Raw genomic sequence first — 61,495 nt, forward strand, 5'->3', positions numbered from 1 at the left:
GAGACAAAAATAAGGTGGGATTTGGGTTCAGTTTCTTAATTACAACCTCGAGCTAGCTCAGTTTAATTTTCAAACTTGTTCAGATCGCTTCCAGCCTTACCCATGGCCAAGATTAAGTAATGGTGATTTAGGGTTTACCACTTTGTAATAGCCCTGTTTTTAACATTTTCCCACGCTTAACACCTCCGCTTATGAGAGCAGACTGGGGTATTAGCAGAGATGATAAAAAGTGACAATGTGATGTTATACGAGTCTCAATGCCGGCTGATAGAAAACCGTATCACTACTATACTAACTGAGAACTGAGGACAAGGAACCAGGACATAAAGCTATTTGGCCGAGAGCATATCAGGTGATCTGTCAAATCACTTTAAGAAAGTAATTTGACATCTTCACCCTCCATTGCTTCATCCCACGAGGACCTCATGATCTTGCGTACATTGAGGACGGTGAGGATGCCAAATCACTTTTCTAAAAGTGATCTGGAAGATCACTTGATCTGCCCTCTATTTGGCCTCACCTCAGGTCCTGATATAGTCCTACCTTGTGCCAGAAATTCCAAGTCAGGTACCGCCTTTTCAGAATTTTCTGACATAAACCTAACCTTTCAAATAAAGAGGTGCCCTCACTCAGTTAACCTATATATTAGAAATTTTAAAATGCCAAAACTATATATCATTCTTTTTCTTATTTCTTTCATGAATATATTTGTTGTGAATCTAATTAAGGGTATCAAGAGGTCTGGCCTTCGCTGGATCTATGTGGATCCAAACCGTATTTGACTTTGTGCTGCTGGTGATGGATCAGGATCCATATCAATCCAGACCTATCATAGAAAAAACTATAGTCAGGTCATATGAGGTTTGCACAAATCAGATCTGATCCATAACATGTAAAATAATATTTTATATTTTTTTCACATTGAAAATTTTGGATCTTAATCGGGACTTATGTTGGATTGTGTCTAGTATGAAATTTTATAAACCATACCAGCTTTGTATGTTAATCGGACCCTTAGGATCAAGCTGATTTCTTAATTGTGCCTCCTTTATTACTAACCCGGATCTTATTGGGCCATACCCAACCATTGAAATCCCTATATCTGATACAAACATGTGTGTGTGTATATATAGCGTTAATATTGGCTACCAATGAAGGTACCAAACTAATGAGCTAGAAATCATAGGTGCAAGTTATATTGACTCAATTTAATCACATAAGTTTGTTTATTAAGAATCAAGCCTTGGATCATGTTTTTTTTTTAAATGTGATATTTTGAGTTATAAAATTTTGGCACGTTTGCGCGTCATTGATTTTTGGACCCCTTGAAAAACCTAATTATTTGACATAATCACATGATTCAAAACAAGTTTTTTACTAAACAATCATGTAGATCACATATGGAACATTTGATCTACAAAAAATTAGAAATTTTGGAAGAAAAAAAGATTTTCTACTCATTAGTTCCCTACCTTATATATATATATATATATATATATATATATAGAGAGAGAGAGAGAGAGAGAGGATAACTGCCTGCACTTATCCATGTCTACCACAACTTACGGGGTTGTTCTTTTTCATGTTTTTCTCAAATCTTATTGTACAAATTGGACTCTTGCATCATTCGATTTACAAGTAAGTTTTTATAAGGTTTGAAAATAGATGGTATAATTTTTTTTAATTATAAATATTCAAGGCTTAAAATCATATTTTTTTTTTAATAAATGTGATACAAGTGTTGTTTCTTATTATATCAACTATGCCAAACGTATCTGTACGATCAGATTTGGGAATAACAACTCTGAACGTTCAAGCCTGCGGTAGGCTGTTGTAGGCAGCTACTCCCTCTCTCTCTCTCTCTTTATATATATATATATATATATATATATATATATATATATATATATATATATATATATATATATATATATATATAATCACTAGATTGAGAACTGAAAATATAAGAACTAATGTGTGAACTGCCATTTTCATTAATTTTTTTTCTTTTTTCTTGAATCTAATTGTACGGATGTGATCTACATGATTGGTTTTATAAGATCCCGGTTTTGAATAATATGATTTTGATGCATAAATGAGATTCTTTAAGGTTTTAGAATCATGGCTCATAATCTTTATAAATATTCATGCATTCAAAAAACATATTTTTTCATAAAAAATACACGATCCAATGGTTGATTCCCAGTAAATTCACCATGCCAAGCATACCCACGTGGTTGGATTTGCCAAAAAGTGTTGAAAATGCCCATATATGTGGTTCTCATATTTCTCATATTTTAGGGAGTAACTGATGAATTTGAGAACTGAAATATGAGAACTAGAAATGTGGGTGTTTCCAACACTTTTTTTTTAAATTCAACCATGTGGATGTGCTTGGCATGGTGAACTTGCTAGGAATCAACCATTGAATCATGTATTTTTTTTATGAAAAATGTGATTTTTGAATGCTTGAATATTTATGAAGATTATGAGCCATTGAATTTAAAACTTAAAAAAAATCATGTTTATGCATTAAAATAGGATGATTCAAGAGTGGGTTCTTATAAATCCAAGCATGTAGATCACATTTATACAGATAGATTCAAGAGAAAAAAAAACAAAAAAATCCATAAAAATAACGGCTCATACATTAGTTTTCATATTTTAGGTTCTCATATTCTAGTGATTATATATATATATATATATATATATATATATATATATATATATATATATATATATATATATATAGTTGGGCATTACTGTAGATGCTCAATTGTCAAACGAAGCCTCGAACGAGCACCAACATGTTAATCTGGTGGAAAAACACGATTTAGCGGTGCTGAAGACCCTGGTGAAAAAGCCTTTTAGCGGCGGTCATGACTGCTGATAAAGGGTATTTTTTAGTGAAGGAGATGCTTCTTTATCCGACGTAACAGTGGATGATTTGAACGTGTTACTCTCTCTCTCTCTCTCTCATATGTCATATTTGACTTTTAAAATTTGGTCCTTGTTCTAGATAAGGTTGGAACACAAATTTCATAATAGATCTATTAATTTCAAGTGAAGAATGAGTCTTCTTAGTCCTAATGTTGACACCAACTTTAATCTTTATTTTATTCTAACGTGGATCAATATGGATCCAAATGAACCCAAAAATATGGTTAAGTATCTAACCTACATATGGTTTAGAACCAGTTGTGTGTTTGGTTTCTATATATTGGTTTGAGTTTGGGCTTTTATCCTACTCAAGTCTCAAAATGAAGTTTTGAATTGGGTTAGAAAAATCAGAACCTATAATATGGTACCCATTAAAGAAAAGCTATACCTATTGATTTTCATGTAAAAAATGAGGCCAGGTTACTATAAATATATTTATCCTGGATCTGACCCACATTTGACCAAATTTTATGCAAAACTGAAATATGGGTAAATACATTTTGAATCTAGTTATGATCAGTTTCAATCACTTGTAAGTTCTTTAGGTGGAGGTAAGTTCGTAACATTTAAGAATGTTGATATATGTATTTTAATAAAGGTAATTACATCTTTGCAATATATAAGGGCAAAATAAGAATTTCAGAATGATATAAAACATTTCTCAATATTGTGTGCCACATAGGTTAACCCGAAGTCTTGGGTTTGTCAATTGCAAGGAAAAGTCAAGTTCATGTCAAAACTTTCAGACTTGACTAGATTTTTGGGCATGGTATCGGGTTCAGATTCAGATCGATTATAAGAGAAACCGTATTCGGACCTGATAAGAACTATATGAACCAGATCCAGACCATACCCGGTAAAATAGTATCTTTTTATCATTTTTACAGTGAAAATTTGTGGGTTGTAATGGGAACTCGGATCGGGCCGAGTCTGGTATAAAATTTCACAAACTATACCCGGGTTCATTTATTAATAGGACCTTTGAGTCCGAATCCGGGTCTTCTTATTTGTTACCATACCCGGACCTATAGGGTTGGACTCCGGGTGACCCTTACTACGGTAGGACTGCAGACACTCTTTGAGAGTCGGCCGTTTCAAGTGAAACCAATAAAAATTTGGGTCCATGTCACGTGGCCTAACTGATCTTGCGCAGCAATGACCGCAAAGGCTTTATCAGGAAATCAACTTTGATTGCTGCGTCAGCTCATTCTTTTTTCTCCTTTCACAAATTAAAATAGAGGACAGATACCACCCGTCCCGCAGGCGGAGGTGCTACGTTGAAAGTGTAATGGCCAACATTATTTCTTCAAAGAAAAGAAGCAACTACAAGCGTCACCGTCGTATCGTATACGACGTTACATTCCATCACCACCACATATCTTATTTGATGGAGTTGTACGTGGGCCTCACTCTTACATATCTCACGAATAACTCAAAAAAAAAAAAAAATTTGCCCAAGAATAAATTATAATAAATACGATCGATATTAAGGCTTAGGCATCAACCAGTGAAGTCCAAGTTCTAATATCAAAGGTTGCTACGTCTTTTTATACCATTGATTGCAAATCGAGATATCGAAGTCATGCAGCAATGAATGGCCGATCTCGAGCATGCGTAGATCCGTGTAAAACGGGGGATAAGTCAAGCGTCAACTGCGACCTACTTATAAAAATATAGTTTTGATGTTCCTTGATAAGCACGTTACGTAGTCATGGATAGTCATCGTCATTTTCCACAGGTGCACTACCTTGATCTACGATCAAGCCCAGGGTCGCCAATATATGAAACTATACCGAGACCAAGAATTAATCACCCACCCCCACAATGTCACGGGGACACGCCATTTTGGTGACACGAACTGGACACTATATATGACATTTTTAATAGATTTTTACTACTCTCGAACCCAAGCTAGCCTTAACCTGTAGAGATTATTCTCGTTTGCTAGCAGTTTTTGGTAAATTTTCTCATAATGCATTTTTATGCTAAACACGTAATTATCAAACAATTTTAATTGATTAATGTATTAAAAATTTGTCTCCTTGATTGTTCAGGATTGGACAAAAATGAACAAAAAAAAAGGTTATGTTCATTATTCTATAACAATTATACCAAGTTCAACATTTGTTTGAACTGTACTCTGATCTTGTGTTCTAAATACCTGTTGTTTGGTAACGATGTGCGGACAACTTGGACAGACATGGATATAAATGGGTAGGATTACTTCGTTTTGAATCGGATGACCTTGATATAGATCCAATTATGAAGGTATTTCTAAAAATCATTAAACTTTTTATCCAAATATAATTTTTGTTTAGAATGTGGATCATGAATTGGACCGAAATATCAAAACATACAAAAATGTTGTTTGGTATCAAATATGAATCTAAATACAAACTTATATCTAAAATTTGTTCTTAATTTTTTCTAAGGTAAATTCAGCTCAAAACTTTTCCTTCATTAGATGTTCTACTACCCTTATGACCTTTTCTTTCAATCCTACTGAACATTTCATTCTCGGTATTCTACATTGCTCTAACAAGTAGTCAAAATAAGAAGTCCACCTGTACTCCATTGCATGTTTTCAAACTATCTAGGTTGCACATCACATTTCTGCATCTACCGGTCTGGATTCACAATTTAATTAAACCAAAACTAAACTAAATTCAATGCCAATAGAACATGTCATAAAATATCAACTATGAACAACAAAATTTCAAAGCAATTCAATGCCAACATATTTGAAGGTAAGCTTTTGTTGACTCAGGTTGCTAAGAGGATCAAACAGTGATCCTATCAAGTGAGTTTGAAAGGAAATGCTAAGTTTGAGATATTGTCATTCTCACATATGTGCATTAGTCCATACTTAAACAAGAATACAAGGATGACACCACCAGAGAAGAGGCGGTTCAGTTAGTGCTGAAAGTGCTCAGCAAGACCATGGACACCACAAGCCTCACTTCTCACAAGCTTGAACTGGTTGAGACCTTTGTAGCTCCTAATAGAGAGGTGAAATGCCTTGTTTGTTCACCGGAATCAGTTAACAAATTATTGGTAAAATTTGGAGTTACCCAGTAAGCTCTTGAGACCTTTTGAATTGTTTTAAGTGCCTCCACAATTTAGCCTTCTATTAGAGGATAACTATTTATGGTTTGCTCATGGTTATCACAGACTTTATAGTTTGCTCATATTTTTTTGCACTTGTTAGCATTTGTTGACGAGCTTCTTAGCAAAAGAATTAAAATCATTGTAAAAAGAATTAGAATAATTGGGTTTGTCTTCTACTTCTTGTCTTTCAAATGGGTGTTTCTTCACTTAAGCTTATTATTTAACATAGTTGGCTTCCTACCACTTCTTCAAGGAAGGCTTTGTAATTCTAGGCTTTTGACGCTTTGAAAACTTAAAAAAAACTATAAAAAATATCTAAAATTACAAATAAATAAAAAATGCTTTATTGATGAAGCAACAACCAACAAGAAATAAAAAATCTCAAATAAATACTGAAAAATATGAGATTAACATGTAAAAATAACATTAATGCAACAATTCTATTTTCTACTATGTGACCTGCAATACACAGATTTGAAATTCAATCTAATTCTGTTTTCTACTATGTGACATGCAAAATACAAGCAGTGGTCTTTGAGTAAAGAGGCATCAATACAATGGCTTGAAGATGAGTAACATTAAAGCCACAATTAAAATTATAAGAAAATAAGGTGTCAAGCATACTTAGCAAGATAAAATAACAACAAAAATAATTTAGAAACAACATATAGTAAAAATCAAGCACTAATATTGTTCTTTACCAATTTTAAGAATAAACATTATGACCAACAACAACGCCAAACTAGCAACTCAGACATTCACAAATAATCATTATGTGATACCGAGTTCACACACATAGACACACATACATATATATATATATATAAATGTATATACAATGCATGTTGTACAACATAAATTCTATCTATTTCATGTTGTATACCAGCCCAAAATTTAACGCTAAAGGAGAGTAGAACTCAATCGAACTGCAGACTGTTATTTCACACTAAAAATATAACAGAAAAGAAAAATATATACAAATTTCTTTCATATCTAAATCACAGAAAAAAAAATTTGTAAATGAAGAGGGGAAGGAGCATTACCTAAATGAAGAAGCTTGTGTGGCTGAGAGAGAGAGAGAGAGTGCATGTGAGAGACGAGAGAGACTGCGTGAAAACAGATATAGGGTCGGGGGCCCTTTTTTAAACCCTAATTTTTTGTCAAATGAGGGCTTTGACCCCTCATTTGACCAAAATTTCAAGGCGTGCTGCCTCATCTTGAAAAGGCCTATGAGGCGCACGCCTCGGGGCTTTTACGCCTTATCTTTGCGCCTCAAGGCATAAAGCCCCTCGCCTTGAGGCGAGGCACGCTTTTTGCCCCTTGAGGCGCATTTTTAATAACACTAGACACAACCAATTCTCATGGTGATGCAAAAATCAAAAAAACATATGTAAAAATAGCCTCTCATGCATATGGCTCATCCATTCGCAATAAAAAAACAATTAGTTTATAGCTAGAGGTGCTCGCTGGAGAGACACATCACCAGAGGGTACTCCCGAGAGAGGATATATCTGTCGGGGTGAGAGTCGCAAGAGATACAGTGGGGAGTCAGGGTTGGAGAGAGAGAGAGAGAGAGGAGATTTTGGTTGAGGGTGAGAGAGGCAAAGGAGGCAGTGGGGAGTCAAGGCCGAGGGTGAGAGAGGGGTTTGTGGTGAGAGCGAAAATAGTCAGGTGTTGTATTTTTTTTTTCATTTTTTGTTCCTCGTCCCTGTTATTTTCGTAATAGATGGTAGAACAAAGATATACCCATATCGAAGCAGGTTATATGCCCCCCCCCCTCTCCAAAGACGCACTATTTGCTACAGTGCGTGTTTGGGGTCTCAATGAGTGCCACGTATGTAAGCATGTGTGGCTCATATCCCCATGTCTGCCAGCATCAGTTAGAGTCAGAGTCTGGTGTGGTTGCAAAGACTTAAGTACCCTTTCCGCCATTGGTGTCATAAAACGATGATTTAAAAAAAAAAGCGATTGCAAAGACTTAAGTACCCCAAAAATGGTCATTTACAACCCAGTACCTGCACTGCGGGATTATTCAAGAAAGGAATCCCTCATGAAGAAGGCCATGAACATCAACTCGCTCTCTCTCCCTTCTCTTTCTGCCTCTATGCACATCCAACAGACGAGACGATCCTACACTGCTCCATCAAGCATCGACATACCTGCACACTGACTATAGCATGGTTCAACTTGATAAGTTGTGGAGCCTAATTCAGATCAGTTTTTGCCCTTACAGGAGGGGGGTCTGAGGGCTCCCGCCGATGCGAGTCCCGTTGCGCGTTCAGTGGGTGGGTGTCCAAAGAGGGGCGCCCTTGGCGAGTGTCTTTGAGGGGCAGCGTCCCCTCAATTTTTTTTCTTGGGCCTTGTATAAATTCTTTCTTTTCTTTCCCTCTTGTAACTCTAAAAAAAGAGCAATAAAGTTTTTCCTCTGGGCGGCCATAGTTTTTTACTCTCTCTCGGATTTGAGGGGAGTCTTTTTCACGTAAATCTGTGTGTCATTGTGTTTTGCTTGATCGTTCTTGTTTATTGTTTCCTTCGATTATTTCTTGCTCACAGTTTTCGTAACACCCTTTCCCGTCATTGGTGTCATGAAACGATGATTCTAGAAAAGGATAAAATTTCTCCTTCTTCTTTTCGCTACGTAATTTACGAAAATCATGCTGTGATTTGCCTTTTTTTTTGCAATGCAATTTAGAGATTTATGAACATTGCGTAGTGATTTGAGGGTTTTTTTTGCTATACGATTTTCGTAAATCGCTACTCGATTTAGCAATTTTCTGTGGGGTTTTTTTTTTGCTACATAATTTTCGTAAATTGCTACTCGATTTAGTGCTTTTCCATTTTTTTTACTACGTGATTTTCATAAATCGCTACTCGATTTAGAAATTTGCCATTTTTTGTTTGCTAAGCGATTTTCGTAAATCGCTACTATGTGTAAATCATAAATCACGATGTTGAACTCTACCCCCTTGAGCATGATCTTCATTGTGATCAGGTTGTAGTCACCAACCATCCTGATGGCAGTCTTGAGGTTCGTGACAAGGAAGCTGGAGAGGAACGTGTCATTCTCGACGTTGGCAGGGAGGTGGGTCCTGTCGAAGAGAACGGCGCCAGTGGTCAAGATGAGGACCTCACGATGCCAGAATTCGACTAATGCCCGCCAGGACTTGAGGGTGTGAATGCCCGTGTTAAGGAGCGTCAGGGTGTCCTGGAAGGCATAGCCCCGATCGAAAGTATTACCGACGTAGGGGTAGATAGATTGTACTTTGAAAGACTCTGATGTAGGTGTACTGGAAGAAGATTTTGTTGTAGGTGTCCCTCGAAGGTGACGAAAGCGCCGCCACAATCGGTTGCTCGCTAGATGAGGGCAGCATTCCAGCCACTGCTAGCAGAAAGAGGACTACGATCGCCATCGGATCGTCGGGTCTTTGCCTCCCTTAATTTCTTCTCTATAGAGAGAGAGAGAGAAGGGGGGGGTTACAGTGTTTTACGGAGAAGGAAGAAGAAGAAGATGACAACGGAAAGTTCAAACGAAAAAGAAAGAGAGAGCGCTTCAGGTTTGTTTCGTTGTTTAAACTTTGAAGAGTTAAAGCCCCACTCTGATAGGCTGTATAAAAGGAGGGTGATCAGCTGCAGCGGCACATTGCATTTGTGCAATGTGATTGCACCTCATCCTGCCTCAAGAGCTGCGGCTAACAGCGTGTAACTCAAGACAGGTTCACAGTTAAGCAACCTAGCACCACGCTTTTCGGCACAACTTGGGCTATTGTTGCAGCTAAGTTAATCGGACCAACCTAAACCAATCAGCCAAAGTCGGTGCTGGTGTCATCAAAACAGACGAATTATGATACAAACCCAATCAGGTTTTATTCAAGTGAAACTCAAAACTTATAATCGGGAAAGAACCTGCCAATCTGCAATTAATCGCTCAAGCATACTGTCATTGACATGGTACAGGGCATCTCCACAATCAGCTCCGGTTCAAAAGATCAAAGGAACTTGGAAACAATTTTTTTTTAATGATGTGGAAACCCTCATCAAGGACTAGGTTGCTTAATGGGCCTCCGGTGAGGTAAAACTCCATATGAGAACACGACCACCCTGCTTAATCTATGATAAAACTAAGGATATGCACCTGCACGCCAACAGGGTTTCATCCCGCATCTTCAGATTAATTAACACTGTCACAACATAACATGTTGGCCACTTAGATGACTATGTTTAGGTTATCCGAGCGACCCAAATGACGACGGTCAAGTCAACTGGTTAGAGATGACGTTTCTAAGCCATGACTCATGAGCTAGCCAAGCCAAGTACTGTTGCGATCGGTAAAATATATGAGAGGGTGTTACGTGTGCACCCCCAAAACACCCATTGTAGCTACAGTGCGTGTTTTGGGGTCCACACTGAGCGTCGCATGGCGCTCAGTGGGGTGTAGGGGGAGCCACACACTGCCATACATCAGCATGCAGGATGTACGGCTCCCCCCTACACCCCACTGAGCACCACGTGATGCTCAGTGGGAACCCAGGAACACGCACTGTAGCTACAATGCGTATTCTTGGGGGAAACATATAACCAGACCGCGTAAAATATTAAACTACAATAGGACAACAAGGAATCCCTAGATCAAAACACCACATATATCTATATATATATATATATATATATATATATAGTCACTATAATAAATATGGGCATTTCCAACACTTTTTTCTTTTTTGTAAATCCAACTACGTGGATGTGCTTGGGCTGAGAATCAAGTATTTTTTATGAAAAAATGCGACTTTTGAATGCTTGAATATTTATGAAGATTATGAGACATTAATTTTAAAACCTTAAAAAAACTAGAATGATTCAAGAGCGGGTTCTTATAAAACCAAGCATGTAGATCACATCTTAAGGTTGGAATCAAGAGAAAAGAACAAAAAAATCCATGAAAATCATTGTTCACACATTAGTTTTTATATTTTCAGTTCTCATTTTCTAGTGAATATATATATATATGTATATATATATATGTGTGTGTGTGTGTGTGTGTGTGTGCCACCATATTAACTGAAAATATGTGACTAAAAGTATGAAATGATATTTTCATGAATTTTTTACTTTTTTTATTAAGATGATGGTTTTATAGAAAGAGACTTGTATCAACGGATTATGGTGTATAAGAAGGATTTTTTAAGGTTTGAAAATAAAAGGAGTTGTATTTCCATAAATATTTTAGAATTCAAAAGTCATATTGTCATGAAAAATGCACACTTCAACAGTCAATTCCTAGCAAATGGACCACGCCAAATGCATCTGTAGGGTTGGATTTGCAAAAAAATATATAAAATGACTAGTTCACACTCCAGCTCACGTATGTCCAGTTAACATATTCTAGTGATCCCCATATATATATATATATATATATATATATATATATATATATATATATATATATATATATATATATATATATATATATATATATATATATATATATATAAGAGAGAGAGAGTGTGTGTGGTGTGTAGGTGCTTAATGCATGGGTGTTGAACTTATGCTTAATTGCATTGATCGTCCATAGTGCGCTTGATGAATGGTCAGCAAAAAAAATGCTAAAAAGATATCTTTTGATGCAAAAATGAGAAAAAAAAGACCCTTTGAAGCGCCGCTAAACGTCAAAAGGATGTGCATGGTATTACAAATTTGTAATGCCATGTGTGTCACTTTTACCTTTATCAGTGCTTCAAAAGCATTGTCAAAGGGGGTTTTTTTGCTTGTTTTTGCATCAAAACATAATTTTTTCTTCATTTTTTGCACGTTGATGAGCACCTATTCATCAAGCAGCTATACATTTTTCTATATATATATATATATATATATATATATATATATATATATATAGAGAGAGAGAGAGAGAGAGAGAGAGAGAGAGAGAACTGAACATATTAAGCCTCATTTCTTTTTTTGCCCTATTAGTTTTAAGTGTTTTATGATAGATTTGAATCATTAAATATGTTTAGCATGATTGATTAATTGGGAGTCGACTCTTGGATCATGTTTTTTGACGAAAAAAAATATTTTTATGAGCAGATGCAAATTGATACCTTTTGATAGTGTATGATGCAAAAGAGAGGTTACGAATGGTAACCGCAGGTCCTGAGTTAGTGGGTGTGTGAAACGGTTTGGATTCCACGTTGTGTGTGTGTGGTTCCTAAACGTAAGGAATAAGTTTTGTAAGTTACAAAAGTCTACATTAGTAATAGGGATCATGGGGTAGTGCCTATTGATTAGGAAGAAACAGTTATAAGTTTTTTTTATCTATAAATAGTGAGTCTTGTGGCCTCTACGGTTAGTGTAGTTTTCACCTTGTGGTTTTTATCTAAGTTTTATCTTATACTAAAAAGTGTTTTAGTATTTACCTCTTCCATTACTAAGTTACTATTATGTAGTGTGTTGCTGCTTGTTTCTTGATTTAAACCAACATTGTGGTATCAGAGCCTCAGGTTCAATTGAGCTGAGTGTGTTTGAGCATTATGAAGATTGTTGTCGAAGTCTTATCTTCAACTTGGTTTGTAATTACGTGGTGTAATTCACAATGTCTAATGGTATGAATCTGAACTCTATAAATCTTTCATATGCCTTAGTACCCATTTTTAATGGAGAGAATTATAAATTTTGAAGTATTAAGATGAAGACATTTTTCATCTCTCAAGATCTTTAGGATCTAGTTGAAAATAGTTTTGTAGAGACACAAAGCTCAAAGGCAACAAAAAAAGCAGCAAATGAAGTAAAAGAGTTGTGTAAAAGGGATGCCAAGGCCCTTCTTGTTTTGCAGCAAGCCGTGACTGAAAGTATTTTTCCTCAAATTGCGGCAGCCACCAAGTCAAATGAAGCATGAACTATTTTGAAGGAAGCCTATCATGGAGATAGTAAGGTAACAACTGTAAAACTTTAAACACTTCATAGAGATTTTGAGACCCTGTTAATGAAAGAAAATGAGTTCGTGCAAGATTTCTTTTCTAGAATGTCTACTACTGTAAATCAAATAAGAACATTTGGAGAAATAATTGATGATAAAAATGTAGTAGAAAAAATCCTACGAAGTATGCCACCAAAGTTTGACCATGTCGTCATAGCTATAGAGGAATCTAAGGACATAAGTAATTATTCTATTAACGAATTAATGGGGTCTCTTTTGGCACATGAGGCTAGGTTGAACAAGTCAACCGAAAAAAACATTGAACATGCATTTCAGGCCAAGGTAGAGATTTCCAACAAGCAAGCAAGTAGCAAAGGTACCTTAGAGAGTAAATATGCAAAAAGAGGAAGAGGTAGAGGAGGATATCGTGGTCGTGGTTGTGAGAGATTTGAAATGAGTCAGCATAATGAAAGCAATCAAAGGTCGAGTTATAAAGATAAACAATGCTATTACTATAAGAAGTACGGGCATGTGGAAGCAAGGTGTTGAGAGAAAACAAAGAAGCAAGTCAATGTCGTTGAAGAACAAGAATAAGATAATCTTTTCCTTGCTCAATTTGAAACCAAGGTTAATAATATGTGGTCTCTAGATAGTGGTTATAGTAACCATATGACAGGTGAAAAAAGACTTTTTCACAATATTGATGAATCCATGAGAATGAATGTTAGGCTTGGAAACAACAAACAGGTGCAAATTGAAGGCAAGAGAATGATTAGGGGTGGCAATCAGGCTGAGTTGGCAGGTCAGCATACCTCAACACGAACCTGACCCATTTATTAAACGGGTCGGCTGTGGCAAACATGAACCAGACCCATTTATTAAATGAGTAACCTGACACGATCCAATTAACCCATTTAATAAACTGGTTGGCGGGTCGGGTTCGTGAACCCCGACCAGGGAATCTGCGTGAAACTACAGGTTTTGATGTAACTAGGGAGGGGACAGAAGAAATGACACACCAAATGAGAGAAGGAGGGGGGGGGGAGACGTATGAACATGGATAATAGACCACCACTTAAAGTCATAGGACAAGAGGGACCAAAAGGTCCAAAACAATAACATATTATGTGAAAGGTAAAAAGTAGGACTATAGGAGGACATAATCATCCAAAGGAGATGAGCAGGGAGTACGGGAGTCTACAGTGGGGTGGGGACCACCAGATCTGATCAGGCAGTCAGAGGACATAGGAGAGGGTGTCCCTTTGTGGGATTTTATGTCAGACTTGGTCAGACTCACGCAGACAAGATCAATCTTTACTGTGAAACGAAAAAAAAGAAAAAAATTGCCGATCTTTTCAAAAAGTCTGAGATTACATTATGATCTTTCCAAAAAAGTCTTGTCACCGAGCATAACCTTATGTTGTTTTCGTAGACCACCACTTAAAGGAGAGTTTATTAAATGGGTCATCCGGGTTGGCGGGTTGGCATACCCCTAACACGAACCCGACCCGTTAAATAAATGGGTTAGTCGAGTCGACCCGTTTATGACACGAATCCATTTAAGCCAAACCCAAACCCGCCTAAGAGGTGGGTTGGCGGGTCGAGTCGGGTCAGGTTTTGCCACCCCTAGGAATGATTGAAGTTGATGTTAAATCAGGTAATAAAAGGATGATTCATGATATTTATTATATACGTGGTTTATCATACAAGTTATTGAGTGTTGGACAATTAATTAAGAATTGTTATGCACTTAACTTTTATGATGGATTATGTGAAAATAGAAAAAGAAAAATAGACAGTGAACCTCACATAAGAGTCAAGATGACACCTAATAGAACGTTCCCTCTTGAATTCACACACATGAATGATGTTGCCTTGATTGGCAAAGAAGATGGGTCGTCGTATCTTTGGCACTTACGGTATGGCCATTTACACTATAATGGGCTAAAAATACTAAGAACCAAAAATATGATTTTGGGGTTGCCTAGTATAACATGCAATGATGGAGTTTGTAAAGGGTGTGTATATAGGAAGCAACATTGATTATTATTTCTCATCGGAAAGGCGTGGAGAGCCAAGAAACCTCTTGAGTTAGTTCATGCAGAGCTTTATGGTCCCATGAACACTCCATCCTTAAACAATTGTAGATATTTTTTATTGCTTACTGATGACTTTACTCGCATGAGTTGGGTGTTTTTTCTCCCCAAAAAATCAGAAGCATTTAAAAGGTTTCAAGAGTTCAAAGCTTTTGCAGAAAAGGATAGTGAGCATGTCATAAAGTGTCTACGTACATATAGAAGGGAGGGGGGAGGGGAATTTCTGTCTAATGTTTTTGAAGATTTTTGCAGAAGGAATGGAATTCACAAGCAGCTAACAGTAAAAAAAATACCAGAGCAAAACAATATAGCTAAGCGGAAAAACCGTATAGTCGTGAGAATGGCAAGGAGCATGTTGAGTGAAAAATGACTCTCGAATGAATTTTGGGCTAAAGCAGTGAACACAGCAATATACTTACTCAATATATATTCAATAAAAGTTGTGTGTAACATGACTCCATATGAGGCATGGGGGCAGCGAAAGCCAAACGTAAGTAATTTGAGAATTTTTTGTTGTGTTGCTTATTCCTTGATCGATTATAGTGATCATAGCAAGATTGATAAGAAAAGTGAGAAATGTATTTTTGTTGGTTATAGTGACACAACAAAGGGGTATCGATTATATAATCCAACATCTAAGAGTTTAATTATTCATCGTGATGTTATTTTTGTTGAATTAAGCTCTTAGAATTGGAATCAAGATGCAGATAGGTCAAAGATGGAAGTCATTTTCCTTGTATCTGATAAGACGTTGGAAGCCTCAACAGGCATGTCTCAAGACAACGGTGATACTGAGGACACAAACTCATCGCCTAAAAAGGTAAGATCCATAAAAGAAATTTATGAATCTTGTACTTTTGCTCTGTTTGTTGAAGAACCTATGTGCTACGAGGATGCTAATGAAAAACAAGAATGAGTAAAATCCATGGAAGAAGAAATGATAGTCATTCAAAAAAATGATACCTGGGAACTTATAGATTTACCCACAGGTCAAAATGTTGTTGGTGTGAAATGGGTTTACAAGGTTAAATATAATGCTAATAGGAGCGTGCAAAAATACAAAGCAAGATTAGTCGTTAAGGGGTATGCTAAAAAATTTGGAGTAGATTTTTCAGAAACTTTTTCTCTTGTTGCACGTTTTGAAACTGTTATAATTATTTTGGCATTAGCAGCTCATATGAAATGGTTAGTTTTTCAATTTGATGTAAAATCTGTATTTTTTGAATGGGTTATTGGAAGAAGAAGTTTAGGTTTACCAACCACAGAGATTTGTTGTTAAAGGGAAGGAAGAGAAGGTGTACAGGTTGAAAAAGGCTTTTTATGGTCTTAAACATGCACCACAAGCTTGGTACGGGAGATTGGACTCATACCTAATGCAGAGAAGATTTCACAAAAGTGAGAGTGAGAACACTTTGTATGTAAAAAGATCAAGTACTAAATTTCTTATAGTCTGTGTTTATGTAGATGACATAATTTATACAAGCTCGTCGAGTACACTTTTTAAAGAATTTAAAGAGGACATGATGCATGAATTTAAAATGTCAGATCTAGGGTTGTTACACTATTTTCTTGTACTTCAAGTTCAACAAAGTGTTGATGGTATTTTTATTTTTCAAGAAAAGTATGCTTTAGACTTGAGAAATTTAAAATGGTGTCGTGCAAGTCGTGTTCCACTCCCATGAATACTAATGAGAAATTATCGATACACGATGGTACTATGAAGGCTGATAAATGAATGTATAAAAGCTTAGTTGGAAGACTAATGTATCTTACTCAGACGCGTTCAGATATCGTGTTTCTAGTTAGCCTAATCTCAAGGTTTATGCAGTGTCCAATGATACATCATCTTGGAGCAGCAAAACAGATCCTTCGTTATATTTGAGCAACCACGAATTATGGGATTTTATACCAATCAACTCATGATTTTAAATTAACTGGCTTTTCTGACACTGATTGGGTTGGTTTTGTAGATGACAAGAAAAGCACAAGTGGATTCATCTTTAATCTTGGATCTGGAGCCGTGTCATGGATGTCAAAAAAGCAAGCAACGGTGTCACTTTCATCCTCAGAAGCAGAGTATGTTGCTGCAAATGCAACTGTATGTCAAGCTATTTGGATAAGAAGAATTTTGATGGACTTGCATCAAGAACATGCAAATACAACGAAACTCTATTGTGACAATCAAGCAACCATTGCCATGACAAAGAATCCCGTGTTCCATGGGCGAACCAAGCATATTGAGCTACATCATCATTTTGTCAGACAACTTGTCGTTGATGAAGGTGTAGCAATGAAGCATTGCTCTATAAATGACCAAATTGCAGATGGATTTACAAAAGCACTTAGCTATTCAAAGTTTGTGAGATTCAGAACCACTTTAGGTGTATCGAGTTTTGCATCAAGGGGGAGTGACAATGTATGATGCAAAAAAGAGGTTACGAATGGTAACCGTAGGTCATGAGTTAGTGGTTGTGTGAAACGGTTTGGATTCCACATTGTGTGTGTGGTTCCTAAACGTAAGGAATAAGTTTTGTAAGTTACAAAAGTCTACATTAGTAATAGGGATCATGGAGTAGTGCCTATTAATTAGGAAGAAACAGTTATATATTTTTTTTATCTATAAATAGTGAGTCTTATGGCCTCTACGGTTAGTTTAGTGTAGTTTTCACCTTTTGTTTTTTATCTAAGTTTTATCTTATACTAAGAAGTGTTTTAGTATTTACATCTTCTATTACTAAGTTACTATTTTGTAGTGTGCTGGTGCTTATTTCTCGATTTAAACCAACACCTTCATAGACATTGGTTTTGAATTACCGGCGATTCAAAAGCTAGTTTTCATTAAACAAAACGTATAGATCACATCTACGGTGTTAGAGGTGAGAAAAAATGCTTAAAACTCTGAACTTTGAAGGGGCCTATATATATATATATATATATATATATATATATATATATATATATATATATATATATATATATATATATATATATATATATATATATATGTGTGTGTGTGTGTGTGTGTGTGTGTGTCAGGCAGGCAGGCAGCATATGGCGCTGATTCAGGATAAAAAAACGTAGTGTCACGTCCCAATCTCATTTAACAGCGTACGCAGTTTTCCATCTTCAACCAAAAAAGAAGAAACTAGTGGAGTCAGTGCCACAGCCCGCGTTCATAAGAATCTCATCTGATAATTAAATTAAAACGAGCGCCTCGATGCGTTTAGAATTACTTCAATAAGATAACAAAAGGATAAAAAATCTTAAAATAGCCTCAGCGCCATGTGGCCTCCAGCGTCGTAACACCCCAACTTCATTATATATATATAGACGGAGTTAGGGTCATTAATTTGCACCGACTACGCTAGTATAATAAAGAATTAAGTGTTTTCCTAATTAACAGATCAATCGATCTGAAGCTAGGTTTGTTGTGCCCTACCATGGCCAGTCCATCTGCATCGCTGCTCCTCTTTCTGCTTGCAACTTCATTAGCTCGAATCCATGCAGACCTTTACGGCAACCCATCGGCGCCACCCCCTCCCTTCTCCGTTGCAGGGAAGTCTTTTCCTCCGCAGACGTTCTTCTGCAACAACCCACTTAGCAAGTGCTACAGGAAAATAATCAAGTGCCCCAAACAATGCCCCGAGATGAAGCCTGCTGATCCCAAAGCCAAGGCCTGCTATGTTGATTGCAACTCACGCAAGTGCGAAGCCGTTTGCAAAAGTAAGAGGATACTCTCTCTCTCTCTCTCTCTCTCTCTCTCTCTCTCTCTCTCTCTCTCTCTCTCTCGTGTGCATGCTAAAGTGAATGGCCAAACAAACTGCTAACTTACGCTATTCCTCGCTTGCATGTACTTCGTATTACTTAGACCGCAAGCCAAACTGTAACGGGATAGGAGCTGCGTGCTACGACCCGAGATTTGTTGGTGGAGATGGTATCCTCTTCTTCTTCCACGGGAGAAAGGACGAGATGTTCAGCCTTGTATCGGACACCAACCTGCAGATCAATGCGAGGTTCATTGGGAGGAGACCCCAAGGCAGGAGCAGAGACAACACGTGGATTCAGGCACTGGGCATCATGTTCAACTCTCACTCCCTCTCCTTGGGAGCAGTCAAGACGTCCCAATGGGAAGACGACGCCGACCACTTGTTCTTCTCTTACAACAACCAGCCTCTGGTCATCCCGGAAGGCCACCTCTCCTCGTGGGTATCTCCATTTCCCGAATATGCAGCAGGCCTCTCCATCGAGCGGACCACCAGGACAAACGGGGTCATCGTAAGCCTCCCCAACGTCTTCGAGATCAACGTGAACGTAGTTCCCATAACCAAGGAGGACAGCAGGATCCACAGGTATCAGATCCCCGCCGACGACTGCTTCGCGCATCTAGAGGTGCAGTTCAAGTTCTTCAACCTGTCGGAGAGGGCGGAAGGCGTGCTGGGTCAGACGTACCGGCCGGACTTCCAGAACCCGGTGAAGAGGGGGGTGCCCATGCCCGTCATGGGCGGCGAAGACAAGTTCAAGACATCTTCCCTCTTGTCTTGGGATTGCAAGCGCTGCATCTTCTCGCCGGCTTCTTTGCCGCACATGATGCCCATCTTGCAACCTTCCACACCATTAATGGATTGCACCAGCAAGATCGGCGGGGGGATCGTCTGCCGCAGATAGAGATGAAGGATATACATAGACCCGAAGAGGAGAAAGATGATTAACTAATCAGTACTGGATTATAAATAAATAACAAGACAAGGATGGAAAAGTACGATATGCTGTCTGTCTTGTCCGTCTATCTATTATGGTATTACGTGTAGTAGATTTTTCTCGTTTGCCTGTAGGAGTTTATCAGAAGAAAAATGCTAGGATAAGCATCACTTGATTGAGCTCATTTATGATTTATTTGTCCAGTCAACATATGGTGCTTTGCGCTTGAGCTAGGGGAACATCTCCTAGTCCTAGGTCAAGTCACCAGACCACCCTATTTGTGCGCTCTTTTTCGGCTTCCTGATCCCCGTTCCATCTCACTCTCCATATCCCTTTTGTTCTGAACCGTCCGATTTGAAGAAATCCTCAGACGTGGGTCCATTCACAAAGATCTTTAGTATCCACGTATAACTCTCCTCGTTGAGAGAGGGTGTTGTGTGTTCTCCCAAGAACACAAATTTGCGTGTTCCGGTGTGTACCGAGGAATATCTTGGGACCCGCAATAATTCATATGTCAATGTTGCCCACGATGTCTTTATAATAAAATAACATATAAAAAAGGTAGATATGTTTTTGACGGAAATATCCTCCCCTAAGATAGATATGCGTTGGATGAAAATGTCCTCCTGCTCCCCGTATATAGATTTGCATATTCCGCCTTTTTTTAGCTTGTGTTACAACACATGGTCGTCTTCTCGTTCTTGTCTTGTGTTAGATAAAAAACTTTTCCGGCTTCATTTCTACATCGTGGAGATAACTATAAATCGAACAACTGGTTCAATCATTGGTGGGTGTCATAGGAGGATTTGTCGGCCATCTCTTTTTACAGTCTTCTCTTCTTCTTCATTTTCATTAGGCAGTATGAAAAAAAACAATGACGCACAAACATTCCAACAAGTGCCATTAAAGCGTGGTGAGTATCTTTCCATATCATCATGCTATTGTTGAATAATGTATGACGTCGTGAGTATCATTAAGGCATTGTTTTGTTATTGCAAGTAGATTTTATCGTTTCGACGGTTGGAAACTTGAAGATATTTGTAAGGTGGCGGGATCTATTGACAAGAATGTTTGGTTACAGATGCGAGCAAGGGCATCTACCCCATCTGGTATTGTCCATTCACTCAGTATATGCAATGTAATACAAATCACGGTTATAGTAACATGTATATCGATTTGTGAGATATTGTTATGTTTGTTAATATCGATTTATAATATATTATGTTGAATTGTTGTATATCGATTTGTAAGATATTATGTGTGTTCTAGTGTCGATTTGTGAGATATTATTTTGTTTGTTAATACCGATTTGTAATATATTATGTTGAATTGTCGTATATCAATTTGTAAGATATTATGTGTTTTCTAGTATCGATTTATGAGATATTATTTTGTTTGTTAATATCGATTTGTAATATATTATATTGAATTGTCGTATATCGATTTGTAAGATATTATGTGTTTTCTAGTATCGATTTGTGAGATATTATTTTGTTTGTTAATATTGATTTAAAATATATTATGCTAAATTTCCGTATATTGATTTGTAAGATATTATGTATTTTTTAGTATCGATTTGCGTGATATTATTTTGTTTGTTAATATCGATTTGTAATATATTATGCTGAATTGTCGTATATCGATTTGTAAGATATTATGTGTTTTTTAGTATCGATGAGATATTATTTTTATTGTTAATATCAATTTATAATATATTATGCTGAATTATCATATATTGATTTGTAGGATATTATGTTGAATTGTCGTATACCGATTTGTAATATATTATGCTGAATTGTCGTATATCAATTTGTAAGATATTATGTGTTTTCTAGTATCGATTTGTAATATATTATGCTGAATTGTCGTATATCAATTTGTAAGATATTATGTGTTTTCTAGTATCGATTTGTGAAATATGGTTTTGTTTGTTATTATCGATTTGTAAGCTATTATGTTGTTGCTTTGATACTGTGATTCATTCAATCGTTTCTTTGACTTGCTTAACTAATCGGTAGTCATTGTTATATGCATCTTGAATAAATCGTAGTAAACGTATGTGTTGGCTAACGTAAATTGATATTTTGCTCATAATAGTGTTGAGTATATCAACTAGTTGCAGTGAAGATGATGTATCTCAATCATTGGAAAGTTATGGAGCAATGGACATCTGTACTATCGACGCACCTAAAGAAGTGAATATGTGCACTAATGATGCACATGATAAGAAGGGTGCATGCATTGGATTCACTGAATATTCCAGCAGACGAAATGTAATTCGATAATGAGGTAAACGATTATGACAGTGCACACAAAGGTGCAGGCACCTCAAGTCTACATGATATTACACTTGACTATGTTCCCGTAGAGGGAATGCAGTTTAATAATGAGGAAGCTGCATACAAATTTTACAATGATTATTTCTTAAAACTTGGCTTCAGTGTTAGAAGGTATTCTTGGGCAAAAAATAAACAGGGCGTCGTAGTGAGAAACGCATATGTTTGTTCTAAGCAAGGTTGAAAGAAGTCAAGTGAAAATCCAACAAGGAGCAAGCCAGATTCAAGATATGGTTGTCTAGCGAGAATGGTGTTAAGAAGACTTCCGAATGAAAAATATATAGTTCGTACTTTAATCAATGATCATAACCATAAATTAGCAGCCTCATTTATGACTCCTATGTTAAGGTCGCATCGTAAATTAACTAAAGTGTATACTGCAATTGCTGAAATAGCTGATAGCATCGGCATTGGACCAAGACATACAATTTGTGTGCATACATAGATGATGGTCGCGAGAATGTATCATTCACACCTATGGATCTAATAAACCACTTGAGAAGGAAGATATCAGACAATATAAAGAATGAAGGAATATGTTCTTTGGTTGATTACCTGCAGAAGAATTCAAGCAATGACTCTATCTTTAGTGCAATGCAACTGGATGAAGATGGGTATGTTATGAATATGTTTTGGGCAGATTCAAAGTCAAGAGTAGATTATGAATACTTCAATGATGTGGTTATTTTTTATACGACAGTGAAGATTAATACGAAACAATGGTCATTTATGCAGTTTGTCGGAGTGAACCATCACTCACGGCGTTGCATATTAGGCAGCGCTTTTTTGTATGACCAAACTAAGGAAACCTTTGAGTGGTTGTTCAGAGTATTTACACAGGCAATGAATGGGAAGCACCTTACAACTATACTTACATATAATGATCATGCAATTCTGGCTACAGTGTCTTATGTATGGTCATATGTACATCATTGCCTATGTTTGTAGCATATCTTTCAAATGCAACAAAGACCATAGGACCCATTTTTAATCAGAAGACACGTTTTGATAAAAAGTTTAGAAAGTGTACTTGAAAGCATAGATGAGGTCACCTTTATGTTTGATTGAGAGCAAATGATTCAGATGTACGACTTTGAAGACTGTGTACAACATTTATATGCAGACAAAGAGAAGTGGGCATTGGCATATAAGTGACAATAATTTTGTGCAGGTATAATAAGCACACAAAGTGCTGAATCTATGTATGTCACACTAAAAAAAACCTTGTATTCATGTTTAACAATGTTTTGCTTCATAAAACAGTATAAATTATTTGTAGACCGTCTTAGACAGAATGAACTTAAACAAGATCTGAAATACTTCAACACCCGCCCTGTAACTTTGGGCATAAAAATATTGACGCGGCCTACAGATCTGTATACACTAACTGTATTTGAATGGACTAAGAAGGAGGTTATACAGGTCATGAATTGCAGCATAGAAGGACATATGTAATATGAGAATATGCACAAATACCATATTGTATGAGAGGGCGAAGAACATCCAAAAAGGAAAGAAACATATGTTACGTACAATATTGATAATGAAACAGTTGAATGTACGTGCAAAATATTTGAATTCAAATGTATTTTATGTTGTCATGCATTAAAGGCACTTAATCAAGAGAAGATACAAGAAATATTTGCGTCATATATAATGCGAAGATGGATGAGACAAGCAAAGATTGAACTGCTGGATATAAATAATGTCAGTCCAACTAGTGTTGATGAGAACTGCTACATAGCTTCCTATTATCAACAACTATGTAGGTCACTTATGCATATTACAGATTTAGCATCAAAAAGCGAAGAAGCCTATGTATGTATGAGAAAAGTGTCAAGATAATTACTTTAAAAAGTACAGTTAATTCACCATGAGTCCATTGCAGGTCATGAAGACCAATCTAAGAAAACGGGATTGAACAACATGGGTAAAAATTACTCTTTCTTTGACCCTTATCAGAAGTTGCGCTGAAACGTAAACATTATCTTCGACAAGTCAGGAGTAAACATTGTAGACTATGATGAAAATATTCACCTAGCGAAGGGTATAAAAAAAAACTGCCTCTGATCGCAGTCGTCGGAGGGCAAATGGTGCACTGGAATTGGTTGGCAAGAAAATGTCTAAGAAACAACCAACTCCTAAGAAATCAAGTCATTTGCATGAACAAGTATGTAATACAGTATATTGCTTCTCATATAAATTGTATTGTATGCAACTTATTAATATCTAACTTGTGTAATTTCCAACATGCAACAATACCCTACATACGTGAACTACAACGTTGGAACCTACAATCCTCCTGACCTGTTTGAGTAAAATGATGGCATGAGTTTGACAAGTCTTTTGGTATGTAATAATTTTGAGAGGATATTTGTATTTCTTGTTGAACTTAATGTAGTGTCTGATATTGTTCTGTTTCATGACAGGATCAGTTCAATTCAAAAGTGAACAACGCAACACAATAATCGCGTGTGGATTCTTCAGCTACAAAATAGTTGTAGCATTTAACTTTCATTAGTGTAAATCGTTGAAATGTTTAGCATTCTATAATTTTTGTTGTAAATCAATAATTCTATATTGTAATTCTATAATTCTTTATTGTAAATCGATAATTGTTTGTTGTAATATTATAATTCTTTGTTGTAATTCTACAATAAAAATCATACTACAAATATCATAAAAATCGATACTAGAAAACACATAATATCTTACAAATCGATATACAACAATTAAGCATAATATATTACAAATCAATACGATAATTCAACATAATAACTTACAAATCGATATTAACAAACAAAATCATATCTCACAAATCGACACTATAAAATATATATTATCTTACAAATCGATATACGACAATTCAGCATAATATATTACAAATCGCTATACGACAATTCAGCATAATATCTTACAGATCGATATACAACAATTCAACATAATATATTACAAATCGATATTAACCAAAATAATCTCACAAATCATTACTAGAAAACACATAATATCTTACAAATCGATATATGACAATCCCACCATCGATACTAGAAGACACAAAGTCGTAACATGTCTGCCGGTCCGATTGCCAATGCCTATTTCAGCACTCCCACCATCTCTTCTCACACAAGATCACACTCCCTCAGGTCGACAATACATGCAAACACGCCATGGACTGTTTCCATTCCTAACAGCTTTTTTTTTTGTCTTTTATTACTAACAAAAATATATATTTTTATATAACCACTAAAAACATCAGAAAAAGTCTCATCGCGTCTTTTTCACAAAAATCATGTCCTGGCAAAATCCTATTGACAGTATTTGTCCATGCAAGGCAGGTGGGCGTGTGAGAATGTCCATGTGTCACCAGGGGGGTCGGCTTGTCACCTTGTGTTGGGACATTGCAAGCTCCAATCCCAATGGTACGGTTGTATAACTGGTGAGGGTCTGACTAACCCTAACTTTCTTTGTCCAAAAAATGCAAGCTGTGACAATAATAACAGGAGCACAATCGAATAAGCACATCATAACGAGAGAGAGAGAGAGAGAGAGAAATATTATCACATTTTGGCAGCTTAACTTTGCACTAAATATTGTTGGAAAAAAAACCTTTAATCGCTGTTTGACAACGGTCTTACAGAAGAGCATGTCATACACAAACTGCTCGTGCAAAACAGATGACTAAATTGCACAAGCAAGAGGTGGTATCCCATGTGGTAAGCGAGGTCCTGTGTCAAGCTGAAGGCCCATGATAGAATCCTTCTGCCACACGGGCGGCTGTTGTTCCAGTAGGGGTCTGCCTAACCCCAGCTTCCCTTTCAGAAAAAAAAAATTCAAAGCATCACCATACCACAGCACTAGCGGCACGGACATGCACAGAACCCAAACATCACCGTCCCGTGGGGGCTCACGTTGGCCTGTTGTATGAACCTCGGCATTACTAGAAAACATGCCGTCATTTTGGGGAAAAGGTTTTCAAATGCTACATACGTGGCAGCAGTCAGCTGGGGCAAGAGTCGATTGCCCGGCAAAAAAAGGCCCTTCCATTGCACAAAACCAAGCAACACTATCATCATGCTATGCTGCAGAGAAACGAATGCTTCAAACTGCAGTTGACTGACAGAGGTTGCCAACAAACATGTCTCTTATATGGGATCTGTGACGGAAAAATTGATTTTCAATCTCCTTTGTGAATGCAAACACTAGACCACAAGCCAAAGCCAAGAGTTTCCTCCAACATTACATCTTTCTCCAATAGTTGATAATACCATCAGCAAAGGACTTCAGATTTCCCCATAGAGTTTTTGGCTTGCGTGGGGACTCTGTTTCAACGTCAAACTTCGTAGGCAGCTCCCTGATCAATCACAAAAGCAAAACAGCACCTTCAGATTTCCAATTGTATGTCTGGCAGAACAAAACCAAGTATAACAAGACCACAAAAAGTTACTTCACAAAAACCGGGATGTCATAGTAAAAATCGTTTAATAGAGTTTACACAATACAATAGAGTTGACCGAGTAGAAAGGGCTCTATTTTTATATTGAAGTTTGATGTATAAAATCCATATTCGTGAATATTAAAGAAGCAATATTTAGGGAGACTTTTGTAATGAAACACTAATAAAAAAGGATAATGTCACCAAGTGATAATGTCAACAAGCATACAAGCAATAGGCCACTAATGGGCAAAAATACAACAAGTCACAAAGTGACAATTGATTAACACACAATATGAGAGAGAGAGAGAGCTAAAAAATATATAAACTCTTTTTGAGAAAAGCTTAAAGAAGCTTACAATGTAGGAGCTCCACATAGAGTCGTTGGAGCCCCTACAACGGTCATATTTATGACCATTGGAGAGGTCTAACGTCTCTACGGGAGACCCTTCTTTCAATATAAAAAAAAAAGAGAAAGCATATTCTTATTGGATATATATATATATATGTGTGAAAAGAATATTTTACCCCTAATGGGTATTACAAAAAATATATATATATATATATATATTTTTAACACCCCCCTCCCCTCAAACACACGGTAAACTCACAAGAGTTTGCTAAGAAGAAAGTAAAAACGAGGTGACGACAAGGCTTTGGTGAAGAAGTCTGCTAGCTAATACTGTGAAGTAACATAAGGTAGTTGAATGGTCCGCCATAAAAATTCATCTCGAACATCGTGGTAATCCATCTCTACATGCTTTGTTCGTTCATGGAAGGTATGATTGCTATCAATGTAAATAATACTCTTATTGTCGTAGCACAACTTTAAAGGAGTAGAGAAAATGATGCCCATATCTTTGAGCAAACTTCTCAGCCAGACAAGTTCAGTGGTAGTGGTGTCCATAGCCCTATACTTTTGTTTCTTACATCTTCAAGAGATTAATGATTCTTCAAGAAAAACGCAATAACTCCCAATCAGAGTCAGTATAAGCAATTAAATTAGGAAATGAAGAGCAAGATAAGGATAACACTTTTGTTATAGTTTCCTTTAAGTATCTGATAATTCTTATGCCAGCAACCATGTGAATAGAAGTAGGAGCGTGAACAGTGTGCGCGATATCTGGCTTGGTAATAGACAAATATGTTAGTGATCCAATCAACTGAAAATAAGGAGTGAGATCTTATAAAGGAGTTTCATCATTGGCTCTCATCTTGGTATTGATTACTTCGAGACTTTTCATCTTCTTTTCGTCAGTTAATCCAGACTTTGCAATAATGTCTGATGCAAGCTTCATCTAAGACAGAACATACCCCCGAAGAGAATATGCAACTTCAATCTCTAAAAAATACCTTAGAAATCCAAGGTCAGACATATCAAAATTATTTTTAAGAATATTTTTAATAAGTTCAATGCCCTTTTTATCATTCTCAGTGATGATCATGTCATTAATATATAACAATAAAATAGTTATGTGATCTCCTGCAGGCTTAACAAATAGAGCAGTATCAGTATAACAAGAGGTAAAACTATTAACAAAGAACAACTTTACTAAAAAGATCATACCAAAATTTTGGAGCTTGTTTGAGGGCATAAAGGGCTTTGTTAAGTTTAAGAATTTTTCTTTTATCAATCTCAAGACCTGACGAAGGATCCATAAATACTTTACACATATTCGCATTCGAAAATGCATTTTTAACATCTAGATGATAGATAGGCCATTGTTTAATGGATGCTAAAGCTATCAAGGTTCTTACACTGGTCATCTTAGCAACTAGAGCAAAGGTTTCCTTACAATTTATTTTATATTCTTTTGCATATCCTTTAGCAACTAACCTATCTTTGTATCTTTCTAATGTCTCATTACTCTTGGTTTTGACCTTATACACCCAACTACATCTAATAGCTCTTTTTCCTAATGGTTGACTTATGATGGTCCAAGTGTTAGCCTTGTTGAATGCTTCTAGTTCAAGTCTCATAGCATCAACGCAATGTGGATGTTACTTAGCCTCTTTAAATTTGGAAGGCTCATGATAGAAATGTATCATCATTAGACAAGTTCTATAATTTGAAGAAAAGGAATCATACGACACAATTTTTGAGGAGGTCTACTATTCCTAGATCGCCTAGGTTGGGTTTCTTCGACTTCTTCTAAAGAGATGTTTTGGGAGTATATATCGAAAGCACTTTGATGTTCATTGCCCTCATGCCGAGTATACACTTGCATATTATTAGGATTCTCATTGTGGGAATCAACATTTTGATGTGACAGATCAGCATTTTGACAAGAATTGTCATCACAAATATGATCACAAATTAAATTAATTTAGACTTATTTCTAGGTAATAAGTCAAATAGGAAAGAATAGTTAATTACTTTAGATTTTTGAATTTCAAAACCATTTTGCTCATCAAGAAAGGTCACATTTCTTGAAACATAAAGTTTGTCATTTTAAGTTGTTAAAATGCATACATATATATATAATACCCAATAGGGGTATTTCAGTCTTTTCACATAGTTGTTTTAATAAACAACTATGTAAATAGATTAGGTTTTTTATTTTTATTTTTTATTTTTTATTTTTTATTTTTTTGTTTTTTTTTTCATTTCACGCCAAAAGGGGCCCCTCCACAGAGACGGGCCCCTCAACGATCACAAATGTGACCGTTGGGGGCTCCCAACGACTCTATGGGAGCCCCCTTTTGGTCCTCTTTTTGGCCCTCCCTTTTGAGGAGGTTCTTTTTGTATAAATAGGGGTAAACCCCTTTGTTCTTTAAGCCTTAGTGCTCTCTCTCTCTCAATAAAGAGATTTTATATTTTTAGCTTGTGCTTTCCTTAAACTTATGTATGTGTTGTCCCATAGTTATTATTCCTTTTGTGTATTAGTCCATTGTTGGACATTGTGAACACTTTTTAGCATTCTATATCTTTCCGCATACTTCATTACATAAGTATCATAGCATCTATAACCTTTTTATTTTCACCATATCCAATAAAAGCACATTCAAGAGCTTTTGGTTAAAGTTTATCTTGTCCTTAAAAAGGACAAAACACTTACAACCAAACACTCAATCTTTTAAAATTCAGAGAAATTTTGAATAATTTTTCAAGGGAGAAACATTTTTTAAGGAAGAAAAAGGCATTCGGTTTATGAGATAAGTTGTGGTAAGAGTGGCTTCGGCCCAAAAGTTCTTTTGAACACTTTAAGAAACAAGAAGAGTCTTTGTTGTTTCTATGAGATGCCTATATTTTCTTTCGACGAGACCATTTTGTTTGGGAGATTTTGGACAAGATCTTTGATGTATAATGTCATTTAGTTTAAGATAGTTTTGAAATTCTTTTGACATGTATTCTCCTCCAGAATCAGATCTAAAAATAGCTATATTGTGTTGAAATTGATTTTGAATAAGAATATGAAATTCTTTAAAGATGAAAAAGACATCGGATTTGTTTTTAATAAAGTAAACCCATGTATCTAGTAAAATTATCAATAAAAACAACATAATATGAATATCTTCCTTTAGACATAACGGGGGTCGATCCCTATACATCCGAATGCACTAGTTCAAATGGTCTTTTGAAAATAAAATTGCTTTGTGGATACGGAAGAGAATGCATTTTTCCAAAGATACAATCATTACACCTAAATGTTTTTTCATTACAAAATTTTTCCAAAAAAGAAAAAAGATACAACTTGGAAATACTAGGGTGACTAAGCCTTTTGTGCAAAGTCTCAAGATTTTTATATTGAATGTGATTACAAAAAGATTTGGATGGCAAATACAAAAAATCCATGTAATATATAGGTCTCAACTTCTATGGCCTTGCCCAATCCGCTTCTCGGACAGGAGATCCTGCACATAGCAATTGGTTGGTGAAAAAGAGACACTACATCCAAAATCAGTAATTTGAGAGACGAAAAAAAGATTTAAATTAAGTTTTGGAATGGTTCTAATTTTTGACACATTAAATTCTTTGTTTTGACCAAAAACCTTTTCAAGACTTCTCATTCCTTCACCATCTAATGATGCTCCATCGGCCGCAGAAACAAAAGATTTAAAAGAATTAAGAGTTGGTTTTGATAAAAGAGATGCATTCAGAGTCATGTGAAAAGAAGCACCCAAATCAAGAATCCAAGAAGACATACCAGGAGTTGATGAGATCGCGGCACCGGAGGTGGAAGGTATAGAAGAATTGATCCTCATGAATTGTTAGAGTTTCGGTAAGTTGCGCAATGGAGCCCTTTATTTCTCCATCTCTCTTTGAATCTTCACTTAAGTTGCTCGGACACTCTCCAACGGAAGCTACCTTTCTTTTGAGCTTAGGACAATCGAGTCGAAGATGACCCGGTTCATTACAACGAGGACAAATAATTTTTCTTCCACCACCATTGTTATTTTTTAAAAAAATAAGAAGGTTTATATGTCATGTTATTTCACGGTCTAGATACCGCATGGACCTCATCAATATCTTTCTTAAGAGCCAAGCGAGTTTCTTCTTGGCATAAATTAGCTAAGATTTCACTCAGAGAGGTAGAAGCCCTATGGAGAAGGAACCTTATTAATTCAAATTCGGGATGAAGCCTATGGATAAATTGAAAAAACCCCTCTCCATTTGCTCTTGCCTCATGGCAATAGCACTTCCTTCCCATTGTGGTTTAAGAAGAGCAAGTTCATCCCATAGTGGAGATAAAAGTACTATAATAGTTTTTAATGCTTATATCTCATTGCTTGGTTCCTCTTATTTTTTCTTACAAAAAGAAATGTCTAACAAGGTCTTTTTTTATTATACATACCTTTCATGAAGAACCCAATTGCTTTTGCTTTCTTAAATTTGACAAGATTGGCGAAAATTTTGAGCTTCGCATTATTCATGAACCATGCCAATATTTTTGCATGCTCACTTTCTCAATCTTCAACTTTAGATTAGTATTTTTTAATAGCTTTAGCCTTCTCTTCTTCACTCAAGACCTTTCCTTCGTTTCCCTCCTTTTTAGTAAGCTTCAATTGTGGTTCAGGAATGGTTCCAAATACATACCCCCAAAGTTTTTTACCTTTGAGGTTGTTTTTCATAGCGGTCGTCCACATTCTATAGTTGGTTTCATTAAATTTGAATGAAAGATCGATCTTTGTATCTTTATCGGCCATCGTGAAGGGAATTGAAGAAGAACAAGTGAATGATATTTAAAACTACTCAAATGTAAGTCAGAGTACCTCAATAATGCTTTCTCAACTGAGGCACTGATACCATATAATGAAACACAAATAAAAAGGATAATGTCACTAAGTGACTAAGAAATGCACAAGCATACAAGCAATAGGCCACTAATGGGCAAAAATACAACAAGCCACAAGGTAGCAATTGATTAACACACATAATATGAGAGAGAGAGCTAAAAATATATGTAAACTCTTATTGAGAAAAGCTTAAACAAGTGTACAATGTAGTGGGGCAAAGGCCCTTATTTATACACAAAAGGAACCAAAGAGGGGCTCCACGTAGAGTCGTTGGAGGGGTCCAACGTCTCTATGGTGAACCCCTCTTTCAAAAAAATAAAAATAAAAATAAAAATAGGAAAATAAAAAGAAAGTATGTGTATATACATGTGAAAAGTCTATTTTACTCCTAGTGGGTATTACAAAATATATATATAAGCAATATATTTTAACAACTTTTTCTTTTCCATGGTTTCACATCCAAGACAAAACACAAACGGACATCATACTCAAGGCCACTAAGAAAACAAGTTTTGAAGTCATTCCCGCACTTTGCGGAGACAATTCACAAGTCAGAGAAGTTTATGCAACTCCAAGACCACCAATAAGGCGGAATAAAATAAACGAGTTAGTGACACAGTATTCAGAACAGAGTACAACTCCAAGACCACCACTAAGGCTGAATAACACACAAACAAGTTAGTGACAGTACTCCTAACAGGGTACAACTCCAAGACCACCACCAAGGCTAATGCTAAGGATCAAACCATAAAAGATTGCAGCAAGCTGCTTTAAATAAATTTCAGAAACAATAGATATGTTTGTGCAGAAAGTTTTTTTTTTTTTTATGACTGAAGCAGCTCATTTTATCAGAAAAGTTGCAGAGTTTGGCATAATAGGATAAAATATTCGCAGCTTACCTCTGTAAATTCTCTTTTTCAAGGCCTTCTTGACCATCTTGCAGATGTTCTCTTTCTGTATTATTTAAACCATGCAGCTCTTTAGGAGCACCATTAATCTCCTTACCAGCATATGGTCTCCCAGGAACTGAGAGCATGCCTTCAACCAAACTTTCACATTCAGGAGGACTAAGATTTCCATCATATACAGCGTGATCAGCCTGCACCAGTACCGAAGACAATCAGGACAAGAAAGATGAAATAAGTAACCAACTAAATATAGAAATTTTTCATGCAAATCCTGTATACTAACAGAGGAAGCTTCTGATGGATGGGCTTCAGAAGAAATGGTACTCCGTTCATTTCCGGCAGAAATAACAGCAGCCACCCTGTCGTCTAACCTGGAATCTTCAGTGACACCCTTTGCCTTATCTACTTTACATATCTGGTCCAAAGGCCCTTTTCCTCCTATTTCTGTTGTTAGAGAAGAATCCGAGGATCTCATTTCTTCAACATGGGAAATACCCCCGGCTACATGGTTCTGTTCATCAGAATTACCGGCTTCAGCAGCTGGGCTCGAGACCTTTTGAACTTCAACCACAGCCTGGCGCTCATCTTTTGCTTCAGGATATTGGATATCCACACTCCCAAGATGAAACTCATCTATCTTATTCAAATCAAGGTTTTTATATTTAAATTCTAATTCCTGAATAATATCTCTAATAACATAATAAGAGCCACCGACTTCTTTCCTAGTAATGTTAACACTAGGAAACCTTCCTGAATTGGATTCTCTGTACCTGCAGACACATAAATAAGGAACCTTTCATGTCAAAGCCAAAAGGTAGAATGCTACATCAGATCAAGAGTATCAGGTGCCCAGTCCTGAAAACAACAGAATATCTAATATACAACAACAACAAAAAACCTATAATATTATATGAGATATCTAATATCTAACATGAAATTCCATTCATGGTTCATGCATGCATAAAACAAAAGAAACCTATAATAATATATGAGATAAGATTTTTATTTTGCATGTAAAAGATATTTTCAGAATAAAGGGTGATACTTTGCACTACTTAGATAAATGAAAAGGGAAATTGTTTCTAGAGCATTGTGAAATAATGAACAGAGAATGAGCAGATAAAGAGAGAAAACCAAATCTACAGGCAATACCATAGTAATACTCCAGGAGTAGCACATTATTCATCAAGAATCAATCAACTTCACTTTGCAAATTTCTTCATATACTACAATATTGTTTTCTTAAGGAAAGTGAAACTTCCATTAATAATCAGAAAAGAATGAAAAAAGAAGAAAAACACTTGGGACTTGCATGTTTTTCAACTATGTCACATAGGTGCGGGTGCGAGTGCGGGTGCGGGTGCGGATGCGGATGCGGATGCGGATGCGGATGCGGATGTGGATGCGGATGCGGATGCGGATGCGGATGCGGCGATTCGGTACTTTAAAAAAACTTGGGTGCGGGGGTGCGGGGAGGGTATATATATAATTTTGAACAGTTTTGTGTGTGTGTGTGCATTTATGTATTTATACACATAATATAGATATAGCTGGACTTGGTTAGGGTTAACCGAATCTACTTTTGGACAAAAATGGACCTCGGTGTGGTTAAGTTCACCTGACACAAAGGAAGTCGTGTCCAAGTGTCGACCCAGGTGCGATGCGGGTGCGACACGGGTAGAAGAGTCCGTGTGACAGTTTTTCAAGAATTTAAATATGAATATGTACTTGGATATGCAAAAGTGATTGATTTGCAAACGGAAGCTGCTACTACACTATACAACCTTACAACAGATTTATCAAGATTGTTGATACACCACTTTCCAACATTGTCGTGAAATACTTATATGACACAATATGATATGAGACTGTACAATATAATATACTCTTGTATTGGAAAAATATATGTATTGAAATGTATCATACAATAAATTACTGGAAGGCCCAAGAGAAGAAAAACCATTGCATGATACAAAGAAAATCGAAAATATGTAAATTATAAAATCATGCTGAAGTATGGATAGAAAACTGCGAGACATATTCAAAAAAATAAAACTCAAAAGACTATTTGGTGCTAAAGACCATCACTGTCAGTTGTTTAATTGATACTTGACAAAACAACACAAAGTATCAAATACTTCCTTATTTTTGAAGTGTCTATATGCCAAGCATTGAGTATCCAACACTTGACATGCAGTGTCCAGCATATCGAACATTGCCAAACTCATTTGAAGTTCACAAATAGACGCTTTATGAAGTATCGGTGTCAGACATGGTTGGGCACGAAGGATCTCTAGAAGTGACTACGTAACACAAGGAAGCTCTCTTTTGAACTTTTCTCTTCTGCAATCTGCTATTGGTGGGAAGCATGTTTCCAATCAAGCACACAGTAGCAAGATACAAATGAAAAGAGTTGCAAATCCAGTTTGGAAAGTTAAAATCTGGTTCCATGTTGATCAGTATTACAATATCATGTTTAAATAACACAGGAACCAAATGAAGCAAAATTTGAAGTACCCTTATGAATTCGTTGGCACAGCCTTAAAGATACGACGACAAATGCTATCTAAGAAAATGTATCAGGACTTCGGATTTGGATATGCATCATTAAGTTAATTTGCTTAGAAACTTGGCCATTCTAGCGGCCACTTCAAGATCATAAAATAAAGAGTTGCAGCTAAGCATTATTTTTATGAAGTCTTCATAATCACACACACACACAAGGAGTACTGTTGGTTTGGTTTTAAATATACATGCATGTTTCCAAGTAGTTTTATTCCTCGTGGCAACTTTTTTCTCCCCATGCACGTAATTACCAAAGCCAAACTCCAATAACTACATAAAATTGCAAAAATGTGTTGGAAGAGGCCATACTTGTGCACAAACTTCACAACCAGCAACCGTCTATCTTGTTTTGGCAATTTTTTCCCCTGCTTCTTAGGCTTAGATGAGTCAGAAAGAGTAGAAAAGGCTACTCCATGCCAAAGAATATTTGACCCACGTACTCCACTTGACACCTCTAAAACAACTGACAAATGGCAAGGTCAGAATGTTGTTCGCTATATGAAAAGGCACCATGACACAAAGTATCACAAATATTAACTGCCATGAAAAGCAATCTAGTGAAATATGAAATACTGAAAAAGTTAATGGCATCTGCATCAATCAAAATTATGATTATACAGTAGAATAAAATTAAAAAAAAAGAACCTAAATTAATTTACCAACAGAAGCCATCAAGAAGTAGATTTTACAATGGTTTCTAGAATGAACTACCAACAGAAGAGAGGCAAGTAGTGTTTGACAACTTCAAATATCCACTTACAAAAGGGCACACACATGCAAATATATGAACAGCACATGCATTATTATCTAAGACGGAGATGCACCACATGCAGGCAGGGTTGATGTTGTGTATATGGCTATCAGTCAAATAAATCGTATTCCTCCAGGTGTTCCCAAAGGTATATCTCCTTTTCAGAAATTGTATGGAATAGTTCCAAACTATAAAATGATGCAAGTGTTTGAATGTACCTGTTTTGTGCTTCTTACCTAATAGATATATAGATAAACTGTCTCCAGAAAGTGTTAAGTGTTTCTTCTTGAGTTTTTCGAATGGACAAAAATACTATAAGTGCTGGAATCTGATTGGAAGAAAAGTTTGGATATCTAGAGATGTTGTCTTCCATGAAAACATACCTTATTTTAGTCAGATTAAAGATAAGGTGGGAGATGAGACTGATCTGTCCTTCTTGGTGCCATTTCTTGAAAAAGAGAGAGTTGATGGGCATATGAAGGTTCATGGGGAGCAAGTTCCTTTAAGAAGCCATAGGTTTGGACAAATCTATTTCGAACGACATAAAAATATTGTTTTGATACTTTTTTGGATCAGGTGGAGGTTGAGGAGGTAAGAAGCATAGAGGTCAATTCTGATCTAATTAATTTCTCAGCTGATCTTGAGCATCAAAGTCTGTAGTCATCTTATGAGTTATCTACATCTCCTTCACCCTTTCCTCAGGTACGTCAAAGCTCCAATGTATTTATTCCTCCTTGCTTTGTGTTGTATGAGTCTTTCTCCCCAAGACATCATGCATTCTTAGCCTTGATTAACTCTGATGTTGAGCTTGAGTCCTATATAGAGGAAACTAGTAAATAAGAGTGGTAACAAGCAATGGCTAAGGAGATGAATGTTGTGGAGAAAATGCATGCATGGAATCTTGTAAAGCCTCCACCAAGCAAGAATGTATTGGAGAGCAATTGAATTTTTAAAATCAAGACTTAAGCAAATGGGTCAATCGAGAAATATAAGCAAAGATTAGTGGAAAATGGCTACAACCAACAATTTGGAATTGATTTTGCAGAAACCTTTGCACCTGTAGCCTATATGACTACTATACAAACATTGCATGCAATAGATGCAATAAAACAATTAGATGTGAAGAATGCCTTCTTGAATAGTGATCTGGACGAGGAGGTGGATATTCGAATTTTGAGGTCTGACTTTGCAGGTTGAAGAGGGCTTTGTATGAGCTCAAACATGCTCCTTGAGCCTGGTTCGAAAAAGTTTCTTAATGTTGTCAGATCTCTTGGTTTCGATCCAAGTTACCATGATCTAGCCTTGTTTGTGACATCTTCTTCTCAAGGGAAGTGCATATTACTCATATATGTTGATGATATGATTATTACAGGAGATGATTTGAAAAAGATAGATGATATCAAGAAGAAGTTAGCTAACATTTTTTAGATGAAAGATCTAGGAAATCTAAAATATTTTTTTGGCTTAGAGATTGCATACTAAAAGAGAAGACTTTCAAACATAGTATGCAACTAATTTGGTTGTGAAGACAAGATTAATGGATGATTAAAAAAGGGTTAGTTATCCTATGGAAACTAATGTCAAGCTGAGAGCTTTAGATGGGGTGGAGCTAGATGATCCGGTGGTGTATAGGTAGTTATTTGGGAGCTTGATATATTTGACTATATCCAGACCAAATATTACTTACGTTCATGTTGTCCATTAGTTTATGAGCTCATCTTGCTACAGTATTCTAGATTGTCAGATATGTGAGAGACACCATGCAATATGGGATATTCTTTTCATTGTCCTATTCCACATATATGAGAGTCTTTTGTGATGCTAATTTTGGAGGCTCTACCCGGGATCATTTCTCCACTACTAGTTTTTGTATTTTTCTTAGAAGCTTCCTAATCTCATGGAAAAATAAAAAGCAACAAACAATTGCCTATCTACAACTGAAGTTGAATATGAAGCAATGGCATAAGTTACAACTAAGATTATTTGGATAAGGTGACTATTGAGAGAGTTGGGAGTTCCTATCAATGGTTGTACCTTCTTATATTATGACAATATAAGTGTTCCCTTGCGACTTACATTGTACAGTTGCGCTTAGAGTCTGTTTTGCTTTTGTTGAGTCTGATGTAAGCTGCCCGGTTCAGGTGAATCAATACCCCGAAAGGGCAGCCCGTATACTTGAACTATAATAGCCTGCGAGCAAAATTGTGAATGAAGTAAATGCGTTGAGCTTTCTTTTGTTCACCCTCGTTGTGATTGCTTCTTGTGATTGCAATTTATTTCCCTCTATTCTCTTTTGCTCTCTTGCACTCTGATTACAAGCTTCCGCGATCGGCAAGCGGGCTGACAAGTAGGTTTGCGGCGGTGGGGAAGGACCGTCGTGCCGCGCTAGCCCATTGAAGGAAATAGGCCAGTGACAAGTGGTACCAGAGCTCGTTCTCGTGTTAGGGAAGGGACTCCGGAGTCGGTGTCGACAGACACGCCGACAGACTGCGATTTGTGAGCAAGACATCGTGGCGCCTTATCAAAACTTGCGCAACACCAAAGGCAAGACAGTTGTCGAAGCTGAGGAGATGGGTTCATCTCGGGGCCAAGAAGAGTTGGCTGCAACTGTTAACAAGCTGGTGGAAGATGTGACTTCGCATGAGGAAGCGATTTCACGCGCATGTGAATCATTCAGTGGACTGTATGATGTGGTGGCAAGCCTGCAAGAGCAGGTAAACTTACTAATGGGGCAGGTCACTTCGTTGACGACTACAGTGACTGACTTGCAGACTGAAGTAGGGGAGCTTCAGTTGAAGAACCGTACGTTGCAGCGGACGGTGACCCTAAATGGCGAAAATGGTGAGAGGCCATCAATGATTGATGTGCCAAGACCCGTGAAATTCAATGGTTCTCGTGACAGCAAGGCCATTGAGAACTTCTTGTTCCAAGTAGAAGACTACTTGGATATCCAGAATGTGACCCTTGAAGATCTAAGGATTAAGGTTGCAACGACCTTACTTGATGGAGATGCTATCGCTTGATGGGGTCAATGTGTGATAGACACCTTTGACGACTTCAAAATGGAGTTGCGCAACTATTTCATGCCAAGAAATGCGCAGAGGCAGGCGTACCGGATGGTTCGTGAGCTCAAACACTCTGGTTCGTTGCAAGACTATGTTAGAACGTTCCAGAAGCTTATGCTGGAGATACCTAACATGCCAGAAGATGATATGATCAACTGGTTCATTGTGGGACTTCAGTCATGGGCACAGTCTGAAGTGGAAAGGAGCAACCCCCATATTTTGGAAGATGCATATGTGGTGGCTGAGCGCTTAGTTGACACTCAACGCAAGCCTTTCATCCCATCAACCAAAGTTGGAAAGAAACCTGACCACAGAGGCAAGAAGGATGAGCATTGCAATGATAAAGGTGAGGCGTCGACACACCATCAATCCGAAAAGAAACAGAACTTCACAAAGCATAACAATAACAACAAGGGTGCGGTTATGACATGTTGGTTCTGTGGCGATAGACATATCGTCAGGCAGTGTCCAAAGCACCTCGTAAAGGACGACGGGCAAGCCAATGCTGCACAGGAAGAATGCAGTGATATTGAATGCAGTGACACTGAAGCGATGCAACCAAGGATGGGAGTCATGCGATCGATTAACGTAGTTAGAAGTTGCGCAGCTAAGAACATGCAGGTCACTAAAGAACTGATGTATTTGAAAGTCATTATGAATGAAAAGTCTACTTCAGCAATGATAGACTCCGGGGCCACACATAACTTTGTCTCACGAGAAGAGGCAGAACGGTTAGGCTTGAAGCCTGGGCTAAAGCAGAGGACCATCTACACGGTAAACTCTGAGGCCAAGCCCATCCTTGGCGAAGCAAGAGATGTGGCTACTCAAGTGGGGAGTTGGGTCGGCAAAGCCAACTTCTCTGTAGTGCCCCTGGAAGATTTCAAGGTGATTTTGGGTATGGAGTTTCTGCGAAGCCAGAATGTTATAATGTTGCCAAAGTTTAACACGTTGACGATCATGAGGTCAAACTTCTCTCATACAGTGCAGTGCCTTACGTAGAAAGGCAAATCTTCAATGTTATCGGCAATGCAGTTGAAGAAGGGTGTCAAGCATGGGGAACAGACATTCTTAGTTGCAGTGCGTGCAGAAGAAGAGAAGGTAGAAGCAGCAGTGTCGTCGACCCTAGCCCCACTATTGGAGGAGTTTCGGGAGGTGATGCCTCCGGAATTGCCGAAGCGTCTTCCATCAAGACGTGAGGTCGACCACAAGATTGAGTTGACCCCGGGAGCGAAGCCTCCCGCAATGGTTCTATACCGTATGGGGCCAGCTGAGCTGAAGAAGCTATGCAGGCAGCTAGACGAGATGTTGGACGCAGGCATTGTTCGTCCATCAAAAGCCCCATTTGATGCCCCATTCCTTTTTTAGATGAAACATGATGGCTCCAAACGATTATGTGTGAATTACTGTGCTTTGAACAAGGTCACGGTGAAGAACAAGTACCCATTGTCACTGATAGCAGACTTGTTCGATCATCTAAGCAGTGCCCGTATCTTTTCCAAGCTAGATCTGCGATCGGGTTACTGGCAGGTGAGGATTGCTGAAGGTGATGAGCCGAAGACAACTTGCATCACCCGCTATGGTGCTTACGAATTTCTAGTAATGCCATTCGGGTTGACAAATGCTCCAGCCACGTTCACGACTTTAATGAACCAGATCTTCTACCCTTACTTAGACAAGTTTGTGGTAGTCTACTTGGATGATATCGTGATCTACAGCAGCAATATGAAGGAACATGTCAGGCACTTGCGAACAGTGTTTCAAGTGCTGAAGGAGAATGACCTATGTGTCAAACGAGAGAAGTGTCTCTTCGGGCAGGAGGAGATCAGCTTCCTTGGCCACGTTGTGGGGCGTGGTGTGCTGCGTATGGATGGGCAGAAGATAAGGGTCATCTAGGAATGGGTTCCGCCAAGCAAAGTGTCAGAATTGTGGTTATTCCTCGGTTTGGCAAATTATTATCGGCGTTTCATCGAAGGCTATTCCCTCATTGCTGCACCCCTCACAGATTTGTTAAAGAAGAATCGAGTATGACTCTGGACATGAGCGTGCCAAGATGCCTTCGATAACTTGAAGAAAGTCTTAGTGAGGGAGCCAGTGTTGCGATTGCCTGATCATTCGAGACCCTTTGAAGTCCACACGGATGCCTCAGACTTTGCCATTGGCGGAGTTATTATGCAAGATGGTCATCCGATCGCATATGAGAGTCGCAAGTTGAAAGATACAGAGAGGCGTTACATAGTGCATGAACGTGAGATGACTCTCATTGTATATTGCCTCAAGACCTGACAGCACTACCTTTGGGGTGCTGAGTTTGTCGTCAAGACGGACAATGTGGTCACGAGCTATTTTCAGACGCAGAAGAAGTTAATGCCTAAACAAGCTCGATGGCAGATGTTTTTAGCTGAGTTCGACTTTGCCTTGGAGTACAAGGTTGGAAAGAGCAATGTTGTGGCGGATGCCCTGAGCCGTAGGGCTGAACCAGAGAATGATTGAGTTAAGGAACTGCAACTAGAGAATCGGCTGCATCAATTCCAAAATCCGTAGTTGACACCCATCAAAATGGTCAAAAGAACCTCTCACAAGCAAGTCAACAGACTGGGTCTTTCAACTATCATTTGCCCATTATTGTCCCTAGGACTCTCTCTAATGGAGAGTTGCAGAACCACCACCCTTCTTTTTTAATGCAGGGCAGGATCGCTTCATATACCTCATTTCTTTGCACTAGTGGTATGTCATACCACCAATTTCACCTCTGCATCTAACATAGTAATCATCTCATCACTAAATCTACCATTTTGACAAACAGATGCACGAGACCATCTAAACTTTAATGGGTTAAATTGAATCAATTCTCCCTTCTTCATCACAACCACAACCCTTAACTACAAATCAAAAAACTTGCACACAATTGAAAACACAGCGCAACAGAACCAAATACACAATATACAGTCTCAAAACTAGCAAGATATCACCAACTTCAGATGAACTCTGCAATGAAACCAAAAACAACACACATTATCCTACAGGTCGCAATGAAGCCAAAGAACACCACACACTATGCTGCCAATACTACCAACTCACAGCAGGAGCTGCAGGACACATATGTACTGAGCCAATATGAAGAACATCAACAAAATATGCACCAAAAAAGATGCATACACAGCCTATCAAAGAACAAAGATGTCCATACTACCAACTCACACCAACATAGATACGTACTCAGCAGAACATCAACAAAAACACCTCAAATGCCTCATAATATCCCAATAATCCAAAACAAATATCCAATATCAGAAAAGATGAAATCTGATGTCAATACAGAGGTTACAGTAGTTCTACTACTCATCAATAAGCAAAAACCCAACTACCGCCCAAATAGACCACTAAAACAACTTCAAAGCTTTACCAAAACACCAAATCTTGTCAAAGCAACACTTCTAAAAGCTTCCCCACATAAAAACGACCAGATTACATCAAACTAAGGCCACCAAAAACTACTGATCTGATTATAACACCCGAAAATCCAAATATGGTCACTATTCACGCCAGTATTCATAAAATCAGAAAAAAAAATCCACATAAAACCGAGTATACCTCTGAAACGGAATGATTCTTGATTTTGAAAGCATCTAAAATCAAGATCTATCAAAGCCCCAACTCAATTGAACCAAACTGCAACAAATGTATGAACATTCTTATTGGGGCACGCAAAACGATGCCGATGCACCAAAATAGAGTTTCTTCTTCTTTCCTCCCATATGATCACCAAATACCTCTCTGTAAGGTTGGGTATAGTGCTGATACCATATCAATGCAATAGAGTTTCAACCGTGAGAGAGAGAGAAAAGAAGAAGATGAGAAGAGAAACTTCATTAAGTGAGAAAAGAAAGAATACAACCATATATGGACACCCCTCCTATCACGCTACAAGACAAAAACTGTATCGATCGGGCCAATAGTAACACCGTATCGTATCGTAAACATATTGTAAATTTTTAATAAAAAATTTCAAAAAAATCCAAAAAAAAAATCAATAAAAATAAAAAATAGTAAAAATTCTTAAAAATCATATCACATAAAATAATGATGAATTGCACAAAATACAACCATAAAATCACATATGAAGCATTTATGTTTCTGAGCTGCATAAGACATCATCAAACATCAATGATCTCACAAGAACAATGCAAAATATTAAATATCTTGAAATTAAGAACATGTCACAAGACTCATACTTTCATACTACATAAACAAAAATATTCAAAGTTGCACTCAATTTTCAATTGGTTTTCACTCATTACTTGAGTGCCCCATTGTCATGTCGGATCATCTGAGGCCTATCTTTGTTGGAGGAGTGTGGATCCTGATTTCTACCTTCATATAAATCTTTAATTTTCGCAAATCCAAATTTTTTTTGGAGAGTAGCTTTGTAATTTTACTCATAATAAAGATTTTTTTATCTTAACCCATTTTCTTGAGCGAAAAAATGGTGGAAATGCATTTTTTTACCTTAACCCATTTCTTTGGGTGAAAAAATGGTGGAAATGCACTTCTAATGACCTCTAAACAAATGGAAAAGTTGGCCCTCAAAAGGTATTTAAAACCCAAAATGAAAAAAAATAATTTTCAACCTTCTGAAAGTTCAATGAAGGTGTTGTATCGTACAATGTGACACGATACAAGGGTGTATCATACGATATGCCCAATACAGGTACGATACACACTCATATCATGATACAAGTATGTATGGTACGATACGAACAACCTTGGACTCTACACTATTAAAAGCATAGTTGGCAAACTCGTGACTCGAATTCAGATTGCCCAACCCTTGACTCGCGAATCAGTGGGTCAACTCGGTAACTCGGATGAGTTAGGACTATGCATTTTCTAGTGTCAAGATATGAAAAACCAATATCCGTATTGTATAATCACTAAATTTAGCACACGACATCAATGACTAAGTTATATAAGTATTCAACTATATATAATTGTTAATATTTATGATTTAAAAACATTTGATTCTTTATAACAAGTATTTTTTATGAGCATTACAGTCGTGTGCTGGATAGGCTAAACAAGAATACTCACCCAAACGGTGATGCTTGAATTTATTTATCAATGCCAAATGTCAACGAACAGTTGTTGATAACAAAGAAAAAATGAGGGAAACAAAAATGTGCAAACAACGAATAGTGATAGAAAACTGAAGAAAACGACATGAAATAAAGGAAGGCTGCTGAAAAGAAAACGGCGATGATTCTTCTTCCAAAAAATTGTCCTTCACGCAACCCTAAACAGTGGTTTTAAAGATGGCCACTGGATCCGAGTCTCGGGTCCGAACCCGAACCCAAGAAGGCTTCAATTCGGGACTGGATCGGTGTCGCGCCAGGTCTTCCCTTTTCTGGAGTAGGTGCGTGTTATCTTCCTGCATCGAGTCAACTCGCTTGTAGTCGGATCCTGCTGCTGGATCCCATCGTCCATTCCAAATGGTGGGTCAGGTTCCCTGGCCGTGCCAGGGTCACATGGTACTGGTACCACCTACTCTGCATCATTCTCCCCTGGTTGGAAAGAAGTCGGCTTCGACGACTTGTTGTCCCCACAGTAAGCATATAGATCAGACACATTAAAGATCGTGGAAATGTTCCAATCGTTGGGCAGTTCTAGGAGGTAGGCATTCGGACCTAATCGTCGTAGGACCTTGAATGGACCATATTTCTTAGGGCTCAGTTTACTATAAGTGCCCACGGGGAAACGCTCAGGACGCAGGTAAACCCAAACAAACTGACCAACTTGAAACTGAATGTCGCGACGACCTTGGTCAACGAAGGCTTTGTACGATTCGTAACTCTCGATGAGTTTGGCCTGGACTTGCCTATGTATATCATGCATGTATTCAACGGCATCAAAGGCGTCTGGGGCTGGGTCGGGGAGACTGGACACTGGAGCTAGATCGACGACATGAGTGGGCGATCGACCATAAACCACTTGAAAAGGAGACTTGCCCGTGGACCTATTGATGGAACTGTTATACGCAAATTCGGCTTGAGGCAAGACTAGATCCCAGGTTTTGACATTTTCCACTACTAGGCTCCGTAACAAGTTTTCTAAGGTGCGGTTCACAACTTCGGTTTGGCCATCGGTCTGGGGGTGGTACGCACTACTGAACTGAAGTTTGGTCTTCAATAAGGCCCACGACGATTTCCAAAAGTGGCTCATAAAACGCGTGTCACGATCAGAAGTGATTGTGTGGGGTAGACCATGAAAACGGGCGACGTCCTTGAAATAATAGGACGCTATTAAGGAGGCATCGGTGGTTCGCTTACACGGGACAAAAATAGCCATTTTGGAGAACCGGTCAACAACGACTAAAATTGAATCAAAACGATGTGGCATTCTGGGAAGGCCCACGATAAAATCCATGGATACGTGCTCCCACGGTCGTTCAGGAATGGGTAACGGAGTATACAGACCATTATTCTGACGATGACCCTTGGACACTTGACACACATGACAACCCTGAATGAACTTGACAACATCTTTGCGCATTTTGGGCCAAAAGTATCGTTCGTCTAAAAGAGTGAACGTCTTATCATGTCCGAAATGCCCTGCTAACCCTCCCTCATGTAATTCAGAAATCAACTGAAGCCTAAGGGAGAAATCAGTCACACATAATTTGTTCCCACGAAAGAGGTAACCATTATGAATACTAAAACGGTGGTCGAGGGTGCGATCTGAAGAGATGCACCCCTCCCAGACTTGCTGGAAATCAGGGTCCGTGGGGTATAATTCCTTGCACTGCTCGAACCCAATGACCAGAACTGACATAGTCATCAGGAGGTTGTTCTTCCTACTAAGAGCGTCAGCCACCTTGTTCAGAGTACCGGATCAGAGTTACCGGAAACGCCTATAGAATAGGGGAAGTGCGCTTCCCCGGGATGCGCTTCGAAAGCGCGAAACGCAGCGCTTCCGAAACGCGAGGGGAAGCGCAGGTTCAATTGAGGAAGCACGTCCCCCTTTAAAGGGAAGCGTGCCCCCCTTTAAAGGGAAGCGTGCCCCCCTTTAAAGGGGTACGCGTACCCCTTTAAAGGGGGACGCGTACCCGAATAAAGGGAGACGCGTACCTCTTTAATGGGAGACGCGTACCTCTTTAAAGGGGTACGCGTACCCCTTTAAAGGGGGACGCTATTATGGAAAGGTCGAATTTGCCCTTAAAAAAAATTTACACATGAATATATTTTTTACTAAGGATAAAATGGGTATTTTATAAAACCAGTGAAAAAATAAAATCGAAAGGGGCTTAGGGTTTTGTTTTTTCACGCGTATCTTCCGACTCCTCTCTCTCTCTCTCTCTCGTTTTCGGCGAGCATCGAGTTCCGGCGACCTCAAAAAATTCTGGTGGCCTCTACCGACTTCCGACGATGAAGATGTTCAGGACCTTCAGGTACGCTATCTTCTCTTACCCCCTCTCTCTCACGCTCTGTCACTCTCTCTATCTCGAATCTGGATCTGCTAGATCCTTGGTGAAAAGGGGACGGCAAGAAACAAGGGTTTGTAACTTGGGTTGGAGGGCTCGACCAGTCCCAACACGAAGCAAGGGCACACTGGGCGTAGGGTGACCTCGGGCCACAAAGATGCAAAGGGCTCGTGAGGAGTTGATGGCGGTTGGGTTCTGCCAGCTGCGAGCCCTAGGGAGAGGAGGACCTTTGTCTGACCACTTGTGCATGGCAAGTGGGGGGGGGGGGGGGTCGACTGAGACACAAAAAGAGGGAGAAGGTTGGGGGAGGAGGCTCCAACAGGGAGCACCACCGGCAGTGGTGTAGCTAGGATTCATGTGAGGGGGGGGGGGGGGGGGCAAATAGGGGTGTAGCAAGAAAAAAAATTGGTGTGATAGGGGTTCGGGGGCAGCGTCCCCATTTTTTTTTAAGATAAAATAAAAAATGGCTACAATTATTAATAAAAATCTATTTCATATGGACAAATCAAACTATTTGTTGTAGTCAGGGCTGGGCTACAAAAATGGATACAAATCTATTTCATATGGAATCGGAGCTGGGCTAGGACTGAGCTTTTAAATTTTTTTTTTAACTGGACCGGGAGGCCCATATTTTGCTTTGATGAAGAGTTTTTGAGTGATATAGGGCTGGTGTGTGACCTGTGTGGTGTAAGGTTCAGCTCGTGAGTAGAGGTTTGATTCCTTTATTCTCTCTAGAAAGTACATTTAGGGAACAGGGGATTGTTAGAAACTATTTGTTTCATTTTCCTGTTGCAATAACATGATGGTTTTTATCTTTTGTGTTATCAATATGATGATCATTTATATTCTTATTTAAGTCCCATGAATGAACAGTATATTGGTTGAGAAACATTAAACATTTCGTGGTTTAACTGAGTTTATTTGGTCGTCTTTTTTAAGAATAAGGGTTAATGCAGTATTTTTTTATCATTCTTGTAGGTTTTAACTTTTAAGTCATTTTGACGATTGCTTGAATCTTGATTCCTGATCAGATTGACTGGATCACTTTTATTATTCTTGTACTGTTGGATATATATGGATTATTGATTTATTGTTTTCAGTTTCAAAGTCAATGAAAAACATGTTCTGCCTCCACAAGTTGTCTTATGGTTTCATTATGGTGTTTGATCTTGCAGACTTTCATTCTCTCCTTGATCTCTTGAAGTGACTTTGCTTTACGTGAATTCTGAACTTACATGTTGATCAAGTGAACCAAGCATGATAAAAGAAACAAAACAAAAGAGATACTTATAAGTATCCTATACAACAACAACAACAACTACGCCTTCATCCCAAAACAATTGGGGTCGGCGATATGAACCAACAAAGAAAATAATTTTGGGTCTTCCACATGAATCCTTCTCCTCCAATCATTTATATCCAATGTCATGTCCTCGGTGAGGTTCAAAGCATTCATATCCTTTCCTATCATCTCCATCCAAGTCTTCCTAGGCCTACCCCGACCTCTTTTAACTAATATATTTTCTCATTTCTCCATCCTTCTAACTGGAGCATCATTAGGCCTTCGCCGAATATGTCCAAACCACCGTAAACGATTCTCTCTCATCTTATTTTCAATGGGTGCAACGCCTACCTTCTTACGTATCTCCTCATTCTGAATCTTATCTTTTATTGTATTTTCACACATCCATCTAAGCATACGCATCTCAGCTACATTCATAAGTATCCTATAATATATAAAAAATATATTATAGGAAAATTCTTGAATTCATATTATAAAAACATATTATACAAAATGTATACCAAGCATGATTGAGCTTATCATCCCTATTAAGTATGAATTCTTTGATATACCGAGCGTGGGCACACCCAGGCTCGGCTCATTTACTCTATCAGAAGAGTGGGGCAACTAGTATGCTGCAGCTAGTTGTTTAAAATTTTAAATAAATATCATTATTGCTAGTAACAATCGGCCAATATGAATTTTGTTTTTCTTCGTTGTTATGTTATCTTTCTTTAGCATTTTTTCATAAATGCAAACTTTTGAAAGAACTTCCTTTTTTTTTAAATTTTGTCTACTTTATCATAGTATATTATAGAATCATAGATCTTTCACCTCCTTAAATGATGTTTATTTATTTGTTTTAGTAATTGGTAAATTATGAGTAATGATTTGTGTTCTTCACTCTTCATCATTTACTGTTAATAATAGTTTTTTTAAAGTGTTTTAGGCTGATTCTTATACTTTTATGATGCAGATATATTTGCATGTTCTTTGTTTCATTAATGACCATCCCAAGCTATGATCACGATAATTCTGATGACGATGACGATTCTTTGTACAATTTGGAGCATGAATCATCTAGTGGTGTTGGGAAGGGCAAGAAGAGGTCTTCTGCTTGTCCATATCAGTTTGAGGACAGAAACGAAAATTGTTTTGATGAGGAAGATGAAGAAGAATATGACTTGGATGACTACTATTCTGAAGATGACCAAGATGATGAACCACCTAGCATGCATAAAACAACAATGCTATGGCGCCATGTATTGAAACAAAAGAAGAGTGGGCAAGGAAAGCAAGGTGGAACCCAAGTTTTTATGTGCAGGCACTGCAAAAATATTTATCATGGGTCATATACTCGAGTTTTTGCACAACTCATGGGATCTCCAAAGGGACAAAGTGTTGGGATTCCCTTTTGCCCTGTAGTTGCAAAAAATGCAGAATTGGCAAAAAAATTAAGAGGCAAGTTCGTCGAGTGGAGGTTTCATCAAGTGCATTTGAGTTGAGGAGATCAAGAATTGATACTCCGAAAAAGCCTATTAGTATGACTACATCATCTCGTGGAAGCCGAAAAACAGTTGATATTCGTAATACCTTTAAAAAGGTAGAAAGAGATGATGTAGATCATAAAATAATCAGATTTTTGTGTGCAAATGGCATACCTTTCAATGTGCTTCGATCACCATATTGGGAAGAGATGATATCTGCAGTTAGTAAAGTGCCCGGATATAAACCCCCATCATATGAAAAAGCGCGAACAACGTTGCTTGACAGTGAGAAAGAGTGTGTTCACAGGGATTTAAATAAATTTTGAGAAAAGTTTGAGGAGTTTGAAGTTTTCATTGTCTTAGACGGATATCAAGAACAAACACTTGATATATATACTTGCCTCAAACTGTTTTGGCTCGATGTTCTTATATGCAAGCGATTTTTCTAATGTGCAACAGTCAGCTAAAAACATTTCCGAGTTTTTGAAGACGGGATTTAAACTTGTGGGGCCTTCTAATGTAGTGCAAGTGATTACAGACAATGCAGCAAATTGCAAGTTAGCAGGTGAAAAATTAAAACAAACGTACAAGTATATTTTTTGGTCACCTTGTGTTGTGCACACACTTAATTTGATCTTCAAGGATTTGGCACATGAGTTTCATTGGTTGGGAGAAACATATTTGCAGAGTAAAGAAATTGTGAAGTATATCACAAATCATTCAAAAGTACTAGCAATCTTTAGAAGCAATGAAAATTAGAATTAATAAAGATTACAAAAACAAGGTTTGCTTCACATTATACTACTTTGAAACGCTTGCTTGATGTGAGAGAGAGCTTAAGGCTCACAGTAATTTCAGATAGATAGAGCAATTGGAAGCAATCATGCACGGATAAAACTATAAAAAAAGGGTTGTTACAACAGAAACAACTGTTTTTGATGAAGAATATTGAGATTTTATACGTTTAGCATTATTGATTACAAAACTCATCTATAAGATGATTAAATTTTGTGATCAGGAAGGCCCTATAATTGGTGAAGTGTATGAAGGCATAGACAACATGTTGGGGGAAATCAAAGACAATCTAAAAGGACAACCAGATTTATATGAAAAGATTCATAAGATTGTCTCAAATAGATGGGATAGAATGAATGTGCCTCTCTATAGTTTAGCCCACATGCTTACTCCAAAATATTACGAGTCGGAGTATCTCAAAATCCCAGCAGCAGGAGGGGTCAAACGAGTTTCTCCTGGTAAAAATTTTATTCTATCTATTTAATAAAGTTTAAAGTTTAATGATTTAATTATTTTATTATTTCATTTGCATTTTCTTATTATAGTTACTAAACATTTTTTTTTGCAGAAAAGGATAATGATATCTTAGACGGTGCAATGCTCGCGCTTGAAGTCATATCTTCTGGAAATGAAAAGTTATCTACACTTTATAGGTCACAACTTGTGGCTTTTGCATCAAGAAGTTGAAGATTTAGCCGAAATGCAGCAAGAATAGATGCATTGGATCATACAATGTAAGTGTTTAATTGGTGGCGTTTTTATGGTGGTGATACACCTGAGTTGAGAGCATTAGTCATTAAGGTTTTATCTCAACCTATTAGCACATCTTCTGCAGAAAGAGTGTGGAGCACCTATAGTTACATTCACAATGTTAAAAAAAATAGGCTCAATGAAGATCGTGTTGATACCTTAGTGTATATTCATTCCAATCTTCGATTGATTGACAGGTATAATTAAGCTGTGTTGTACTTTTGTTTTGGTATTTTTTTTTCTCTTTTTCTATCATTGATTGTTTATTAACATTCATATTTTATATTCTTGTTATAAAATGTGCAACAATCGCTACAAAGAAGGGCCTAGTCGAAAATGGGATATCAATCCAGAACTTCCTATTGTAGAAGAAAATACGTTGAGATTAAAAGATATGCGATGGAGAGATTTGGATGATAGTGCACAACAATCAAGCACTATTTTTAAATCCAAACATAAAGATGCACAAACAAGAGTTCAATTACCTCTAATAATCATACGTACAAATGAAGTTGAAGAGGATACAAATCAATCCAACAGAGCTAGTAGAACTGCAGATATACAAGAGCGACCACCAGTTCCTCATGGTCGGATTGATCGTTTCTTTAGACGGAGACTTAGGCAAGGTATGTTGATATTGTGTTTTTTATATTTTAAATTATGGTTTTTGAACATTTTAATTTTTTAACGTATTCATTATAGGAAATGAAGGAAGGAGCAGAAGACATGGTCGTGGAGGACAAGAAGCACGTGATGATGCAGAAAGTTCGTGATCTATTGCTGACTTGAAGGGGAAGAGAAAGATGATAGATTAATGAACTCTTAAATTATTAATTATTATTTTTTTATGATGTAGTTGGAGTAGTCTAACTTAAAAACTTTTATGTTACTTTTTTGTCATGGTCTTATAATCTTTTTTTTGTATACTTTTATTTTGAATCTTGCATAATGAAGTGAAGTAGTGGATTATGTAAATTTTAAGTTTAGAGTTTAGAACTTTGTAGCTTATAATTTACAATTTAGAAATTTATAGCTTAAAATTTTAACTATATCTCTATGTAATCTTTGAGTTTATTGATTTCTCATTTTCTATGTTGCAGAGATGACAAGATTTACAACATCAAATAACAAGTCATTTGATTCTTTCGTTGAAAAAGGTACGCTTTTTAATCCAATTTATTTGTTTTCTTAATGCATTATTTAGTGTTTGCATGCATTTGTTAAATGGTTGCAACAAGAATGTGAATTATGATCTTTTCTTAATGTATAATTTTTTAAATACTTGACAGTTGCAATATGATGCATTTGTTAAATAATTACAACTTATATTATTTATTGTCTATATACATGTTTTATTTTGTCAATGATGACATAAATCTTAGTTTTTGATAAAATAAAAATATATAATTACATTTTTGTTTCCCTTTCGATTCTTATTCGCTTCTCACTTGAATCTTATGTCGCTTCCTTCTTCGCTTCTTAGGTCGCTTCCGGTTCGCTCCCTAGGTCGCTTTTGAGACGCTTCCTAGGTCGCTTCCGAGACGCTTCCTTGTTCGCTCCTAAGTCGTCCTGCGCTTCCCGCTTCCGCTTCCCGTATCGCTTCCCGCTTCCTCGACTGGCAACTCTGTACCAGATTGATGGCGAATCGAGAAGGTGTACTCTTGCAAGAAGCTGACCCACTTGGCATGATGAGCACTCAACTTCTTTTGACTATTCAGATACTTCAATGCCTCATGGTCCGTGTACAAGACAAATTCCTTATAAATAAGATAATGTCTCCAATAACGAAGGGCTTGTACCACGGCAAGTAGAATACTGGCACCTGGCCTGAGTCAGCTTCTCACTAAAGAAAGCAACAGGTCCACGATTCTGACTCAAGATTGCACCAATTCCCACCTTGGAGGCATCGCACTCAACCTCAAAGACTGCACTAAAATCAGGAAGGGCTAAGACAGGAGCACTGGTCATTTTCTCTTTGATGATCGTAAAGGCCTTTCCCGCAGCAGGCGTCCAATGGAAACTAGTACCCTTGAGGCACTCCGTGATGGGGGGCATGAGAGTGCTGAAGTTTCTCACGAAACGTCGGTAAAAAGTGGCTAACCCGTGAAAACTACAGATCTCCCCTATAGTCTTTGGGATAGGCCAATCGACAATCGCACGAACTTTCACGGGGTCTGCCTTAACTCCATCAGATGACACAATAAAGCCTAGGAATACGACACTGGAAATTATGAACTCACTTTTTCACATTGACATACAATTTTTCTCTCAAAATTTCTAAGACCTAACGCAGGTGACTCAAATGGTCAGATAAAGACGAACTATAAATCAAAATATCATCAAAATAGACCACGACAAACTTCCCTATACAAGGGCGTAGCACTTGGGTCATCATATTCATGAAAGTACTTAGGGCATTAGATAGCCCAAATGGCATGACTAACCACTCATACAACCCATCTCGTGTCTTGAATGTCGTCTTTCACTCATCCCCCTCCCGGATACGAATCTGGTGATACCCACTTTTTAAATCGGTCTTGGAGAAAATGGAAGCACCAGCCAACATATTAAACATATCATCCAAACGAGGGATGAGGAAACGGTATTTGACAGTGATGTGGTTTATGGCTCGACTATCTACACACATGTGCATGGACCAATCTTTCTTAGGGGTGAGCAGGGCGGGTACCGCGCAAGGGCTCACACTTTAATGAATAAAGCCCTTTTGTAGCAACCCATGGACCTACCTCAACAACTCGGCATGCTCGGAGGGGTTCATACGATACGCGGGGAGATTGAGGAGACTCGACCCTGGCACAAAGTCAATAGCATGTTGCACGACACGCATGGAAGGAAGACCATCTGGAAGGTCATCTGGCATAATGTCGCTAAACTCCTCAATAAGGGGGCCGATGTCCGTAGGAACTGGTAACGACGTACTTATCGACGGCTTAGCCACCATAGCATAATAATAACCATCCTCCTGACATTGGTTCAAGAAAGACCGGTAGGACAACCCTGCCAACCGGGGAACCCGCTCAGGCTTATCTACCATGGGAAACCCCGTCTTCTTAATGGGGAGAAGGATTATCTTATAACCTTTAAATATGAACGAGTATGTGTTCCGACGGCCATCATGAATGGTCTTGCGATCAAACTGCCAAGGACGACCCAACAGGATATGGCACGCACTCATAGGGGCTACATCACACCACACCTCATCGTGGTAGTGCTCCCCCATGGAGAACCGAACTAAACAACGCTGGGTGATGGAAACCTCGTTTCCCTTCTTGAACCACGCCATCTTGTATGGGTGAGACAGTTTCTCTGTTTTCAGATTCAAGGTAGACACAACGCTCTCCAACACCATATTCTCATAAGCACCGGTGTCGATAATAACATCACATGTGTGACCCTCACAGTTGCATCGGGTTCTAAAGATGTTGTTCTGTAGCCATTTTGCAGGGATCGACTCACGGGGTGCGGTCAAAACATGACGGATGGATAATAAATTTTCGACGTTGTCGTCGAACTCTACGACTTCCCTCTCACCTTCATCCTCGACCAAAGACTCACTCTCACTCTCAGATGTTAGACTCCACAATACCTTCGACGAAATGTGTGTTCTTGCCCACAGTGGGGCACCTAGACGCAACATGTCCTAACTCCTGACATCTAAAACAACGGATGGTAGAATCACTAAGTTTGGTTTTAGACCGGTTATTGAATGCGGGTCCGAACGGGTCAGGTTTGCTAAGTTCTGCTCTAGGGGTAGACTTTGAGTCCTCCTTCCTAGGAGAGCTTGCTCCCCTGGTTGGGAAACTCGACTTGGGTCGACTGAACTGTTCACTACGGGAGGTCGTGTATTCCTGCCTCCTTTTTAACTTTTCCTCGATATTCATGGCATAGCTGCTTGCCTGATCTAATGTCTCAATCGTGATACAACTAAAGTTGTCGGAGATAACAGGACAAAGACTAGAAATGTACCTCGTGACCTGTTGGCGGGCAGTTTCCTCGATCTGCACCCGTAGAGAAAGACGATGGAAGTCGGCAGTGTATTCCACCACAGTCTGAGTGCCTTGACGCAGGATCAGGTACTCCTTTTAGGCTCGCTCGGCGTGATCGGAAGGCACGAATTTTGACTGCATCAATCTCTGCATCTCCTCCCATGACAGTACACGCTCTAGTCACTGCCGCTCTCTCGACCGCTGCAACTCTACCCACCATGTCTGTGTTAGGCCCCTCAACCGAGTAGACGCTAGAGAGACACGACGGTGTTCAGCGACGGTGTGGTAATCGAAGAAGAACTGCACAGCATAAGACCAGTCGAAGAACTGCTCCGCGTCGAATCGCCCCACAAACTCCGGAAGATCCAGCTTTACCCTGTAAGTGGAGGGGTGCTCTAGTGCTCTCTGTTGTTGAGCCTCCACTATTCATGCGGGATACTCGTTCTAGAAAGCGCCATCGTCCCATACTGCTTCATCGCCCTCTGTGCGGTACTGCTCGCTTGGATGCTGGTGTGAACGAACTCCACTGATGGGTGGTTGGCGCTCAGGTCGCGCCGCTCCCTGTTGATTCTACCTCGGCCTAGCTTGCCCGTGGATGGGAGCCATCTGCGGACGGCGTTGGGGCACCGGGATGACAGGAGGTCCGAGGTAAGGTGGGTGGGTATGGTGGGTCTCGGGTTCTAAATGGGTAGGAACAGGGTAATATGGGTTTGGGTTATGACAGTGTTGTCGGATCAGGGGAGGTATCAGGTTTTGGATCGGTAAGAGGTTAACGGGTTGGTTGGAGTTCGGGTATCGGGTTGGGTTGGTATAGGACTGAGATGATTCGCCCGACTGGATATGGATCGGGCCTAATCCTAGACTATTCGTCGGACCCAGATTTGGATAGGTTGGATCGTGGTTCGAGTTATGGGGGTAAAAGGCTTGGTTTGAACTTGATCCACGATCCATACGATTATAGGTCTGGTTTTGACCCGGCTCAAGATCAAGTTGGAGCTCCGTCCGAGTCCGATACAAGTTTGGGTCGGGATGGGATCCATGTTGAGGTTCGAAACTCACGGGTTGGGTCGGATTCGGAGCGAACTGCGAACCAAACCCAACTGGGTAGGCTGAGTATGGGGCTGCAAGACCCGGACCCGCTCCAAAGAACCCAAAGGGTGGTCATCGGTAATCGGGTCCGGACCCACTTAACATTGGCTCTTGACTGGACCCTGAGGGGTCTGAATTCATCCACAGGGGATCAATCCCCTTAACCCGTGAATGGGTTGCGATCGTGTTCCCGCGCGCAGGCGCTGGGAGGGTCGACAGACCCATCCCGGCCCGAACTGACGCTGGCGTGCCCGCGGTCGGATCCAGCGATAAACTTGGGCCACGCAAGCCAGGTCTGGCCTGCAGCCCCTGTGGTGGGGGTCGGTGCCAGACCTGCGTATGCACGACGTTGATGGGAGGCTCTCCAATGGGCTCCAGGGTCGGATGCGCTACAGTTGTGTCAGGGTTCAACATTGGCGTACCTTGCTGGAGCACTTCTCGGTTGGTAGTCCTACGCAAGCCTTCCCCAATGCCCCCCAGCAATATCACAGGCTGAGGACCCAATTGGGCAGGGTCGATCATTGCAGTCGTGCCAATGCTCACTGCACCATCGCCCACGGTGGTACCCACTGGTTGGGTTGTCGCCAAGTTCGACCCTGTCGTCGATTCTATGGCGACGAGTCGACAGTCAATCCCATCCATCCTCTTGGTGTTCATGCGCAGCATATTCTTTTGCATTTTTGTCATCATTTCCATCATGCGCATCATAGGGTCTTCGGTACCGATCTCTTCCCGTTCCTTGTCGTGTGTCGGATCATTCCTCGCCTCTTGAGCCATGCGGCTGTCGATGGAGGATGTCTGGGCTCTGATACCAAGTTGATGCAGCCTTCAGAGGGCTGCGATAATGGCAGTGAAGACACGGCCTCTTGATGCGATCTCCAACCCTCGCTCGACCTTGAGGAAGGTTGTGAAGGCACGACTGTATACAGTCGTGTGTTGGATAGGCTAAACAAGAATACTCACTCAAACAGTGATGCTTGAATTTATTTATCAATGCCAAATGTCAATGAACAGTTGCTGATAACAAAGAAAAAATGAGGGAAACAAAAATGTGCAAACAACGAATAGTGATAGAAAAACTGAAGAAAACGACAGGAAATAAAGGAAGGCTGCTGAAAAGAAAACGGCGATGATTCTTCTTCCAAAAAATTGTCCTTCACGCAACCCTAAACAGTGGTTTTAAAGATGGCCACTGGATCCGGGTCTTGGGTCCGAACCCGGACCCGGACTCAAGAAGGCTTCAATTCGGGACTGGATCGGTGTCGCGCCGGATCTTCCCTTTTCTGGAGTAGGTGCACATTATCTTCCTGCATCGATTCAACTCACCTGTGGTCGGATCCTGCTGCTGGATCCCATCGTCCATTCCAAATGGTGGGTCAGGTTCCCTGGCCGTGCCAGGGTCACATGGTACTGGTACCGCCTGCTCTGCATCAAATGTTCACATGGATTATTTCAAATGGCTGACTTACACAAAATTTTATGAAGAAAAGAGGTTATACGTTGCCTGCTTACTGTGTGCTTTACAAAGGCAATGAGGAGGACTGCAGAATCTCCAACTGGCTTTGTCGGATTTCAACACGAGATAGAATCCTCACACGCCAATCAACTGTTATATTTTGGCAGAATGGGGCCCTAAAAAGGGGGGCAAACAGTTCCTGATTTGAAATGCATGGTTTTCTAAAGCCTGACGGACGGTTTAGAAAGAACAAAATGCAAGGCTTTTTGGGGACTGCAGTTGCGCACCTGAAGCCATACTCTGTAGCTCACAAACTCACCTTCAAATCCTTGCTTTGGACTGTTGGGTCCACAGGGAGTGGCATGGATTGGATCTCCCAGGATTGGGTTGCTTATCATATAGCTTAGATTTTTCTCTTTGATCTTCTGTTTGTTACAGTGACTGCTTGTCAATATAAAATTGTTGTCCTTTTCTGAGATTTAATGTTTTTCATAAAAAAATTCCTTCCTCTGAAAAAAAAAACTTGCAATTGTCAACACCTTAGATGACAGGGAGCTTAAGTGGTCAAGTTTTGAAGACCATGAGAATAGCATTGAAAATAGCATTTTGTCCAAATGGGTGCTTGCAAGCCACCTTTATTCACTTTTAAATCCAAAGTCCATTTCATCCAAACCACCATAGCACCATTGAAGACCTTCTATCATATAACCAAAGTCCAGTTAATGTGAACAAAGTAAATCAAGTCTCCAAGTCATTCTACAATGCAGTGCTCCTAACAGAAAATGTGATAACTTCAACAAACTACCTCCCACCATCTTCAATGTATGCCAGATTAATGGATATTAGAATGCCAATAGGATTTGGCTCCATACAATTGATGTTCTGTATTAGAGTACTGCACATCTGGGCTCACACTTTATGTTTGGAACAGCTATAAACAAGGACTGTCATAAGGTCATACACTGAAGCCAGCAGAATCCTATGAAGCCACAACCCGTGAAATGCATAGCTGCGTCATGTACTCTCTACTGTATGTCAACCAGTCATGATAGAGGGACTATTTAGATCTGAATCCCATTCACCATGGAGAAGCTAAGCACACAATAGACCAAGCATCTACCATTTTTCGCTAAAATAAATAATCAATAGTAAAGACTTCTTTTAATGACCATGATGGTCAACTGGCAACCAATTAATCAATGCCCTCGATTGATATCAATGAAGCTCAATGTAAAGTTAAGGTGAATCTAAGTTATTTAAAAATCTTCACTTGCTCCTCCACCAATGCGAGGATCAAATTTCACGATCATCACTGGCGCAATCAGATGAGCAATAGAAATTTAAAAAAGAAAATGTTAATCCATCCTAAAAAATCAGAAGTGCGTGTTTGTTTGTATATCAGAATTGAAAGCAAAACAATACAAACAGTCGGCATGACTCAAAAGAAACTCTCGTTCACAATGCCAGATCATCAACATCATCATAGAGAAAACCGCTCCACTATTATGCAGAGAGCATCAGCCGAACGAATTATTAAAAGAATAAATAAAATAAAAGGGAAACCCCGAAAAGGAATCAAAATGAGAGTGAGAGAGAGAGAGGGGGCGGTAGGATTCTTGGTACCTTTCCTAGAAGAATGAGAAGCGACAGAGGCCCTGCCGAACCCAAGTCCCCTCGCAACCTGCATAACGGAAGTTCCTACTACTCGAAGTAAAAGATCGCCTTCTTCCTCTTGTTTGGAAAAGTTGAACAACGCAGACGCACCCAAACCCCTCTATCAGCCAACAAGGGAAGGAAGAGATCGCCCTTCACAATTAACGATACCGAAATACGTGCAGAGTATTGGGTGAAATGGACGGACGGAACAGTGGGAAGTGGTAGTCGGGGGGTGTGGGAGTATAGAACAGGAACAACAAACTTGAAGGGATCAGCGGCTGGAGTGGAAGGCGACGAGTGAACGAAACGACGCCGCTGAGGCACTTCTCCCTCCCTCCAATGCGTCCAAACTGTAACAGTAGGGTTTGAAATTTTGGGGATACCTCACCTTCTCCTCCTCACACTCCCTTCCTTCCTTGGCTACTAGGTAGGTTTTAAGAGCGAAAAGGTGAGCAACGTACAACCTGTATGGCTATGTATCTAATATCTATTGCCCGTGGATGGGTCATGGCACAGTCTACTTGAATCAGGTCAAACCCGTCGAGTCATCCACGAGCGCTTCCCGGGCGTTGCGCAGGACGAAAAACAAAAAAAGAACGTGTTTTTTAAACAAACGTCGGACTCACGGAACGGCGTTCACCGTGTCCGTGTTTGTATATTATTTTCGTTCCACCCCTGTTACGAAAACAACAGGGACACGGGGAACAAATTTTAAAAAAAAAAAAACATATCGACGAGCACGCCCGACTCTCTCTCTCCTGTGCAGCTGCCAAAGAGGCGGAGGGGCGGCGGCCAGGCCGAGGGGCGGCGGAAGTAAGGGTTTTGATTGTGGGATCTTTGGTCGATGCGCGGCACAGGTGCCCATCGCAAGGTGGAGGAGCGACTTCTCCAGGGCGTTCCAGTACTACCTGGACCGATGGACGCCGCATCCCATTGGCCGGTGGCTTGAAACCCTCGCGGCCGCCGTGATCTACTCGCTACGCGTCTACTACGTCCAGGGGTTCTACATCGTCTCCTACGGGATCGGCATTTACGTGCTGAACCTGTTGATCGGGTTTCTCTCGCCCAAGGAAGATCTGGAGCTCGAAGTGCTCGACGGGGCGTCGTTGCCGACTAAGGGTTCCGATGAGTTCAAGCCCTTCATTCGCCGTCTCCCGGAATTCAAGTTCTGGTACTCTGCTGCTCCCTTTCCCTCTTTTGCTTCTTTTTGGGAATTCCATATTCGGCCTTCAAGTGTGGTAATGGCTGGCTCTCTTCTGTCAATCACTTATGCTTTGTGATCTGTATTTGCCATGAGAGGAAGTAATCAAAAGGCTGATTATTCTTTGCTGTTTGGATTTTGGTGGTTAGCAGTAATACATGTCGGTGGGTTGGTAGAATAAGATTTATGAGACGTGGATTCTGAACGGGAAGTGATGATTCTTGTGAGTTAATTGTTTAGTTTCAATGAATGGAGGAGCTCTGCTCTTGGCGAAAAACGTAGGGCGCCTGCTTGCTTCCAAGTATAGCGTCTTCTATTTCCCTTTGCTTCTTTCAATATTGGAAGTATTAGTTGCAGTTAGAAGTTTGTTTTTGCAATTGCAAAATGTGCTTCATGTTGATCTCAGTTTCAATATGGGCCGTTCTCGAGAAATGTAAATAATCTCACGTTTACTGGTTGGGCGTATCTGCTCTCAATATAAATAATCTTACGTTTTAAAATCTATTAAACATGTTAAAACTTATATGTTTGGGTGGATCGGGTCACACTATCCAAAACAAAGTAATTTGATGATTTAAGTTGTCCGCATATTGTCATCAAACAACGGATATTTAGAATACATCTGAGTATTGTCCAAACAAACGTTGAACTTGGTACAGTTGTTATGGGATGAACAGAACGAGTATTTTGGCAGTTTTGTTTGTTCATTTTGTTCAATTCCTGAACAACATCAAACAAGACCTAAAGGCTTGTTTGATGGCTTGTCTAGGATTGAAAACAAAAAAGCCGAAACTAAACATTGGTTGGTTTTGTTCATTCAGTAACAATTGTACCAACTTCAACGTTTGTTTCGAGTGTAAAGAGGTTGTGCTTTTTGTATTCTATGTTTGTTTTACTTTGTGTGCGGACAACATACATGGATAATAGGTCATATAACTTCATTTTAGATCATACTACTCGGTCATCCGACTGTATGAGTGTTTTAACATTTTTATAATGGATTTTAAAATGTGAGATTATATACATTAAAACTCGATCCGCCCAACCAGTAAACATGAGATTATTTATATTTCTCGAGAATGACCCATTAGATGTTTACATTGAAACCCAAAGATTTTTTTTGTTAGGGATTGAATTAAGGGTTTTTTTTATTTAATTTTATAGTTTTTCTTATAACTTAGGGTGTTTTGACATGTTTATTATGGATTTTAGCCTCAAATATGGATCTCGGATTGGATATAAAATCTAAAAAAT

General features: G+C 38.7%; 2 protein-coding genes and 1 pseudogene across 3 annotated transcripts; 2 read left to right on the forward strand and 1 right to left on the reverse strand.

The window, feature by feature from the left end:
- Nucleotides 1–18,491: 18,491 nt before the first annotated feature.
- Nucleotides 18,492–19,716, forward strand: LOC149832337 (uncharacterized). The gene is made up of 2 exons (XM_090013226.1): nucleotides 18,492–18,774; nucleotides 18,920–19,716. The coding sequence occupies exons 1-2, from the start codon at nucleotides 18,492–18,494 to the stop codon at nucleotides 19,714–19,716; spliced, it is 1,080 nt and encodes a 359-aa protein (XP_089869352.1).
- Nucleotides 19,717–26,020: 6,304 nt separating this feature from the next.
- On the reverse strand, nucleotides 26,021–59,444 carry LOC149832338 (uncharacterized). 2 transcript variants are annotated; one of them, XM_090012425.1, is made up of 5 exons: nucleotides 59,008–59,444; nucleotides 35,538–35,691; nucleotides 32,947–33,433; nucleotides 32,655–32,854; nucleotides 26,021–26,436 (listed from the first exon to the last, which is right to left on the reverse strand). In XM_090012425.1, the coding sequence occupies exons 1-5, from the start codon at nucleotides 59,069–59,071 to the stop codon at nucleotides 26,322–26,324; spliced, it is 1,020 nt and encodes a 339-aa protein (XP_089868551.1). In that variant the 5' UTR covers nucleotides 59,072–59,444; the 3' UTR covers nucleotides 26,021–26,321. The 2 variants fall into 2 exon arrangements, with proteins under 2 accessions (XP_089868551.1, XP_089868552.1); XM_090012426.1 differs by having other exon boundaries at nucleotides 35,538–35,682; nucleotides 59,008–59,219.
- A 96-nt stretch (nucleotides 59,445–59,540) lies between these two features.
- On the forward strand, nucleotides 59,541–60,320 carry LOC149832339 (protein RER1B pseudogene; annotated as a pseudogene).
- The last annotated feature ends 1,175 nt before the right edge of the window (nucleotides 60,321–61,495 follow it).

The sequence above is a fragment of the Nuphar pumila genome, chromosome 7, assembly GCF_984573655.1.
Source record: "Nuphar pumila chromosome 7, dmNupPumi1.hap1.1, whole genome shotgun sequence".
NCBI classification, from domain to species: domain Eukaryota; kingdom Viridiplantae; phylum Streptophyta; class Magnoliopsida; order Nymphaeales; family Nymphaeaceae; genus Nuphar; species Nuphar pumila.

Excerpts from the sequence above, each read along its gene's own strand:
- LOC149832337 (XM_090013226.1), top strand. The coding sequence starts at position 18,492 with ATGGCCAGTCCATCTGCATCGCTGCTCCTCTTTCTGCTTGCAACTTCA. Across the intron at positions 18,775-18,919 it reads GTGCGAAGCCGTTTGCAAAA|ACCGCAAGCCAAACTGTAAC; the intron begins GTAAGAGGATAC and ends CGTATTACTTAG.
- LOC149832338 (XM_090012425.1), bottom strand. The coding sequence starts at position 59,071 with ATGCAGGTTGCGAGGGGACTTGGGTTCGGCAGGGCCTCTGTCGCTTCT. Across the intron at positions 35,692-59,007 it reads TTCTCATTCTTCTAGGAAAG|TTGTTTTAGAGGTGTCAAGT; the intron begins GTACCAAGAATC and ends GCCATTTGTCAG. Across the intron at positions 32,855-32,946 it reads ATCCATCAGAAGCTTCCTCT|GCTGATCACGCTGTATATGA; the intron begins GTTAGTATACAG and ends GTACTGGTGCAG.